Source organism: Cinclus cinclus, chromosome Z (assembly GCF_963662255.1).
Source record: "Cinclus cinclus chromosome Z, bCinCin1.1, whole genome shotgun sequence".
Taxonomy (NCBI): domain Eukaryota; kingdom Metazoa; phylum Chordata; class Aves; order Passeriformes; family Cinclidae; genus Cinclus; species Cinclus cinclus.
Genome location: NC_085084.1, coordinates 20,335,141 through 20,407,229, shown reverse-complemented (window position 1 = coordinate 20,407,229; position 72,089 = coordinate 20,335,141). Strand labels below are relative to the sequence as shown.

Here is a 72,089-nt window from a genome sequence, read left to right as displayed (position 1 = left end):
AATGCAGAAAAGTACATAAAACAGAGAAACTAGCAACCGCGAAGGTCATATGCGTCATGAACAGTATAACCAATGAGGAGCTATAAGTTTGCAATATGCATGAGCTAATTATTGCATGTATAAAAGTAATTATCTAGCGCATAATAAACGAGGCTTGTTGATCATGATAGCTTGAGACTCGTCTCCCGTGTTTCTTCCGACAGGTATAAAAAGAAATGTTTTGTTGTGAGAACATATTTTCCAAAGACTACCGATGTTCATCATTCTCCCTCTCACTACCATGTATTTCACTTCACGTTCCTGTAGGTTAAAACAATAAAGTTTCTAAAGTAGAATGGAACTGCTTTGATCTTTTTCTGTTTGTTTTTCATTTGCCTATGGGGGATCTTGAAATAGCATGGGAAATGTAGGAAATGTCATTTTTGCTCTCATGGTTTCACCCCAGCTGGCAAGTGAGTATCATGCAGGTAGTTACTCCTCCAGGAAGAAGAGGAAAGGATACTCTGTAGGTTGAAATAAGAACGGTTAAAGAATTGGAAGAAAATAAAATCAAGTACTATTAATAATAGTAATGCTAAAACAGAAAAATCCATTATAGAGGTCTAATGTTTCAGATTTAAAGAGCTGCAATCCAGCATTGTAAAAGTATAGTTCTACTTTCCAGGCTTTTCTGTGCAAAGCTGAAAAACTCAGTATTCCTTCAATGCTGTTGAAACAACAGGAGGCTTAATCCTAAGTAATTGAATTGTTTTACATTCAAACTGCCATGTTCTTAATAAAAAAAAAAAAGTAACAAAGAGTGATCCTGATTAACTACATAGTGTAAGTAATCATTGGTTATAAATGAATAGTCTCCATAAAGAGTCAAGTTTCCACTCTAGGGAGCAAAAAGGTCCTGGAATCCCAGAATCCCAGAATTAATCAGATTGTGAGAGACCATGGAAAACATAAAGTCCCAAGCTGTGATCTAACACCACCCTATCACAAAATTATTCTTATCCTGAATGGGGGTCAAGAAGTGGACACAGCACTGGAGGTTCAGCATCACCAGTGCTGAGTACAGGAGAAGAATCACTGTCCTGCTCCTGCTGGCCCCACCATTCCTGATCCAGGCCAGGGGCCATTGGCCATCTTGGCCACCTGGGCACACTGCTGGCTCATGTCCAGCCTGCTGTCCATCACTGTCCCCAGGTCCCTTTCTGCCTGGCCCCTGGGCACCCACTCTGTCCCCACTCTGTAGCACTGCAGGGGTTGTTGTGGCCAAAGTGCATGACTCAGAATTTGGTCTTGTTCAACCTCACCTTGCTGGATTTGGGCCCTGGATCCAGCCTGTCCAGGTCCTTGTGCAGAGCCCTCCTCCCCTCCAGCAGATCCACACTCACACCCAGCTTGGTGCCATTTGCACATTTGCTGCTGGTGGACTCAATGCCTTCATCCACATCCTCAATAAAGATACTAAACAGGAAATATCAGTGCAGATGTTAAACAGATGTTAACAGATGGCCCCAGCACTGATCCCTGGGGACACCATTGGTGACTGGCTCCCAGATGGATGTGGCACCACTCCCCACCACTCTCTTGGCCCAGCCTCCAGCCACTTCTCCACCCACTGAAGAGTGCACCTTTCTAAGCTGTGGGCTGCAGCTTTTCCAGGGAATGCTGTGGCTCACTGTGCCAGAGGCTTTGCTGTCACCAAGGCACACAACACCCACAGCCTTTCCCAGATCCACCAGGCTGGTCACCTGGACATACAAGGAGATCAGGTTGGTCAGACAGGACCTGTCCCCCCTAAATCCATGCTGGCTGGCTCTGATCCCTCGGCCATCCTGGAGGTGCCCTGTGATGGCACTCAAGGTGATCTGTTCCATCACCTCACCAGGAACCCAGGTCAGGCTGACAGGCCTGGAGTTCCCCAGAGCCTCCTTCCAGCCATTCTTGGGATGAGGTCACTTTGGCACCTCCAGTCCTCTGAGACCAACCTGGTCAGCCAGGACTAATGATAAATGGTGGAGAGTACCTTGGGGAGCTCATCCAGCAGCTCCCTCATCCCTCTAGGATAGATCACATTTGATCCCAGAGACACCTCTGAGCATGTGAGTGGCTCAGCAGGTTCCCAGATGCTTCCTCCTGGATTGCAGGAGTCTGTTCCACTCCCTGTCCCCATCTCTCAGCCCAGGGGGACACTTGTCCTGAGCATGACCACTCTTACTGTTGAAAAATAACCCAAACAAGGTGTTAAAGTACCTCTGCCTTTTCCCCATCTTTACTTACCTATTTCCCTCCCACATCCAATTAAGGATGGATGTCGTCCTTGCCCATCATCTTCCCTTCATGTATTTATAAAAATATTTTTATCATCCTTCACTGCAGCCACCAGCAAGTTCTAACTGGGCTTCTGCCCCTCTAATTTCATCACTCATCCCTCCTACTGAAGGAACTGAGCAGAACTCCACCAGAGCTCCTGCCCCATCCACCAAGTGACACAGAGCTTTGAAGTCCTTTTTAACTCCCCTGGTACCCTTCCTTTTGACCTCATCACTGCCAGCCTGGACAGCCTTGTCTCTGCCCCACACTGTCCGGAATTTGGGGGTGCTTTTGATCAGTGTGTGTGTCCTCAGATGGAGAACCTGCTGTCTTCATTGTGCAAGCCTTGAATTCCACACTTTGCTCTGCAAAGTTGGAGGAAAGGAGTCAGAGAATGAAACAAGCCACCAATGTGTTCTCACGGGAACACTGGTTTGGAAAAGTACACATTAAATACTAAAGGTGAGGTGTTGTGCATTCAGCCTAAAGCTGTGTTTGTCTTGACACTTGTTTGGTCCCACTGCAGAATGGAAATGACCCCTCAGCCAAATGGAAGCTGTGGGGTCGTCTAATCCAGTACTTTCAACTCTCTTCACCCAGTCAGCTGGAATGGCCTGAGGATCACACAGAATACACAGGTATAAACACCTTTCTGCAGTGCAGCAGGACACCAGACAGGCTGTGCAAGGGCATCTTACATAGCCCTAGAAAACCAATATTTAACACTGGAATAGCCTTCCTTTTACCAGTGAAGTCCAGCCATCTGATGAACGACAAGTAGCATCATGTTTAGCAGATTCCTCTTAGCTTAAGACAAAGGCTATTTGGAAGGAAAAAATAAGTTTTTATTATGTGCATATAGATTAAGTTAATCTCCTCTCCTATCTTTGCCCTAAGATTTTTCTCTACAGTATATTCCAGAAGCCTGAGAAACTCTTCAAGAGAAAAGAAACTTATTCCTTCCCCCTCTAGGTTAGAGACAGGAGAAATCAGGAGAAAATTTGAGTTCTTTCTTCTAAACCAAACAACCTCATTCCTCGTCCATAGCCATGGAAGTTTGAAACATTACAAGTGGTTATTGCCAGAATGAAGTAAATCCAGAGTGAACAGGCAGGTCCAAGCTTTCAGGAGGTTTGACAGGACAGTGACCTTCTTGATCATTTGCTCACTCTCATGTCATAATTCTCTTCTGAGTTAAGCCATAACTTTAGCTCATCTTAAGCCTTCTGTACAGTCTGAATTAAATGAATATTATTTCATAAAAATTAATAAAACAAAATCCCACCAATCATGGCTTTTTATCTAACATTGACTAAGGATGATGCTGAGTTCTCCAGGAATTTCTCCAGTGTGAGTCCATCCCTCTGGTCTCCACGAAGTGTGGCAGCTTGGCTCACTCTTCTATGGGGTGCAGTCCCACTAGGCCAGGCTGCTCCAAGCTTGTTCCCCCACGCTATCATAAGCAGCAGCAGGAAAGCTACTCCAGCCTGGACTCCTCTGTACAGGGCTCCTCCTGGAGCTGGTTGGGGCCATGTCAGGGCAGCCAGGTCCATCCCAGGCTTCCCTTGTCCCGCAGCTGGAGCACAGCCAGCCTGGCATGGCTGTTGTGCATGGAGAGCTGGGAGACTGGAGAATATGCCAACAAAGGGGGAATCACAGCACAGACATGATTCTGGGGAACATGCCAGCAATGCAGGGACACAACCAGAGGCGGCACCACAGCTATCACCACCCACACAGAGACATTCTAAGTGTCCCAAGCTTGTGTCTCAGTGTTGGGGCATGTGTCTTGGTGACATCAAGGTTGCAGGATCAAGATCAACCTGGCACTGCTGGGTACCTGCATTGGGCTTTGTCACTTCCTTGGGTATGGGCTGTGGCCATTGATGCCAAGTGGGAATCAGCCAGCTCCTGCCTTGGCCTCTCACCTACCATTCAGGGAAACACAAGAAAATCTCCCTTTTCCTTACAATTCATTGTGCTCTTGCACTAACTGACTCCTTTCCTACCCGCTCTCCTTTTCCTTCCCTCTTCTCCCTTTTCCTCCACTCTGCACTCACACCCGACACATCAAACCCTCTCACTCACAAGCAAACCACCACTTCCTTTTTACCAACCTCATCTTTCAGCACTGAAAAACCTCTCTTATTTACACTTCTCTTGCCCTCCCTACCACACGCATTCCCAATCATTGCTCTTCCCTTTCTGTCTTTAGTTGTTTTTTTTTCCCTTTTTTTTTCACCTTTAATTGCCTCCATGATAAATAAACCTACACAAATACCTGGGACAGGGCATAACAACACAGAAAACATGCTCCACAAACCATACAAACCATTCCACCTTTCAAATATCAAAATCATCCTTTATCCGCAATAACAGCTCTTCTTTTAATTCCATCTAATAAATCCATGTGCCTTTCACGCTAGGCATTTTTTGCTCTCAGCTTGATTCTTTAGGAAGATTTATCCTGAAATCTTTTCCACAAAACTCCTTAAGCTCTCCCCACAGCAGCTTACATTAACAGCTAGTTGCAAATTGCTGATGCTCAGCTGCAGTTTGATTGAAAATTCCACCTAAAATTACTTTGCCTCTTACAGTTCTAGCTTTCTTCTCCCCTTCTGCCTTCTCCACACTTCTCGCTGGACTTTTCCCACATCTTGTATCCCAGCACTAAAGTCTACAGTGGCCTTTGCATTTCCTGAGGCTGCAGCAGTTCTGTACATGAAGTGGTTCTTGCAGAGACACCAGAGCTATCAGTGTGGCTCTAAACCACCTCCCGTGGCTCTGCTGAACATCTGCCCTCTCTTGCCATCACTGCATTTCCACTTCTCCCTGCCCTTCCAGTGAATTTCTTCTTGCAGGGTACTTTTCCTTTCCTGTGCGCTGCACCAGACAGTCTGAAATGCTTACCCTGCTGTAAAGCCTGGAAGCTACTTCTATTTCCTCATCTCTTTCAGGAGTCAGGCTTTTGTCCCTGCCTGCCTGTCCTCACCTTCATTTGTAACTCCCCCCCCCCCCCCCCCTTTTCTTTTCTTTCACAAAGACTTGTGTTCCTGATCTTTTCTGTCTGCCCTGATCCCATTATGCCCCTCCACTGTTCCTGGGTCTTCCGCCCAGGACCCATTCATTCGTGTCTGGAATAAACCTCCTCCTAGGAACTCCATACAGACACCCTTCCTACTTCTTTGCCGTTCACAATTCTACAAGATCTATCTGGTGTGAGTGTGTGAGTAGTTGTGTCTGTGTGTGCCTGTACCACTGAGGGGCTTTGTTACTGGAGAGGCTTTTGGGAGGTCATGGCACTGCTGTCCCTCACCCACTGCCAACCGGCTAGTGGTCTGTGACATGGGAGAACCAACAAAATTTTTAGTTGCTGTCAAAATGGCATGTATTGCCTATTTCCTTAAGTTCGCAACTTATGATACTGATATTTGTGGGTTATTCTTATCACAACTGATTTGACTGTAGACTGAATATTAGTCACAGAATTCAATTTTATTTATTTTTTTGAAGAATCAGAAAAACTACTTAGGAAAACCTCCAATGGATGCCTGATTTTTCTGAACAAAAACGTAGACAAATTTGAAATCATGCTAACTTTCCCAGCTCTGCCTTGAGAGGTTTTAGAATTACTGTGACCTAGCTACATTTCTAAGAGTTCATTGGAAAGTAACTAAAAAATCCAACAGAACACAAGAAAAATGTCCCATGAGGAATGGTTGACTTCACCTTCCTCATCTCCTTTTCCTAAAAATGTTGTCGTCTCAACAGCAGTGTCATCATGGCCATGAGTCTGAGAGTTGGCATCTCTCTGGCCCACACGGTGCTGCTGGCAGAGCTGGTTGCTGCCTACTCAAGGCTCAGGTAAGCACCTGAGGTGCCTTGCTGTACGGCCAAAGCCATCTCAATGCTGCAGTGCAGCCCAGAGGTGCTGCTCAGCTGCCAGCTTCAGCACTTGCTGGAGGGCAGCGCCATGAGATGGAAGTGCCGCCACTGTGGAAAAGCAGCCAGGCTGATGCAACCAACATCTGGACGCAGCGGGTGACTTTCTTTAGATCCAAGCACGAGCCTGTGCAGAGGGTGCCCAGCAGGTACCAGTCCTGATCCCAGGGCAGCTGCCCACCAGAGGTGTGGAGGAAGCATTTCTGCCCCAGCAGCTGCTCCCTGGAACACAGGCAGTGCAGTGCCACACGGATGCTCCTGGCTGGTGGCTGCTGTGTGCAGTCCAGGTGGAAGGAGTGGCCAGGGGGTGGCCGCAGGATGACCAGCAGGCGGTAGGCACTGCACTTCTCCTGGATGCTGCAACCTTCAGAGCAGGTGTCACAGCAGCACCCAGGGGCTAGGTGCAACTCCCGCATGAAGCTCCTGCAGGAAAGCACTCGGCAAACAGCCAGGAGCTCATCCACCAGCTCCTTGAGCACCTTCGTGCTGGGCAGGCCCTGGTGGAGAATCATACAACATCCAGGCTTGGCAGTGACCTTGAATGGTCATCCCTGGTGAGCCCGCAGAGCTGAGCAGGGATGTTCTCACCTAGATCAGGTTGCTGTCAGCCCGCTCCAGCCTTATCCTGTGTGTGCCCATCACTGATGGGGTGGGCACAGCTGAAGTGCTGTAACCCCTGTCTGCATCCTTGAGCTTCTCCTTGAGCTCACCGACCTTCTCCCTGCTCCCGACCTTCTCCTCACTGCCACTGTTCTCACTGCAGCCACATTCTCCTTGCGGTGGGGAGAGTTTAAGGAGTTTAGTGGAAAATATGTTAGGATAAATCATCCTAAAGAGTCAAGCTGAGAGCAAAAAGCATCCAGTGTGAAAGGCACATGGAGTTATTTGGTGAAATTAAAAGAAGAGCAGTTAGTTGTGGACATGGGGTGATTTTGCCATTTGAAAATGTGGAGTGGCTTGTATGGCTTGTGAAGTGTGTTTTGTGTGTTGTTATGCCCTGTCCCAGGTATTTGTGTAGGTTTATTTATCACAGACGGTAATAAAAGTGACAAAAAAGAAAAAAAAAAAGGCAAGAGCAATGATTGGGAATGCGTGTGGTAGGGAGGGCAAGAGAAGTGTAAATAAGAGAGGTTTTTCAGTGTTCAAAGATGAGGTTGGTAAAAAGGAAGTAGTGGTTTGCTTGTGAGTGAGAGGGTTTGTTTGAGGTGTCAGGTGTGAGTGCAGAGTGGAGGAAAAGGGAGAAGAGGGGAGGAAATGGGGAGGGGGTAAGAAAAGGAGTCAGTTAGTGCAAGAGCACAATGAATTGTAAGGAATAGAGAGATTTCTTTTTGTCTCCCTGAATGGTAAATAGTAGGTGAGAGGCCAAGGCAGGAGCTGGCTGATTCCCACTTGGCATCAATGGCCACAGCCCATACCCAAGGAAGTGACACAGTCCAATGCAGGTGTGAAGAGCACCAGACCAGCCTTGAACCTGCAGACCTCAATGCATGTGTCTCAAGGCAGTAAGCCAGACGGCCTGAACTGCTGGAGTGTCTCTGTGTGGGTGGTGATGGCTGCGGTGCCAGCTCTGCATGTGTCCCTGCATTGCTAACATGTTCCCCAGTGTCTTGTCTGTGCTGTGATTCCCCCTTTGCTGGCATGTTCCCCAGTGTCCTGTCCCTCCTGTGCTTCCCATTTTGCTGGGATATTCCACAGTGTCCTCTGCATGCTGTGATTCCCATTTTGATGGGATATTTCCCGGTCTTCCAGCTCCCCGTGCAGGACAGCCCTGCCAGGCTGGCTGTGCTCCAGCTGCAGGACAAGGGAAGTGCGGGATGCACTGGCCAAAACCCCCATTCCCTTCTCCCAGCAGCACTGGGGGAGAAGGTAGAGCTGAAGAGGGAGGGGTGGGAGGACAGGGTTTTGAAGATCTCTTTTTATTGCTCGTTTTCATGCTCTGATGTTGTTGGCAATAAAATCAGTTCTTATCCCCAGGCTGAGCCTGTTTTACCCATGATTGTGTTTAGTGAGTGTTCTCTCTCTGCCCATAACTCAGGGACATTGTGTTTTCTCTCCCCTGTGAGAAGAGAGTGACAGGGTGGCTTTGGTGGGTGGTGCCTGGCATCCAGATGATGCCTAGAAAGGATGGCCTGGAACAGAGACTGGACAGAGTCAAGTGGTCAAAATAGGTATTTATTGAAAGGCCGTAGGAGGTTGCACCTTGGGCAGTGCAAGGACCTGGCTGGGGCTACACCCAGGAGGAATCCAAGAGGGATCCCAGTCATGAGTTGATACACTTTTATAAGTTTTGTTTCATCCACATACCAGGGTTAATTGTCCAATTACAGCTTCAGGTAATGAAGTCTCACCTTCACCTCCCCCTCCCCCCGGCTTGTCCCCTTCCCTTTGACATTGTTTATGATTTTTGGGTAATGGATGTCCTTGATTCTCCAGCTGGGAAGGGATCATTTTGTCTAACTCCCGTGTGAAGAGAACTTATTAAGAACTCATGTGAAGTTTCAGAGTTACATAGTGGGCAGCAGAGAATCTTAACAATAGAAAAGCTGAAACCCAAGGCATCACCTCATGCAAGCTAGAAGATGCCAAAACACAAATGAGGTGCCCTGATGAAGAAAGGGTTCATGTAGAACGAGGTGATTTGGTGAACCCTGAGGAAAAGTGCAGGTCCGAGCAGAGGTTTTTGCTCTGAGCAAGATTTCCAGGGAAGAAGTCTGTGGTTATAAACGCAAAAGATTTCCTGGTTGTCACAAGTCACGGAAGAAAGACACAAAACCTGAAAAGGGTAGAAATTGAATAGCTCTGGAAGCAAATTTAGCAACCACTGTGAGCCCCTTGGGTTTTGCAAAGAGACATGAAACAAACCAAGCAGCCAAATAAACAAACAAGCTCACAGATCTGTTTCAAAAGTATACTATTCAATGGACTGAGTTCAATTAATGTCCGGTTTTCAGCTGAGAATCTGGCAGCAACAGCAGCAGTGGCTGCATTGGCTAAAGCAGTACTTGTGTGCAATGGGAAACCTAAACCCGGGAGAAGAGTTTTGCAAGCTTCTGCCTTCTGCCTTCAGTTTCTGTTATCATCCTCTGTCAGCACTAGATTAAAGGCCACGATTGTTTTGGATTTTTTGTTTATTAATTTCTATGAAATAATATTCATTTAATTCAGACTGTGCAGATGCTTAACCTGAACTAAAGTTATGGCTTAACTCAGAAGAGAATTATGACATGAGAGTGAGCAAATGATCAAGAAGGTCACTGTCCTGTCAAACCTCCTGAAAGCTTGGACCTGCCTGTTCATTCTGGATTTACTTCATTCTGGCAAAAACCACTTGTAATGTTTCAAACTTCCATGGCTATGGACGAGGAATGAGGTTGTTTGGTTTAGAAAAAAGAACTCTAATTTTCTCCTGATTTCTCCTGTCTCTAACCTAGAGGGGGAAGGAATAAGTTTCTTTTCTCTTGAAGAGTTTCTCAGGCTTCTGAAATATACTGTAGAGAAAAATCTTAGGGCAAAGATAGGAGAGGAGATTAACTAAATCTATATGCACATAATAAAAAACTTTATTTTCCATCCAAATAGCCTTTGTCTTAAGCTATAAGGAATCTACACAACATGATGCTACTTATCTTTCATCTGATGGCTGGACTTCACCGGTACAAGGAGGGCTATTCCAGTGTTAAATATTGGTTTTCTAGGGCTATGTAAGATGCCCTTGCACAGCCTGTCTGGTGTCCTGCTGCACTGCAGAAAGGTGTTTATACCTGTGTATTCTGTGTGATCCTCAGGCCATTCCAGCTGACTGGGTGAAGAGAGTTGAAAGTACTGGATTAGACAACCCCACATCTTCCATTTGGCTGAGGGGTCATTTCCATTCTGCAGTGGGACCAAACAAGTGTCAAGATAAACACAGCTTTAGGCTGAATGCACAACACCTCACCTTTAGTATTTAATGTGTACTTTTCCAAACCAGTGTTCCCGTGAGAACGCATTGATGGCTTGTTTCATTCTCTGACTCCTTTCCTCCAACTTTGCAGAGCAAAGTGTGGAATTCAAGGCTTGCACAATGAAGACAGCAGGTTCTCCATCTGAGGACACACACACTGATCAAAAGCACCCCCAAATTCAGGACAGTGTGGGGCAGAGACAAGGCTGTCCAGGCTGGCAGTGATGAGGTCAAAAGGAAGAGCACAAGGGGAGTTAAAAAGGACTTCAAAGCTCTGTGTCACTTGGTAGATAGGGCAGGAGCTCTGGTGGTGTTCTGCTCAGTTCCTTCAGTAGGAGGGATGAGTGATGAAATTAGAGAGGCAGAAGCCCAGTTAGAACTTGCTGGTGGCTGCAGTGAAGGATGATAAAAATATTTTTATAAATACATGAAGGGAAGATGATGGGCAAGGACGACATCCATCCTTAATTGGATGTGGGAGGGAAATAGGTAAGTAAAGATGGGGAAAAGGCAGAGGTACTTTAACACCTTGTTTGGGTTATTTTTCAACAGTAAGAGTGGTCATGCTCAGGACAAGTGTCCCCCTGGGCTGAGAGATGGGGACAGGGAGTGGAACAGACTCCTGCAATCCAGGAGGAAGCATCTGGGAACCTGCTGAGCCACTCACATGCTCAGAGGTGTCTCTGGGATCAAATGTGATCTATCCTAGAGGGATGAGGGAGCTGCTGGATGAGCTTCCCAAGGTACTCTCCACCACTTATCATCACTCCTGGCTGACCAGGTTGGTCTCAGAGGACTGGAGGTGCCAAAGTGACCTCATCCCAAGAATGGCTGGAAGGAGGCTCTGGGGAACTCCAGGCCTGTCAGCCTGACCTGGGTTCCTGGTGAGGTGATGGAACAGATCACCTTGAGTGCCATCACAGGGCACCTCCAGGATGGCCGAGGGATCAGAGCCAGCCAGCATGGATTTAGGGGGGACAGGTCCTGTCTGACCAACCTGATCTCCTTGTATGTCCAGGTGACCAGCCTGGTGGATCTGGGAAAGGCTGTGGGTGTTGTGTGCCTTGGTGACAGCAAAGCCTCTGGCACAGTGAGCCACAGCATTCCCTGGAAAAGCTGCAGCCCACAGCTTAGAAAGGTGCACTCTTCAGTGGGTGGAGAAGTGGCTGGAGGCTGGGCCAAGAGAGTGGTGGGGAGTGGTGCCACATCCATCTGGGAGCCAGTCACCAATGGTGTCCCCAGGGATCAGTGCTGGGGCCATCTGTTAACATCTGTTTAACATCTGCACTGATATTTCCTGTTTAGTATCTTTATTGAGGATGTGGATGAAGGCATTGAGTCCACCAGCAGCAAATGTGCAAATGGCACCAAGCTGGGTGTGAGTGTGGATCTGCTGGAGGGGAGGAGGGCTCTGCACAAGGACCTGGACAGGCTGGATCCAGGGCCCAAATCCAGCAAGGTGAGGTTGAACAAGACCAAATTCTGAGTCATGCACTTTGGCCACAACAACCCCTGCAGTGCTACAGAGTGGGGACAGAGTGGGTGCCCAGGGGCCAGGCAGAAAGGGACCTGGGGACAGTGATGGACAGCAGGCTGGACATGAGCCAGCAGTGTGCCCAGGTGGCCAAGATGGCCAATGGCCCCTGGCCTGGATCAGGAATGGTGGGGCCAGCAGGAGCAGGACAGTGATTCTTCTCCTGTACTCAGCACTGGTGATGCTGAACCTCCAGTGCTGTGTCCACTTCTTGACCCCCATTCAGGATAAGAATAATTTTGTGATAGGGTGGTGTTAGATCACAGCTTGGGACTTTATGTTTTCCATGGTCTCTCACAATCTGATTAATTCTGGGATTCTGGGATTCCAGGACCTTTTTGCTCCCTAGAGTGGAAACTTGACTCTTTATGGAGACTATTCATTTATAACCAATGATTACTTACACTATGTAGTTAATCAGGATCACTCTTTGTTACTTTTTTTTTTATTAAGAACATGGCAGTTTGAATGTAAAACAATTCAATTACTTAGGATTAAGCCTCCTGTTGTTTCAACAGCATTGAAGGAATACTGAGTTTTTCAGCTTTGCACAGAAAAGCCTGGAAAGTAGAACTATACTTTTACAATGCTGGATTGCAGCTCTTTAAATCTGAAACATTAGACCTCTATAATGGATTTTTCTGTTTTAGCATTACTATTATTAATAGTACTTGATTTTATTTTCTTCCAATTCTTTAACCGTTCTTATTTCAACCTACAGAGTATCCTTTCCTCTTCTTCCTGGAGGAGTAACTACCTGCATGATACTCACTTGCCAGCTGGGGTGAAACCATGAGAGCAAAAATGACATTTCCTACATTTCCCATGCTATTTCAAGATCCCCCATAGGCAAATGAAAAACAAACAGAAAAAGATCAAAGCAGTTCCATTCTACTTTAGAAACTTTATTGTTTTAACCTACAGGAACGTGAAGTGAAATACATGGTAGTGAGAGGGAGAATGATGAACATCGGTAGTCTTTGGAAAATATGTTCTCACAACAAAACATTTCTTTTTATACCTGTCGGAAGAAACACGGGAGACGAGTCTCAAGCTATCATGATCAACAAGCCTCGTTTATTATGCGCTAGATAATTACTTTTATACATGCAATAATTAGCTCATGCATATTGCAAACTTATAGCTCCTCATTGGTTATACTGTTCATGACGCATATGACCTTCGCGGTTGCTAGTTTCTCTGTTTTATGTACTTTTCTGCATTCCTTCTGCTTTCAACACCCTTGTTGTTGTATAATATCTGTGCTCAAGGATACTGTGTCCCTGCAGGCAGTCACGTAGGCCATGGCTACACTTTGATCAGCCTGATTGTATCGTGGCTTTTGCAACGCAGCCATTCTTCTGTTATGCTCTCCACACTTCCCCCGTTTTCTTTTTGTGCCAGTAGGGATGTGTTCCCTCTTTGATCTATAGCTCGCATTATTGCTCCTTGTAAGCACTTAAAAAGGCATGGCACTATAATAAGCATCCCAAAAATTACAATCCCGATTGTGATTAAATGTTGCAATAGAGACGCAAGCCAGGGGCCTAAACCAAGACTTTTTATCCAGTCTTCAAGCCCAAACCTAGAGTTTTGTTGTAAGTGTGTGGTTAGCGTATGTAATTGCTGCAATTGTTCGTGTATGGAAACTGAGTGGTCTGATAAATTCATGCAACACATACCTTCAAAGTCTTCACACCCGTGGCCTTGGGCTAATAATAAAAAAATCTATGGCAGCTCGGTTTTGTAAGGTAGCGTGTCTCACTGAATCAACGTCTGTAAGCAATTGCGACAATGCGATCGATGTGGCATTAGTCTGTTTTGCAAGCCAGCATCCTAGTTTTCTTAAGGTGGTCAATGCTTGCGCAGTACCTACATTTGGGACTAGTGATGCTCCAAAAATCTTTCCTGGGGACCAGAAGGTGGCTTTATCATCACATTCAGATGTGAAATCATGCACCATCCTTCTGCCTCTAAAATGGCTTTTATGTCGTTGTAAGATCATGGACGTATTTGGTGTAAGCAATGTTAATCGCCCAAGTGTACAGGGTCCTCCTACTAGTTTAGAAGGAATTCCTGCCCAGGCACGATCCCCACATATAAGGAATACTCCTGGAGGCAAACTAATTGGTGAGCTAGAAGACACTGACAATTTGCTAGCTGTATAATTACACCACCTAGAGGCGTTGCGATATACCGACTGGGTAGCATTAACAACCATAGGAAATGAGAGATTAGCACCCTGCTTACCAGGGCCTGCGCGATACGCACTTGTCCAATTAAATTGGACACATGCATCCGCTTTAACTGAGCCCAATATTTCAAGTTCCTGAGGTTCTAGCGGAGCCTGTGGAAAATGGGGTACAATCTTGTCCCAGCCGTCCATGTTGTTAGCGGGACTGCTGGCATTACAGGAGAGTACTCCTTCTGGGCATGGCCATGAATTCAGTGGCACTCCTACCAGGCACGTTGAAAAGGGATTTCCCGGCGACGACAGTGCCAGGCATATGGCTTCTTGCCCTGTTTTTTTTTAGCTAACGTCACCCATATGTTCTCTTTTGGCTGCGGAGGGACGCAAATAGCAGCAGAAGCACATAGGTAAAATGATGTTACAGTAGTTAACACTAGCTTTAACTCGCTTCCTCTCATTGCCGATCTTTCTTTCTATTCTTTTGCGCTTGCTTTTTAACCCTCAACCGCTGATATCTGTTACAGAGTGCTTCCCACTCTTGGGGGTGGACTACCCACTGTCGAGGGATTCTGTAATACATGTCACACCGCTTTTGTAATATGTTAGAGTTACGTATTGCTCTAACCCTCTCTATTGAGCGTTGAAGCTCCCAGCGGGTATATGCCAAAGCTCTTTGTTCAGGGCTCTCATATAGGAGAACCACTTGGTGGAAGGGTAATCCTGTGCTTTCCTCAAGTGCCTGTCGATGAGTCTTATTTCTCCAGGCTTCCCGACACAAGAAACACCATAATCTCCCACCTGTTGCCTGTTGATGTACCCAAGTGTCTCGACCACAACCCCCACAATGTATCAGCACCCAGGCATGATGATATTGGTCCCCACAGCTTAAGCATCCATAAAGCCTTATCTCTTTGGCACAATAATTGGCTAAGCAAGCAAGCAAGTATGCTAATTGGTCTGCTGTCTTTGGCTCTATAATAGCTGGGACAATAATAATAGGACATATAGGACAATAATAGTATTGTCCGCAAAAAGGGCCTGTGCGGTCGAATCAGCAGCTCCAACTGCAGGGGTAAGTTCCTGACGGTCTCCACCTTGTGGCCGGTTGGCTGGCCTAGTCCAGTGTGCAGGGATCCACTCGGGCCCTGTAGGGGTGGAAACACAAAGATAACCCCTTCCCCAAAAAAGAACTTCAACTGGACTTGTCCATAGTCCTGTTTTGAGACATTTGTACTTGACCCACACCCCTGTTGGTTTTTTCTTGCAATCGTCTGGTTCACGTGTTCTATGTATGATAGCGGCCGGAACCTCCTCTGACCCAAAGATACACGAGTGGTTTAACACGAACAAAGTTTTTTGAAGTCTTTCTTTTATGCCTAAAGTGTCTTTGAATTTGTCCAAATATCTCTTCAGTGTATTGTGTGCCCTTTCTACTATTGCTTGCCCTCGAGGATTGTGCGGTATACCTGTCAGATGTTTAACTCCCCACTGATTTGGAAAACTTTGAACCCTGTGGCTGACATAGGCGGGCCCGTTATCTGTCTTTAACTGCTGGCAAACCCCCATTACCGCAAAACAGCTAGTCAGGTGTCTGACCACGTGAAGCCCCTTTTCACCCGGCTGTGCTGTTGCCCAAATAAAATGACTATGTGTATCAATAGTAACATGTAGGTATTTCAGGCGACCAAAACTAGCTACATGGGTGACATCTGCCTGCCAAATTTCATTAATTGCGGTCCCCCTTGGGTTGACCCCCATTCCCAAGCCCACTCCATTATTGTGATTAGCGCAAACAGGGCAGCTCCTTACAATTGCAGCGGCCTCGGCTTGTGAGATGCGAAACTGTCTTTGCAGGCCTCTTGCGTTTTGATGAGATACTGAGTGGGCTTCCCTGGTTAATGTAAACTGAGGCAGGGGTATGGCAACGGCTGCAGATACTAACTCGTCAGCCTTTTTGTTTCCTTCTCCTAGGCCGACATTCCACTTATGACTTCTAATATGCAACACTGAGTAGGCCTCCGTCCTGTTTCTCAGAGCGCGCTTGAGCTGTAAAAACAGTTCATACAGCCTTTTGTTTTGCACGTCCTTAATAACAGCATCCTCGATTCTGGCAGCAACCCCCACTACATAAAATGAATCGGACACCACGTTCAAAGGTTCGGTGATGTGAGTCACTGCCCATACAACAGCCAGGAGTTCTAATGTCTGCAAACTATCCTCGGGCGCTGCTTCCAGGAGTTGCTGGTGCCAATTCTCTCCCTTTTTCCAGACAATTGCTGCCTTGCGCGTCCTTTTTCCCGCGTCGGTGAAAGCTGTAACGGCATTAGGGATGGGCTTTTCTTCTCTTAGTGGCCTGCCAATCCAACTCCATTCTCCTATCCATCACAGTGCTCTGGGTGCCAGAGCCCCTGTCTCTATTCGCGCTCCTGCCCCCAGCAGCGCCTCTGCAAGGTCAGTAGAGTTCAGCAGGTACCAACCCAATGTAGGTTTTTCAATGGGCAGGTTAATCACTGCTGGTTCTAAGCCGGTAATCTCCAGGATTCGCATGCGACCCCTTTTTATTAATATGGCCAGGTTTTCAATTTTTGTGGTTAATGTTTTTTGCTTCTGCAGTGGCGGCGAAATCCACTCTAGCACCCTCTCCCCCATTTTCTTTTTACATTGTGTAATAGCTCCAAGTAAATGGGGTGCATTATGCCAAATGGTAAGGCGTAAGGGTAGCTCTGGATCTAAGCGTGACACAAAACCTTCTGAAATGCAAGTGCCAATATGTTGTAATGCTTTTTGTTGTTCTAGCGTGAGGCTCACAGGCGCACAGGGAGCAGTTCCCTTTAGCAATGGTTGTAGCTTTCCAGTAAATTGTTTGGAATGCCTGTAACTGGTTTTAGCCATTGTAAGTCTCCCAAAAGTCTCTGAGCATCGTGTAAAGTCGCTATTGTGGTGGCAATTGACAACTTTTGTGGCTTGATTATCTGTTTAGTTATAGTCCAGCCTAAGTACTTCCACGGTGGGGCTCTTTGAACTTTTTCTGGAGCTATGATTAAAGAAGAATCTGCTAATGTATTTCTAATTTTTTCTATTTGTTCTTCTGTAAAGTCTTTGGGTTGTGAAAACAAAATATCATCCATATAATGATAAATAATTGTGTCAGGCAGTTGTCGTCTCAAAGGCTGCAGTGCAGCATCAACATAAAGCTGACATATGGTGGGTGAGTTTCGCATACCTTGTGGTAAGACAGTCCATTCAAATCTCTTATCTGGCTCTCCTCTGTTAATTGCCGGTAGTGTAAATGCAAAACGCTTGGTGTCGCTCGGGTGTAGTGCAATTGTGAAAAAACAGTCTTTTAAGTCAATGATGAGAATGGGCCAATTTTCAGGCAGCATGGTTGGATTAGGGAGACCCGGTTGAAGGGCCCCCATCAGCTCTATTTGGTCATTTACAGCTCTTAGGTCGTGGAATAATCGATATTTCCCAGATTTCTTTTTTATTACAAAAATAGGTGTGTTCCATGGGCTGGTAGACAATTTTAAAGGTCCTTGTTGGAATTGTTCTTGTACCAGCTGATGTGCATGTTCTAGACTTTCCCTTTTTAAAGGCCATTGCTTTACCATCACAGGTTCGTTAGTGGTCCAGGTGAGTGGGAGCGGGAAAGTCCAAGCAATGGCAGCTACCCTAAAGGGTGTTCATTAGTGAGAACAAGTCCCAATTGCGACAGTAAGTCACGCCCAATTAAACATTGTACTGTGGGAGGAAGCGTGGCTATTGAAAAAGATGCCATTGCTTGTTTACCATCTATTTCTACGGTGAGGACAGGGGTACGGTTGGCCAGTGTCATCCCCCCAATGCTGGTTACGGTGGTTGTTGCAGCTTGTACCGGCCAGTTGGAGGGCCATTCTCCAGGGGAAATAATACAAGAGTCCGCACCTGTATCCAATAGTCCAATTAGCTTAATGTTTTGGCCTTGGAAATGTAACTGACAAGGCCGCTTGGGGCGCGTTGACAGGTCTAGTGTGAGCAATGTTAGTCCTCCGGTGGAGCCGAAACTCCCTTGTGCTCTAGGCTCTTGTTGTAAGGGAGTTATTTCTCTGGTTAATTGTGGGAGCAGTACTAATTGAGCCAACCTTTGCCCTTTTGTGATTTTTATTGGGGGATAGGGGGTATGGACCATGATCATGATTTCCCCTTCGTAATCCAAGTCTAGAACGCCAGGCAAAACAAAAAGTCCCAACACTGATGCAGATGAACGACCTAAAAGTAATCCCCCCACAGGTTGTCCATTTATTAATATGGGCCCAATGAGTCCTGTGGGAATTCTCTGTGGCAGTGTGGTTAAAATTGTAATGTCTACTGAGGCTGCCACGTCCATGCCGAGGCTCCCTCTGGTGGCTGGCTGCAGTTGTTGGCTGGTCCTGACGGCATTGCAGCTGCAACTTGTGTCCCCACGCGGCCGCTGCTCGCGCTGTTTCTCGAGTTTCCTGACTTTCGGCGACAAGCATTGGTGTTGTGCGTGTTGGACTGTCACTTCCCGCACCAGACTCCTGTCGCAGCACACTCTCGTCAAATATGACCACTATTGCCGCAGCGGAAACATTTTATTTTGCTGTCTCCATTAGGACGGGAGCGAGGGTTCACCACTGCCGCTTGGAGGGGTGCAAGAGCTGCCATGACTTGAGTCTGTGAGGATTTTGCCTGCTCCTGTAGCGCTTTTGCCTGTTCCTGCAACCACTCTCCTATCTTTTGTAGGGCATTAACTAAAAAGACTTGCGAACCTGAGGGGAGGGAGGCAGCCCTTTCCAATAAATCTGGTATTTGCCAATCTCCTGGCATAGAACTTATAAGATTTCTAGCAGCTGTATTGCAATTTTGCATTACACACTGTTTCAATAGGGCCCCCTGCATATATTCTTGTACCCCGGCTTTTTCTATTGCTTCTATGACCTTATCTACAAAAGCTCCTAGTGGTTCTTCCCTTCCCTGTTTTATGCCCATATAAATAGGTACTCCTCCTGGACTTTTAATTTTACTCATGGCCCTCCTTGCTACATTCATAGCCTCCCGACATTTATCTGGACCCATTAGCGCCTGTGCTTCAACCCGCAAATAGGCCCCCCAACCCCATTAATTCTTCCACTGTCAGGCCATGCAACGGGTCTCCTGGGGCTCTCTGTACATTGGCCGATGCCATGGCCTCTTGCTGCCAATGTGCATTGAACAGCATTAACTGATGAGGCGTATAAATCAACCGTGCTAGACCCCTTATATCTGAAGGTAACATAATATAGGAGTTAAAAAGATAGTCCAGCATTTGTCTAACGGGTTCACTAGTGACTCCATAACTTCCCACTGTGGCACGCAATTGTGCTAAAAGCTTCCAATCCAGTGTTGTAATAGCCGCCTGCAATCCTCCCTGGGGACTGGGAGTAAAAACAACTGGAAATGCAAGAGACTCGGTTGCGGCCTCGACAAGGTCAGAGTCTCCCTTTTCCACCCCCTGACGAGCTGACGCTGTCCACAGCTCGCGCCTCTCCCTTGCCATGGCCTCCGCGAGGTCAGATTTTGCCTCAGGGACAGGCTCAGGGCTCGTTGGGGCTTGCGGCGCTTGGGGGGGGTTACAGGGAGGCTGCCAGTCAGGCTCGCTTCCTGGGTCTGCTAAGTCCTCAACAGGGGGTGCAGACGGGACTTGCAATACCAAAGCCGGTAAATTAACAGTGGTGAAGGTGGGAGGATTTGGAGCACTAGCATTCCATTGCGGGTCATAGTCTTTATTTCTCTCTTGGGCTGCTACTACCTCCTGTGCCGCTCTTTTTTCCGCCTGACTCATCAAGAGTTCATTGTGTACTACTTTCCACAATTTGCTCATCTTTTTTGCCGGTTTATCATCTTCTAACACTAATTCCCACAACTTATCCCCAAACCGTCTCCATTCTGACAATTCGTGCACAGTATGAGGGTTTATAAAATACCCATACGAATAGGCATACTGCAAGAGGGAGGGGAGTTCCTTGGCTAAGTCTATCCCTTTAATTTGCCGCTTTCTCAAAAAGGCTGTGAATAAATCATATGCCACTTGCCTGTCCATACTCACGTCAGCGCTGTTGCAGCCCCTCCAGGCTTCGGCAGCACGTACCGGCCAAGCCCACCGCTGTGGTCGCTCAGGACACAGAGCACTTTCTTTTTCGGCTCTGTAGTCGTCCCTCTAGCTGCAGGACCCGGGCCCAACGTGTTCTCCGAAGTCCGTGGCGTATCACGTCTATCACGTCGGGGTCACCGTTTGTCGGAAGAAACACGGGAGACGAGTCTCAAGCTATCATGATCAACAAGCCTCGTTTATTATGCGCTAGATAATTACTTTTATACATGCAATAATTAGCTCATGCATATTGCAAACTTATAGCTCCTCATTGGTTATACTGTTCATGACGCATATGACCTTCGCGGTTGCTAGTTTCTCTGTTTTATGTACTTTTCTGCATTCCTTCTGCTTTCAACACCCTTGTTGTTGTATAATATCTGTGCTCAAGGATACTGTGTCCCTGCAGGCAGTCACGTAGGCCATGGCTACACTTTGATCAGCCTGATTGTATTGTGGCTAATATGTTCTCACAACAAAACATTTATTTTTATACCAGCTAAGGAAAAAAAGCCAGGCATACTGGAAAGGTTTTCTTTAAAAATATAATACAGTTCAATCATATCAAAGTGAACTCTTGTGGGCTACAAAAATGACAAGTTACGTTCAGTGCTCTAGCACTCTTTGAGAGTATCAAAGGACAAGGTTTACTCTGCAGTAATTGATAAACATACACTCATTTGTTTCTAGTCATTTCAGATACTGGATAAACAGTCTTGAATATCAAGCACTCTTTATCAAAACTAGCTCTGTGTTCTTCAGTCTGGGCTTTAGAGCTGTGGTGGAAGAATGATTATTTGGAACATACTGGATGAAAAATTGTTGTAGTGTACTTGAAAATCCAATTTACTTAGAGTAACACATTCCTCACTTTTGATTTTATCTTCACTTCAATATGGACTGGCAGATTGTCTGAGCACAAAGTGTGAGTACAGATGAAATCTTCCTTCCTGGAATCTGCAGGTGCATCTCCAATTCAAGTCAATGGAAATTCTCTGGGTAGATCAAGGTAAGGAGAGATTTGATGTGGAACAGCGTGTTGTGATGAAAATCTTGGATACAGTAGAAAGCCATGAGGTTTGTTATGCTTCTATGAGTTCATAATGTCTACAGTATTTGAAGGCTAAAGTTTAGAGTCTCTACCTTGAAGTCAGCCATCGCTTGGTGCAGCCTTTTATTAAAATGGTGACACATGGCTGGGGGACATCTACCTCCATTTTCAATGCTGTCTTTTGTCACGAGGCAAGGCATCCCTTTCCATTCCTGTCTGTGGTGAAGCCAGCTCTCTGAGTTATTGCTGAAATTGTTCCATCAACGGAGCCATTCAGCCTCCTCCACCCTACAGAATGCACCTTCAGAAGTATTTCAATGGTGTGAAGACCACCGTGGGACTTACAAGAAGAGCTGTCTGGCAGCCACGAGGACTGAGCTGGGGATCTCTGAAGCTGAGAGCAGAGTGCACTCCAGGAAATCAATGTTCTGAGCACCTCACCAGCAATCATTGTCCGAAGTAAATTCACAAGCCATTTGTTTGCCCTGCAAGTACTGCAGATCCAGCTCAACATTGCTGCTGCTGACTGCACAGCAGGAGTTTGAAACCCTCATGCAGGAAGGCAGACCTCAGTCATTTGTATATTTAGAACACATACAAAAAGCAAATTTACAATAAACTCATCTATTTTCATGAATATTTCACTGAATATATCACTCAAGGATATGTGACATACTGGACATTTTTAAAAACTCCCAACATTTATTCAGCTCTTCACTGTTTTCTATGTTAAAAGAATTGTTTATATGATGAAGATAATTTACCCAGTGGTCTTCAAAGAGAGCAACAAGTTTTTGTGAGCTCCCTATTGTTAAATGCAGGATTTTCTATTCATGACTTTAGAGATGAAAGGTTTCATTTTCAAGTCTGTTTCTCACAATACAAAAAAGAAAGTATATTCCAGTAACACTACATTTTATCTAGATGCATACAAACCAAATCATCTTAAACAGGGATTAAATGGCAACCAGCCTCAGAAATCTTCTAGCTAATACCTGTACTTTCCAAATCCACAGATAATGGAATTCATTCTTCCAAGGATGTAACAGAAATGCCCAGGGAACTGCAGAACAGCCAGTATCCTCTTCCCCATCCATCAGTGACGCACCAACCCTTGGGACAAGGTGCTACAGAGGCACTGCCAGGTCATGTTAAATGCTGACACTTCACTCTTAGGTTCCTAAAAGCATCTTTTCACTGGAAGAGGATGTCTAGCCTATAACAACCATGCTCTTTTCAGATTGGTCTGTTTGGGGACAATTGTGCCCTGAATGGATACCTCGGTGCATTTAATTTCCACTGAATGGTGCAGTTCATAACAAACCTTTTGGAAGGACTGAAAGCCTCTTTTGGGAAAAAGGGACTATTTTGGTCTCCATCCACATGGTCAGCAGAATAAGCTGAACTATAAGGAGGAACTGGTTTTTACTTTTCTTCTGTGTTCTTGTTGTCATTCTCAACAAGAAAAAGCTTGATTTTCTTCCTCTGAATGAATTTAATCACCTCTGATTACTTTTTAATCACCTGTGATAAACATCACTGTGAATTCTTACTTTGATCCTCTTGCTCTGCCCAGAGGTCCCTTGAAATGGACAAAATAAAAGCCAGTGGGCAAAAATGTGTAAGAAATGGACGCACACACTAGAATATTTTTGAAGTTACAATCAAGTTCACTAATAACACAGTCACAAAACATAAGAATGGAGACAGAAGGTTGATGAGGTAAGTACCTCATCTCCAAAGTCATCAGGGATGCTCACACCAGAAAGGTGATCAAAGATGAGAGCTCTTTTCCCAAGGGGGAAACACATAGATTTAAATTATCATTTCCTATCACATGATTACATCTAGAATGGATTGGAATTTGGGAAGGTCTTCCACGGAGCATTTCATATGGGCTCACTTTTTCTTTAGAAGCCACTTGAATTCCGATCCTCAATAGTGCAAGAGAAAGTGCTTTTAGCCACATCCCAGTGGATTCCTTTCAAGTTTTACTAATTTGTCTTTTTTGACTCTGATTTATTCTCTCATCTTGCTGCTGGGGTAAGACCTCCATGGGTTAAATCGGTCCCATGGAACTGGGAGTGTTCTGCATAGATTTTGTCATGTTTCAGCTATGAAATGACAATCTCAACCTGCTGACCTTCTGAGCTGCGTGTATACAGTGGCAATGTAAGCTAACAAAGACTATAAAGCATCCTGTGGTCTTGAAATTTGCCACAAAACCCCAAATGGAAAGCAGAGAGAGATTCCCAAGATCCTCAGTGTTCCTTCCTGTTGCGGCTGATTTTTCCTTATGCCAGATCTTTTCATTTTCATAATTTTTCAACATTTCTTTGAAAAGATGGCTTTGAGCTTATGTGTGCAGAACTTCCCAAATGCCTTTGAAAAGAGCCAAAGAGCAATTCACAAGTGCGCAGCTCTTTGCACCTCAATCTTGTCATTTTAATGAGCAGCACTCGACTTTGTGTGCAGGATATTGGAGCCTTGGTGCCAGTAACCCCTCTGGAATGGAGTTGGTTTTCCTTCTGACAAGAGTGCAGAAACTCATGCAAACTTTGTGCCTCTAGAATTAGACTTTATGAGCCCTATGATGAGCAAGTGCCCTGGGTTGACTTTATGATGCTTATATCCCCAGTTGTTTGTTCTCTTTGGGTTGGCTATTAAGTTCTGCAACTTGAAGACTGGTTCCAAGAGTGAAGGGGGAGAGAAGAGGTGCACAGTTTGTCATCAGGGACTGCACTTGCTCCCCCACATTCCTGCACACCGATTGTGTTATCTGCAGTGGACAGCAGGAGAGGGCTCTCCTTTGCTTTTACTTTGTTTTTGACTAGCTGGGGCAGAGAAATTCCCTGGTCTGTGGTTCTTTTCCATTTTCTAGGAATTGTTTGAAGCTGCTCTGGACTGAAAAACCCAGAAGAGCAGCAGGATCTGGCACCTGTGGCACAGAATGCCTGGCCTGGGCTGTGGTGTTTCCCAGCTCTGGAGGGACTGAGAACAGCCTGAGTGAGCCGGGCTGCAACCCACAAAAGGGACTCTGCTGAATTTGTCATCTCGTCCGAGCAGAGAGATGTTTTGTTGTTTAGTGTTGTTCATTTTTGTGCTGGGGACTGCTTTGCCTGTTAAATAAACAGATTTTTTTCCACTCCACTCTTTTTCCAAACTATTTGGCGGAGGTGCCATACCAAAACTTTGTCAATCTTAATGAAATCTCTCTTTCTCCTTCTGTGTTAACATTGACAGTAGTTTGAATAACAGAATGGAGATGACATGAGACAATTTCTTGGAACCTGCAAACAAATTTCCATGGGGTTTTTATTAGACTTTTTTTCAGTGAGTTATGGTGTTATAGTTTGGTTTGGGGTTTTTGCATGTCTGTGAGGCTTAAATGTGTTCTGAAGTTCTTGTGCATTCTGGAGGCTCTACAGTGCCCACCTTGGCAATTTGCTTAGCTATACACAAGCTCAGAGACCAGCATGTGGCAACTCAGGCTGAGCACAAAGCAAGCACAGGATGAGTCTGCAAGGTGCTCTGTAACAATGGGCACTTGTAGCTGTTATCCCGTGTGTAAGAACTACATACCCTCTGCCTCAGATTCTCCTCATATTGCACACTGTTCTTGTTCTGTATGATGCAGCTCTCTTCAATTCTCTTACACGGTATCTTCTCGAGCATTCACAGGATGTTTGCTAAAAAGATCCTGCTCCAGCTGAAAAGCAGAGGGTATGCTATGCCCTGAGCAATAGCAGTAGATAAATGGACATACACAGACTTCAGGGGCAGAAGTGGCATTAAATCTTTGACAATATGTAGGAGTGAAAATACAGAAATCCTCACATAGTTGCACAGCCCACACATCTCCACTAGGTCCTGCAGAATGCCATGAACTGGTGCTACACTGACTTGTCGGTGGGCAGAGCTGTGGAAGACAGAAATTAAAGGTGATTTTGGAACAGGAAGAAGAAAGGGAAAGACAGCTTCCAGCTGGAGATAGATTGGAACTGCTCTGCTGACCCAAGCAGAACAGGGAACAAGTTGCAAATTTGCTGGGAAAAAGAGTTTTGTTAAAGAAAACCATGCTATCTGGGCATTGGTGTTCTTTCCACAACACACAGAGTTTAGAGAATGAATATATATCAGAGATAAATATTCCTGAAAAGGCATAGAAAAAATCCTTTACCTCTGGCTATTTCCTCAAATATTTCCATGTAGGAATGAAAAACCTGCACAACTACATGTATCATTAAGCAGGATACTCTGTAGATTCCCACATTAACACTTGCATGATTATCACTGATGCTTCCTAAATATTGATAGATTTTTTTTTTCCTCCTTTTCTGTCTTCAAAACTTACAAAATGTAATGAAATTCTCTTTTTAAACTGAAGGTTGCTGCGTGCTAAAGCAAGCCATGTTTTGCTTGCTCATAATCACCTTTTCCCTGTCTGTTAGAGGCACTGCTGCATTAATTATTTATCCAAACTTGAAACAGTTCATGAGTGACTCTGAAGATACAATTATTGAGCCAATTTCCATGGAAATCATGCCCTCTGCCTCTTAAAGCTGAAAGAATGTACTTATTACCTGTGAGAATTAAGTCTTGATACCTAATAAATGGGAATAAATGAAATACAGTGACTAGAGCATCATTTGTCAAGGGATCATTGCCTTTCAGTCTTACTTGACCAAATTAGTGATCCAAGAGAGAAAGGACTGCTCAGTTATAGCAGAGAAAGTAGGTTAAAAAATGCCTAGGTGTGGTGCAGTTGGAGTCAAAAAATTAAGTATGCGGGTTTGAAGTTGGGATGTGATTCTGTATCAGATGATTTTAACATAACATTACTAAATGCATAATCTTCAAACAGATTGGCAACAAATAGCATGATATAAGAAGTGGCGGTATTCCCTACATTGAAGTATGGAAGGTGAGAAGGAAGGCACGGAGTTTTCAGGAGGGTGCAAATCAAGCACTTCATTCTGGGTCACTATGGAATCTCCATTAAGTAAAAATACTAAGTGGAGGGCTCTTCATCCATTTAATATTTTATTAAAACTCAGTAAAACATACTATTTTGGAGTGTAAAAACTTTGATGTGAAAAACAGGAGTGTGCTGAGAGATTTTTAAATCTGACCCAAAGACTGGTCAGATTTTTAAGTCAAGCCCCCTGTTAAAAATCAGAGTCTAAAACTTTTCAAATTAAATGACCCTGGATGAGGTAGGAGACACAAGTCCTTCCCTTGAACCTTTAATGGCTTCTTCTAGCTCATTCCTGAAAACGGTAGGCAAAGAAGATCCCACAGAAATCAAAGGAGCAACAGGGTATATCCCTAAAAGGCAGCTGTAGCTCTGCAATAACTTGGGAATTAGAGAGACATCAGTGAGCCACTTTTGAGTCAAACTGTTAGTGAAGAGCCCTGTCCCAGAAAGAAGACAGCTTCTCTCAAGGAAGTTGAGCAGCAGGATGTCATGGCACATGTGGCTGGCAGGTATAAAGGAGACAAGGTGGGAAATTTGTGGAAATTCACACTGAGGTTCACCGAGCACAGCAGGATGAAGAACTCATTTTATCAGACTCTGGGTCTCAGCAAGAAATGAAGAAGCCTCTGTTTCTTATATTAGGCCCAGTTGTTCATTGTCAGGTGGTAGCAGATGGTCAGCAGAAGGCTCTGCTTTAACTTCAGCTCATCACACCTGGAGGCAGCCCTAGGAGTGCTCCACACCTCAGCTGGTGTCAGAGCACAGGAACACCCGGACACCCTCTTTAGACCCAGGTGTGCCATAAACTAAAGGCATCTCCCCAAACCAAGCTATCCAGTCCAGCACTTAGCACAGAATATGTCACTGCCAGGGAAGTCAGAATGTAAGAATTCAGAGAAAAATGCAATTATTAAACATACTGGGGAGTCAATATAATATGGGACAAATTCAAATTTTGGTACTTACTATCATAAATGAGCATATATATTAGCTGTTGTCCCTGGAGTGTAGCTCAGGAGTGTGCACTTTCCTTAGCAGTAACATTCTTTACTTCATGCATTCACAGCTAACAGAGCTCTCACACAACTTGTTTTTTCTCTTAAGTGTGAGGAAGGACTTAGTTCAAATGAAGCGTGATGCTTTCTCTGAAAGATACTGAATGATAACAATAACACATGCAAAGTCAAAGGTTCTTTAAGGCAGACCACTGGTATCTAAAATAAGTATGGTTTACATGTAGCATCATGTGCATATAAAATAGCAATCAAACAATTTTATTATGTTTGTGAAAAATATGTTTTGTGCTCCCAGAAATTGCACAGTCAAATAAAGCCAAACTCAGATCCAAATGCTTTCCTCACCATGAAAATGGCCAAACAAAGAATAGCTGCAAGCTACTTCTCCTATGGTCCTGTTTGCCCCAGGTGTGGATACAACCGGCGTCTGAGTTGCTCAGATCATTCTGGCCCGTTGATCTGAGCCTGTCCCAGAGTGTCACCAACAAGGACATGGAAGTTCAACATCCCATGCTCAATGTCTTTTGCTCCTCTCAGGGCTCCTGAGACCTCCTCCAGGGATGGGATAAACCCCCACCAGTGAGGACGAGCTCCTGCTGTGTCACCAGGCAGCCTCGGATGGTGCTGGGGCAGCAGCCCATGCAGGGCTCGCTCAGCATCAGCCCCGGGCACTGTGGGCAGTGCTGCATTCTCAGCAAAGCTCTGCTGCAGGCTTTGCAGAAGTGTGGGTGTTCTGTTGGATAGATCTCTGCAATCCCCAATTTCAGAGCCCGCAGGAAAGTCTGGCTGGGTGAGAGTGATCTTCCCATTTGTCCCGTGGCCTTTTTGGGGATGCTGCCAAGGAGCCCGATGTCCCTTCTCACCACCTGGAGGCATCAGCACATGCCAGGGAGCTGTCAGTGGGACCAGGGTTAATCACAGCTCCTAGACTACTGCAAACAGGGTGGTGTCAAAACATCCATTTGCTAATTCCTCTGTGCTAATGCCTGTGCCCAGCAGGAAGAGTCCAACATCTGTGAAAACCTCCTGCCCATTCACAGCAGCCTCAGTATCTGTGTTTGTACAAGCACTGCCGAAAAGTGTGCTTGTGAATCCTCAGCCAGTCTGATAAGCCTTTCCAGGGTTTCTACATTCAATCGATTGATCGATCAATCAATATTTTTATAGTTTAAAAAAAAAAGAAATTAGAGAGAGAATTTAAAACAGTTAAATTACATAACTTTCATATATCCCAAATTAATATTATCATGAGAATTTTAGAGGAGACAAATTCCTCACAAACTAGCACAGCTCTCTTTTCTCTCTAGAGAAACACCTTCCAAATAATGTTACAACACAATCAATAATTTATGTTTTCTTTGCAGGTTGCATTAAACACAGCCTACAAATATGTGTAATTAGAAATCATTGTAGGCAGAGTTCTTAGGTTACCAAGTGCAGCAAAGGCCTGTTGTACCTGTCTCTGTAGCTCTCTTACCTTATGACTCATTCTGCAAGTTGCAATAAACAGCTGAATGCTCCCAGTAACTCCAAGTCGTTCCTCTTACCATCCTGAATGGATGGGCAAAAGTAGTATTAAACAATACAAACAACTCTTCAATTCTATCAAAACTTAAACCTCAGAAGTTTGGATTTTGTGTCTTGCAGGGTAAGCAGATGTACCAAACACACAGGGGAACATGATTTGAAATGGTGCAGTTTGGTCTGGTATGGTCAAGAGCTGCTTTCCCAAGGAACTGGTGGATAATCCCTCTCTAAGCCTCAAGAACTGCAGAATGAGTAAAGCCTGAATGGACAAACTTGCATTTCACGTGGTACCTGGCCATCCTCATATACTCGGGGTAGTGTTGGATAAAGCAGGTAAAGGATATTGGAAAAACATCCACTCCTGACGTGATCTGTGATTTACAGCTAAGAAAAATGTCAGTTTTCTCCTGGTTTGAAAGACAGGTGTTTGCTAAGGAAGGCAGAAGCTTCCCTTTGGACTGAAAAATGTGATCCTTCCTTCCTACAGATTATTATGATTTTGAAATTAAGGGAGCTCTCAAGCAAAGATATGGGGGTAGGAATAACAGTTCTTTACTAGTATATCTAACAAGACAAACAAGAAAAACAACAGCTATGAAATTAGCCACAAACAGAACAGAACTCAGTCCCAATCCTTTCTGGCTGCAGGCACCTTTTCCCTGAGCTGCAGTTCCCGGTGCTGGGGGCGGGCAGGTCCCGCAGAGCTGCAGGAGGGCTGGGGGTGATGGCAGCGCTGTCCCAGGGGGAGAGAGAGATGGAGAGAGCCCTTTGCTCACGGTGTCGGTCCCGGTGTTAAGCAGAGTGCTAGATGGTGGCAGGATAAGGGGAGAAAAAAACAGCAGTGAGGCAGCTCCTGGCGCTGGGATGGCAGTGATGGGGCCCAGGCGGCGATCGTCCTTCTCGTCCGAACTCTGCGGGGGAAATGGGGTGAGACCCAGTCTTCCGCTTCCTCTTCTGGATGTTTGAATCTCGCGGGGTTTTTCTCCTCTCTCCCCTCCCCCTTGCCACCAGGGCCCAGTCAACAGGTATCTTAGCATGACAATGGGGAAAATTCCACAGAGGGAAAAGGGAAAGAATCAACCCCCAACAAGTTTTCAAAAGAGAAAAGGAATGTTTATATTGAGGAATTCCCTAGACCTGCCTGAGAAGCTTGCCCTTCAGAGAAGGCAATGAATCAATAGACAGATCAAAAAAGAAACTTAGCTTAAAATTGAGAATAATAACACAGAAACAGATATTTCAAATATTAACCCATTTCATACACCTAATGGCTACAACTCAGTAACCCTTAATTCAAGTTGTACAAGTTTTCATTCATTTTTTCACATTTACTTTTAAGTAAGACTATAAGAATAATGTAAGAAAAAGCATCAAGTACACTTAATGCTGACTAAAGTGCGATGTTAAATACAGGCAGAATCAAATAGTGTCAAACCATGTCAAGCATTTCCTGAGGCAATCTGAAGTCTGCTGAGAAGTCACTGACTGAAAGGAATAGTGGAAAAAAACAGAATTAATGTAGAAAAGACAGGGCTGGTACAAGAGACCAAGTGGGATGTGGAACAGAGAGCACAGTTGGTCTAGATATTCTGGCCTTGGTTGAGTACAGACCATGGAATATGGAAGCACAGATATGAAGGAAAGAGCTTCATGAGCAGCTATCAGATCTTTTGGAACTATGTGTTTTTGTAAGGCTGCCAAGTAATGCAAAGAATAGGCTGATTCTATAACTGGGGCAACATTCTGGCTTGGGGATGTGACTGCTTGGGGCTGCAACAATATATAAGGCTGACCTGAGAGAACAAGAAATTACTTCAGTGACTTCAAGAACTTCAGTAACTTCAATGATTTCAATGACTGCAACTCTGATTTCAACTCAGACTTCAACTCCAGCTCTGACTTCTTTCTGCTTGGGATTTGGCTTCTTGCTTGGATTCCTTTTAGTACTCCTCCTTTGAAGTCCCGTCTCTCAGTCACACAGCAGACTGGCTATCACATCTTTAATAAGTATCCATGCAGAAGTGCCTGATATTATCATCAAAAGCTTGTTCAGTTCCGGTGAGTGAAAGGATTCTTGCTGATTGCAGTGGGTTGGAAACTGAATGCTTTGGGAAAAGATCACAGAGAAAACACTGAAGTGATCAGCATATCTTTTGTATTCAGTCTCTGTTTTCTCCAATCAAAATGAGATACATGCTCATAAATCACAACCATTCTTCTGTTCTCCATAAGTCTTAGTTTGGTATTCCAGACGGCTCTTAGAATTAAATTGGCTTGGAGGAAAGCAATTTTCTATTCTTCTAGCAGTCACACAAGTAGGGACAAAGAGTCTTGACAGCTCACACTAAAGAGTCAGAAAGTGCATTTGGATGGGGTTTTTGTTGTTTTTTATTGCTACGTCACATACATATGTGAAGCTCTTCTAATGTAAGTTCCCCTATCAATCATTCATAAATATCACAGTGATTCAGCAAAGGGATTAATTTATTTCCAAAATCAGACTCCCAGTGTCAGTGTCCTTTGTGAAGCTGTGTTCCCACCAATGGAGACCTCAACAAAGCTTCTTGGATTTATCCTGGGAATTAAGAGCAGATGTACCAGCTGAGAACCTCTGCAGCTCCAAATATCTCCTGCAGCCCTTTATGACTCAGCGCTAAGCTAGACTTATTTAAATACATATTTTATATGTATTGATTTCTATTTCTATTTCTATTTCTATTTCTATTTCTATTTCTATTTCTATTTCTATTTCTATTTCTATTTCTATTTCTATTTCTATTTCATTTCTATTAAAACAAGATAAGCAGCTCATCTCATCCTCAACTTCAGCAGCTTATCTCCTATACCCAAGACACCTGCCCTGCACCCCATGTCTGTAGGGGGGCAGGTGTGTATGGGAGGCCCATTTCCTTCTGGAGCAGCAAATTACGCACAAGACATCTCACAGGGTAGATTAAATGGATCAAGAGGCCCACTTTAAGGCACCTGAAGCAAGGGTGAGATCTCCACCAGCCCTACAGGCAGTTTGGACACCCAGCTCCCCTGGAGGCATGGGTACATGGGAAACTAATAAGGACAGCCCTGAATGATGAGCTATCTAACTCTAGTACACCTCATTTTTCCCTGGGGAAATAAGGAATGCAAAGAACATGCAGAGAAACTTCATGGAGCTGTCTGAGAGTGTTTGATAGCATTTTGAAAGGTAGATGCCATTTTTTAATTGCCTATCCAAAAGGGCATGCGTATTCTGCAGATCTTGTATTGTATCCATAGGTTCTTCATGGACATTTCCTATTTAAAATTGTTCTAGACAGCTGTGCTGAGACCACAGAATTAAATTCCAGATATCTGCTTATCACAGACTTGACAAACCTTCATATACAACCTTGGAGATCCCAGAAGTGCAAAGACAAAAATTGAAGTCAAAGTGATTCCGGGTTTAGATGGCTTAAAATAATAAGACATAAAGAAGATGAAAGGTTTTTTATTATTATTACTTTTCTTAGATGGAAACCATTAAGTCTGGGATCTAAAATGTCTCTTACAATCCACGGCTGCACTGTCCTATTACCAAGAGAACAAATATTAGCTGGTAGAATAAATCATGCCGCACAGGGAAAACCAAGAGATTTTATAACGTGGTCTAAACATGAACAAATCTTCAATACTGAACTAGATTGCTGCTGCCTCAGCAACTGCCAGATGAATGAGTACAATAATCAACTATGTCATAAACTGACTTTTTCTGCCTTTCAAAACAGGAAACAGTGATACTGGCCACTTGTGTTTACAATTCTGCATCATGTGGTTTAATTGTCATTTTATGATTTCTTACATTATCTGTCAATCAGGTTTTTTCTACTGGCCCATTTCCTGCTTAATAGCCATGGCTATTTCTGAGATTTGTTTTGCTCTCAGCAAATCTGCTGGCAGACAGCAAATCAGACCTATGTTTACTTGCAATATGCAGTGCTCCTGGGAATGCCTTACAATGGCAATCTCTGTCATCCGCAGCATTTTCTGATCCTTCAGTGCCAAATCAAGGGATACTGCTTCAACACTGCAAGCTCTAGCAATGTGTTTATATTTTAAATCTGTGGGCTGAGACTAAAATGATCAGCATGAATTATTCAGGAACATAAAAGAAGTGATGAGTTTTCAATCACTATAAATCTAATCCATAGAAAGCCAGGTCTCTTTTTCCAAGTGTTGGACTCCCAGGCTTCTGCCCCAGCCCAGGGACATTGGCTACTTCCATCACCAGGTACTTTGAACCATTTTGGTTTTACCCAAGAGGTGAACCATTAAGATTCTGGTGCTTTCTTGTACTCAACATCCTTCTAAGACCAAGAACAAGCTATTCCTACAGCTTAGTTTGTGGCTATTCCTACACCATTTTATTCCACACTGCATGACTAAAGAAAAACTACTCTTTTCCTTCCTAAAATTAGGCTGCAGCTCAGTGCAACTATGTGTTAAGAGAGAATAAACATGACAATCACGTGGGGCATGTGCTGGGCATGGCTGGAGATTGTCATGAGCAAAATCCTCCAGCATCATCCCCTTTACATCTGCTCATTGCTTTGGATACTACAAATCACACAACACCTATGTCAGCTGACAAATGTCATTTCTTGCAGATTGTTACAGCCACACTGCTGATCGACCAATACACAAGAGTACTGATTTCAGTTGAAAAATGTCATTTATTACAAATTGTGACACCTGTGCCAACAATACAGAACTACACACATCTCAGTTAAGGTTAAAAAAAAAGGAATTTAGTACATTAGGACAACAATGCTATGGAAATATATCCAAATACCAAATCCAGTTAACAAAAAATTTAATTTATTGCCAACCTCCACAACAAATAAGTACACTTAAAGATCAATTCAGTGTTTAACAACTTAATTTACTATATAATACTACAAGTGTACAGCTCATAGAGAAATACAAAAATATGCATTCCCTCTCTAAATAGATAAAATTATACAATTGCACAACTCCACACACATTTAAATACAACTAAAGTAATACATATATATAAATGGATATAAAACTATAATGATATACAGATATAAATATAGATTAAGTATTACATATTAGATACAATATACAAAAACAGATATATAAAACAAACCTATCCACAATTTTAAAAATATGCCTGTGCCAAGCTAAATATCCATGTAACTGCACCAATACATAGCTATACAACTGGACACATACGTAGATATAATGACATCTAGAAATTGAGTATTACACATATAAACATTGAACATATATACCTATGCAAATACCAATATACCTATTTAAAGAGCCTTATACCTATAATTGCATCTATACAAATAAATACCAACACAGCTGAATACATAAGAAATAGAACTAAAAACAGATAGAACAACATACATGTATACTCGGATACATATATACGCATATATGTAATTACAAATATATATGTATGTATATGCATACATATATGCATAGCATACATCCATCAATATAACAACAGATGTATAACAGCATTGCTATACAAATAGCAACCGACATATGTAAATATCCATGTAATTATCAAAGTCTATGTGCAAGTCCATCTATCTCGAACAAGAACGCTGAGCAGAGGGATTCCAGCAGCCCCAGCTCCAAAGCCTCTCCCTCAGTCTCTTCATCCCATGCAGAGCAGCTCTCCTGGACAGGGACAGCACATGGCACATCTGGAAAGCAAAGGGAACACGGAGTAAGGATCAGGCCCTTTTCCTTGGCAGCACCTGCCCTTCCATCAGGGAAGTGAAGAGAAAACCTCAGCACCTCCCCAGGAGGGTTGGAAGAAAAAGCAGGCCCAGCGGGCCAGGCTGTGGTGAGCGCAGCCGCAGCGGGACTGTCCCGCAGTCCCCGGCAGCCCGGCACAGCCGGCACAGCTCCCGGGCCCTGCCGGCACAGCTGCCTTGCCCAAGGACGACAGCCCCTGTGCCAGCCGGGGCAGCTGCGCTGAGCAGCCCCAGCACGGGCAGGGCCCGCTCCTGCCCCGCCGGGCAGTGCCCACGGCCACAGCCCACGACACCCTCACCCCCACCCCGCCTCCCCGGCCCTGTGCCCTCACCCAGCCTCTGGTGGGGCAGCAGCAGCTCCCTGCTCACTGCTCTTGCTCCTGCTCTTCAGCTCCTCCTGCTGCCTCCTGTTAGTGCTCCTGCTGTCTTTCAGGTCTTCACTGCAGCTGTGGCACAAGTGGAGGCTCAGCAATGGTTTCCAAGGCCTGCCAGAGCTGCAGTCCCGCACCCCTCTGTGCTCCCTGCTGGCCCCCTCCATCCCCTCAGCCCCACCATGCTCTCAGCAAACCCCGAGTCCCCTTCAGTTTCTTCTGAGCCCTGCAGTTCTCTCACCCCCCCTCAGTCCCTTCTGACCCATCCCATCCTCTTAGACCCACCACCAGCCCCCTCGGTCTATGCCACTTCCCTGTCACCTCAGTGCCACCACTGCCCTCTGCTGCCCCACAGCCTCAGCCCCAGCAGCACCTCCAGGTCACCGTCCCTTCAGTGTCACTGCCTCCTCAGCCCCCTCAGTCTCACCGTCCCTCAGCAGCTCCTCAGGGGACAGGGCCTGGGGCCACCAAAAGCTCCCACCACTCCAGGGACACCCGGGGCTGGAACTGCTGCTCCGCCTGGCCCAGCTGCCAGCTTGTACCCAGCACAGGAGGAGGGGACACAGGGGGCACAGGGGAAAACAAGAGATGAGAAAACGGCATCCCAAGGGGGAAAGAGCTTAAAAAAACCCCTGCACCTATACAGATATCAAACTTTGCAAATGAACTCGCAAATAGAAATACAAATAAGTCTCTTTACAAACATAGCTACAGATATGTAAATGCAATTCTAGATATGTATAAATGCATCTAGGCATATCTAGAACTATACATTCACATATAAAAATATATATATCTACAACTATATATAAAACTTAAACTATACAAATCTATAAATACAACTATATAGACATATAAATACACCTATATAAACATAACTCTATAAACATAATGGTAAAACTATATAATTATAACTCTACATATCAACAACTATGTCTATTGGCAGAGGGATTTCACCTGCATGATGGTCACAGGCCCTTCCTCTGTCTCTTCCTGCCACACAAGGCAGCCCTCCTGGACAGGCTGATCAGATGGGATCTGGGAAGCAAAGGGAACACTGAGTGAATATTGGCCCTTGTGCACATTTCCCTTGGGCACCAATTATCCTTCTATTAGGGACTGTTCAAGAAGGTCTGAAAGGCAGACTCTTACTCGGAATTTAAAGCCTGCTCTTCAGAGAGCATGGATCCTTCCAAGTGTTCAAAACTGTGGAAAGCATTGAAAGCTTTAACATTTATCTTGATAAAGTCTCAACACTCATAGTGCAAATAGCACCTTTGAGACCTTGAAACACAGTCTCAGTTCCCACAAAGAAGCCCAGCCTTGTTCTTTCTCTGTGCTGACACAGAGACCTCAGTCTTCACTGAAATGGCTGAAGCTGAAGGGTGCTGTGAGCTGGGCTGGGAACCAGCTCCATGAGCTGAGTTCTACCAACTGCCCTCTGCAGTGAGCAACAGCTGCTCCAACTCGACCATCAGCTCTGGCACAAAGAGCTAGGAGGGAAAAGAGCTCCCTGCCAGACCTGCAGGCTGCACCAACTTGCTAAGGAAAGGATCTAAAATGTTCCCTCTGTCCTCTTAGGTCTTGCTAATTTGGGGTCATTCAGGCTTTTCCTTTTGTCAATGGATCTGCAATTTTTCAACTGTTTGGCCTCTGATCTACTGCTCCTTGTTTTTCTTCTGTCTCAGGACAGATACCAGCAGACTGTTACTACATTTAGTCAGTGATTTGGACTTCTATCCTGACTTTTTTTTCTCACCCCGTTCTTTCTTTTGTCCACCCCATTCCTTCATGTGCCAGGCTCAGCCTAGCCTCCCCTGTCACCCTGCAGCAAACTTATCCATGGACTTCAGCACAAAATTGGGACACATGGCCTGTGGGCGACACAACTCCCATAATGTCAAGTTTACTCCTGGCTCTCTTGCCACAGCAGAGGACTCAGTGTCAGAGCCTCTGGAAAAGCATGGAGGGCAGGGCTCAGGGAGGTTTTGTCAGTGCAGGATTTGATCTAAAGGCACCCAGAAGCACCAACCCTGCAGACAAGAACTCAGCTCTTCTCATATCCCTTCCTGTCATAGGCAGGCTCAGAGCAGCCATCTCACACTTCCCTAAACCAATGCGGGCTCACTCCTTACCAGGCTCCTCATGCTCTGGGGAACTGTTCCTGCAGCTCTCAGTGCCAGATGAAGTGTCCTCTGTTGCAGCCTTGTTCACAGCATCATCTCCTGATGACTCAGGGACAACATTATTATGCCCCTTGAAAGAGAAACAGAAAGAAAGAAACCCAATGATCATTCACTATTTTCTTGGAATCACATCTGGGATTTTCTTGGCATCACATCCTTCTCCACTCCCAGGGGACATGGAGAACAAGGCGGGGGGGAGCACTGCCCACACTGTTCACATGACAAGCATTTTAAATTCAGGATTTGGGTGGCCAAGGTGAAACTGAAGCTCTTACAAAATGACCTTTGAGGCAAAACATGAACACAGAAAACCAGAAGACACCAAGTGAGGGGACGAGCCCTCAGGTGCTCACCCTGGCTTATCCCATGAGCTGTAAGAAATCAGATAGCACAGAGACAGGGACCCTCCTTGTTGACACCACAGGCAAAGGCAGAGCTCGCTCACAGCACTGCCCAGGGCTCTGTGCTGCAACCCCACACAAAAAGCACACATTTCAGCCTGGGAGTCTCATCACCCCCACCCAAACACTCAGACAATCCATCATGAACTGGTGCTTTTTTGGAGCCTCCTGCTGCTGCCCCGTATGTATGATCCAGGCAAACATTTAGGGACTTAGGATATTTCCAGGATCAAATTTTCCAGTGGCACAAATCTGTAAATCTGGAGGGTAAAAGAAAAAAACAACCCACCTCTTCTGATATAGCCTGCCCATCAGAATCCTGAAGATTCTAAGGATGGTTCAGAGCCTACAAAGTTTCCTTTTAGTATGGAATAAAATTCTTTTGAAAACTACTATATGTGAGTTTACAGAACACAAAAGATGTCCCACTGAGAATTAAATATTAGAAAAACCTAAAAAATCCCGCTCCCTGCCCCGAGTCTGCCCTTCCTCAGTCACAGATGTACTGCAGCCATTGGGATCAGCACATCAAGAGAAAGAGAGCCATTCTTTGGCCAACATGTAGAATAACTGCGGAAAGGCTTTTGTAACACTCCAGGCAAGTTTGGGAAGAGTTCAGAAAAATGGGATTCCTAATGCAAAGATTGAATGTATCAAACAAAAAGGACAGAAAAGCTGCAGCTCCAGCCCATCCCCAAACACAGTTCTGGGAGCACCTACACGCACAGCAGAGCTCACACAGGAGCTGCAGCTGCAGCCCAGCCCTTGCTTTGCCTTGGCCTTCCAACACAAAAGAGGCAGAGCCCACATCTGCTGCTGCAACAGAGGCACTTCTCGCATGCCCCTCCCTGCAAGGGACACTTGGCCTTCAGTGGCATTCTCCAAACACTATTCTCTTCTTTCCCAACAAACGAAGCCTGGTAGAACCTACAAAGCATCACCACAACTGCCTCTGCACAAGGCATTCTTCCCAGGAAAAGGAGCAACCAAATGTGGCCAACGCAGGCTCACACCTTTCATCCCCACTAAGGGAGAAGACTTTTTCATCCTTCTCCTTTTAGAAATCCTACTTTACCTAAAATAATTAGATAACTATACAATAATGAAACAAATTCAGTTTAAGAAGCCTTTGCTTCCTAGTCCAGCCCCTTTTCTTCCCATCCAGTGGGGTTACCTGAGCAGAGGGAGACCTTTGAGGCAAGGATCTCCTGATCTCCGGAATCATCTTTTCTATTTCAATGCCTAGATCTGCTGCTGGTGATTCGTCTTCTGCAGATGGATTCTGTGCTGAGCTGGAGGCCATCGATGCTGCACAACCAGCACTACCAGGTGGAACACTGGGGCTGAAGTGCCTGGGTGGGTGGCTGCAGGAATCCAAAAACATTGGTCAGGTTCCAGAATGTGGCTTTGGGACACAGAGCTCTATGGCTGCCTTGAATCAAACATCCCAGGAAGCACACAGGAAAACCAGGCAGAGAATCTTTTGGCCTTCTAGGTGCCCCTTCCTAATAGTCTTAACAATTTCTGTCTCACAATGACAGAGTAGCGCTGAAAAATACTTCAAGTGCTCACTTTTCATGACCTTTTGGGAAAAGCAAGGCTAGAATTCTTTTCCTACCTGGCCCATCAGAAGCTGGGGGCTGCTGCTCCCTGGAAGCTGCAGGGCTGGGTCCTGAGCACCTCCCGCTCGGCCGGAGGCAGCTGCGGCCCGCAGAGCTCCCGCAAGCGTTGGGGGGCCCCTCCCACCCGAGCGGCAGTAGCCGCTCCCCGTGGAGGCCGAGCAAGTGGCAGGGCGGCAGCAGGAATACCTCCCGCTCGGCGGGCAGCGGCCGCTCCCCGTAGAGTTCCTGCAAGTGGCTCGGCCCCTACTGCCGGGCCGGCAGCGACCGCTCCCCTTGCAGCAGGTGGAAGCCGCAGGGCGGGCGCCGGAAGAGCAGCGGCCCCTCCCTGGGGGGGGCTGCTGGAAGCGGCCGGGCCGGGGGCTGCGCAGCTCCCGCCCGTCCGGCAGCGGCCGCGCCCTGGGGAGCTGCTGGGAGCCGCGGGGCGGGCGCCTGCGCCCCTCCCGCCCCGCCAGCAGCCGCTGCCTGTTGGCCGCGCTCCGGCGCTGGATGCGGAGCAGCAGGTCGGGGCGGTCGCGTCGAAAGCAGGGGTTGGCGCAGGGGAGCCAGGCGCTGGCATCGCCCGGCACAGCTGAGCCGAGCCAGCCCGGCATCTTGTGGAAGCCGTAGCGGTAGAGCTGCCGCACAAAACTGCGGAACCGCGTGGCCCTGAAGTTGCGCGGGGCCGGAGCCCGGTCGGGGGCCGGGCTGAGCAGCTCCCGCTCGAACAGGGAGCGGTCGATGAGCAGCCCCTGAGCCCGGCTGTCCCAGCGCACGGAGACGACCCGGGGGCTGTTCACCAGGCGCCACAGCTTGGCAGGGAAGGTGCCGGCGTTGAGCCCGGCGGGCAGCGGCAGCTCCGCCATCGCGCCCATCGCCGACTGTCGCCACAACGCCCGCGGCGCGCGGCCTGAGGGGGGCGCTGCGCTTGGCCCCGCTCGCGGCCCCCGCGCGGGCCGGACTTGGTGGGGACGAGCGCTGCAGAGCCGGGGTTGAGGGACCAGCGCGGGCGTGGCGGCTCCCGGGGCTGGCCGGGCACCGCAGGGCAGGGTGAGCTGCAGAGCCTTTCTGGGCCGGGTTTGCCTGTGATGGAAGGGTCCTGCACATGAAGGTTGAGGTACAGATGTCCCCACTGTATCTCTTGCTCCATCTTTCTATGAGCCAGAGGAATACTGATTGAGCCTGTGAAGCACTGAGTTTGGAAAGTAATGTGTTTTTTTGTTTGTTTTTTTTTTTGTTTGTTTGGGTTTTTTCTCTCTTGTGGGCAGCATCCATTTGTGGCATCAGTCAAGCCTACTTCCTGCCTGGTTCCACTGATCATTCGTGTGAGGAAGAGGATGGTTGAGAAGAGACTGTCATTGCATCTGGACCGTTTACTCCACAGCCAGTTTATGATGTTAGAGTAAGACTGTAGAGTAGGAATGCAGAGTAGGATTGGAGAGTATGACTGTAGAGAAAAATTATAGAGTAGCATTGTAAATAATGATATTTTCTGAAACATCAACTCATCTGGAAGATTCCTTTCTTTCTCACGATGTGTCAGAGACTGAAATATTCGAATTTTTGACTGAAACATTTTCATGAAGGACTTGTAGAACTGAATTACAAGAGCTGCACAGAATACCATGATACCCTGGATAGGCTTTTGGAGTGAGGCCCTGGCTTGTTCAACAATAAAGGTAAGATAAAACTCAGGAACTGGAGACATTCACCAAGCACAAGCTTAGCACGTCTGGGGAGGAGACAGCAGCCACAAGGCTATCAGCTGCCAGGCTCGCACAGAGCCTCACCCCAAAGGGTGGGCAGAGAGAAGCTTTGGGGGTGTGTTGGAAAGCCTCTGGTGAGAGGCTCAGTGACCGCCCATCCTCCCATGTGCAGACCAGCCCCGCTGTGGGGTCCTTCACCCAGGGGAAAGCTCATCCACAACAGAGGGGGGTGACAAAGCCCGTGCCACCTGTTGACATGAAGTTGGTACATCAAGGCTGTCCATTTCTTGTTTGCTTCCAATTTTTACTGTTTCCATGTTGGGCTTGATTTTTAACTGTTTTATTTGAATCTCAACATTTCAGTCAAATTTGTCTGCAGTGATCTTGTCTTTATGTTTTAGGCTGGAGTACATCTGAGTGAGTGCCATCAGAATTGTATTGTTCTTGTGAACAGTGCTGTAAAAATGTTTTTATCATTTTGGTGGTTTCACATCAAAATGGGCAGAAACACCAGTTTTTTATTGTGTTTTTAGTTTGCCATTTTGAAATTTCCTGGGCAATGCATCAATTGTTGAGGTGGGTCTAGTACTTGTCAAATCACCAGTGCACCCTCTAGTCCCAGACACTTTATTTATTTACAGTTGTGGTCTCATTCCCCCTCTACGATCATTTTCAACAATCCTGCTCTAAGCTTGTTGTCATGTCAATGATCCTGGTGTGATTATCACAGTCTTCTCTCTGCCTTTCTCTTTTCACTGAAATGATGAGTAGCAAATTGATAGAACTAGGCTTAGATAAAGATACAGGAGTTCAATCACAAAAGTCTCCAAGAATTCTTCAACATCATTGGCATGGAGACTATTGAGGAAGTTCTAAAATACTCTCTAAGGAAAAAAGGGCATTCAGAGACCCTTTGAATGTTCCCAAATATTGTTCTCCCTCAGACATTTTCATATGCTTCCCCAAAAGAAGGTTATGGCATTGCTGGCCACACCTCTACTCTGTCAGCTGAATAAATCAACGGCAGGAAAAACAGGAAAAGGATTAGACACCAAACTTTGTAGACCACATAGGTCTGTGCACAAATCAGTATCTGTCACTCCGGAAAGTGTGGTTGGAAGAGCTTATTTTGGAGAAATCTACAAAACTGCCTAGAGTTTCCATATGGACAGATTCAGCCAATTGGTCTTTAAAATCTGCTGAAGTACCTTGCCTGCAACATATCTTTATGTGTTTTACTAAACACTTGCCAAAATCTGGATATTCCTTGGCTCATTGACAAGGTGAAACCAAGATCTGCCAGCAGACCTGGGAGGTGCTTCAGCTGACATCTTGGAGCAGCCTGTACACTTTCCTCTATAACCCTCCAGTGCAAGGTGATTTGGGAGGGGTTGTCCGAACTTCTCCACCTTTGACAGAATAATGCAAAGAATGTAAAGCATAAGAAAGTTCAGAAAACACCCCTATATTTATCAAAAAGCTTTTCCATTTGCCACAATATTTTCTTAAAATGTGCACAACTTCATAGAAGAGATACTTGGCTTCCACCCTCTACTGAAAAGGTTTATTTCAATGAATAAACCTAATGCTTGAAGAATAGAATTGACCTGAAGAAAGCCACTCCAAAGGCTGTATTAACAACGAGTGATAAGACTTACCAACAGTGAAATTTCTTTACTTTTTAAAGGTCTAAACTAACTTCTTTCAACTTCTAAAACTTGCTAAACTTCTTTGAACAAATTCTATATTTTTAACAAATATTCAACTGCTCAGTGGTATGTGATAGCATAACTGTTCAATACTAATTTAGGTAAGACTAAAAGACTAATTTTCTATTTGAAATAAAAATCCAACGGTCAGAGGTTTTATCAGGCTGAAGCAGATGTCTGGTGCCAGTACTCCACTACCTGCTTGTCAAATTCAGCTATTTGTCTGTCAATATGGGACAGATTTTTGTGGAGGTACTGGCACCTGCTCTTCATTTCAGAGTAGCTAGGGCTACCCTATGAAGGAGGAAGAAAAAGCAAATTGGGGCATGCAAACATCTCTGCAGAATTTAGAATCTGATGTCCTTTACTTTAAAAACAGCCTTGAGCCAGACTCAGCAGTAACCATGGCCCTGCAGGTCTGGTGTCTCACATACTTGTGACTGCTGATAATCTGCTAGGATTTGATGAAGCAGCATCTTCAATGCAAAACCATAAAGAATGTTTCACTACCAACATAAAATTCAAACCTAGGTAAAATGCTAAAAATCCCCTCTGTTTGACTCTGTTCTTGCGTTTTTTCTCTGTGAGCCTCCACTCTTCTGGGACGTTTGCAAAAACAAATCTCCAACTCCCAGGATCACCCAAGATCTGCAATTAAGCCTCTCAATAGGGAACACAAGGGGCACATGATCTGAGACTCTGCTTGGGACACATCTCACCTTCCTGTTTCTTCATAGACACCTCAAACAGGGGGTTTTGGGCAGGGTCTTGCAAAAATCAGACCCAGCCCAAGCAGTGTCTGAGCACATATGGCAATTCTGCAGTTTCCATTTGTCCCACTGAGCAGCTCCAGGGGATCCAAAACCCTGCTGTGATGAAGCACAGTCTTCACAGTTTTATCCTTTCTTTACCTGATAGGCTTTGGAGCCTCGATTCAGAGACTCCCATTGTTCATGAAACTGTCTGAAATTCCTGTTGATCTTGTCAAAATGAGTATGTAAATTCTGATATTCCTCATAGCCTGCATTGAAGTCATCCTTGTAATGCTGGCATTGCTCCAAGGACACTATGGCTATGTATTTTCTAATGGAAAAAATGTAGATCATTTCTCTAGGAATGAACTCTAAGTGAATAGTCTAATGTGTTCCTGCTCCATCAAGCACATGTGTAGTTTTACACCAAGCATGTGGCAAATGTCAAGCACTGACCCCCAAGTTCTGAGTCAGTTCCTTTGGCCCTCTCTGTTTCTACATGCAAGTTCATGTGCTTGAAGAGAATGTAGTCAGGTGACTCTAGAAATCTGCCACATTTCTATGACACTTAATTACTAAGAGTTTACATTGTAGAAGTTTTCTTCATTAGCAAGTGGAACACATTTAGTAAAGATTGGCAATCATTTCAAATGTCAGAAGACCAACAGTGACCACAGCCTCAGGAAGAGAAAAACATTGCCAAATAATATACTCTTTGTAGTTAGGAAAATTTTGAATTTACATTTCCCTTTGAAAATCCACCTGCCAATCATTTTGAGCACAGATTGCAGTTATTGATTTGGTTGCACAGAGCTGGACTTCTGAGCTACATTTATGTCTGCCTAACAGCAAAACAGATGTAATGATAATATTTGATTCTTCTAGTGAACAGCTGTTACAAAACTGAGTCTTGAACTGAGGCACTTGTAATAGAGCCATTAAAAAAAAAACCCCTCTATACATGTGTAAAGCTACAACTAAAGAACCCCAAACCACACCAACTGCTAAGGAGGGCAAAACTCATTAATTCCACTGATGGAGAGAAAAATTTCATCATCCCTTCTCCCACAAGTAAACATGAGTGAGGTTTATAAACCTCATGATACGAATCCAAGATGATGTCGCAACGGGAACGACAGACACCACTTCCCAGCACCGACACACCAATGTTTGTGCTCCTCTGGGCCTGAGCACATGATTCTTTTGGATGGCAAAATACTCCCTCAACATGGAAATCAATCCTTCATTACATGGAAATGAATCCATCAAAGCCTCCTAAGACTAACTTTTGCAAGCAGTAAATACTTAACGCGATGAAATTCAGTAGCAAGACAGAAAATGACTTATGATAGGGATGCATCCAAGGCCAGATGCAGCTGCCTGGTGTGCTGGTGTGTTCTGAAAAGGAAACTACAGATGTCTTTCAAGGTTTTGGCAGGTGCCTCAGAAGAAATAGCCTGGACTTGTGCTATGTGCCCAGTGCCATTTCCTAGCAAGAGCCCTAGCACAGGCCTCCCTCAGCTGCTCCCCTGCAGGGCCAGCCTTGCCCTGAGCCTTCCCACAGAGCATCCCTGGCTGTATCCAGTGTGACCCAGGGCCCTGCTGCACCTGCTCCAAAGGCCACAGCTGCCCCAGAGCCCAAGGGCTGCAGGAGGCCTGACTGCCCTTGCCACCATCAGTGGTCTGACAGAAGCTCAGAGCCATTCCCAGCCTTTGATGCCAAACACACACACACACACACACACACACACACACAGACACACACACACACACTTCTCCCTGCCCTCCTGCTCTGCAAATCCCAGGGGGGGATGCAGCACCAGAGCTGCAGCTGACCTTGTGCAACTGCACTGCAGGAAGGGAGGGCCTGTCCGGGACAAATCCACCTCGGGGTCCATCTCAGCTCTTAGCCTGGGAGGTACAGCAAAACCTTCTCCAAATCATCCTTTCAATACTGTAAACAGATTCACATCGCACCCCACTGCCAGTGGCAAGGCTTAATTGTTTTTTCACTCACCTCAAGTAGTCTGCTTGGTTGTTTGCTGCAGAGCATGTGGAGACAATGGAAGTCTCTTTTCTCTCTCCTGTAGAAAAGCAGTATTTTGACACTCTTCATCAGGAAATCTTTAAAAAGCAGAAACATACCTACTGGATGGCCTTGGAAAAGTCCTTCAGAGCTTTGTTCTCACAGGAAATTATTCAGGAAAAGCTACAAAAATGAATAATGGGGCAGACATAACTCTCTAAAGCAGCCATTTCCTAGCTTTAGACAGAAGACATGGCCGCTTTATTCTACAGGTTCTGCACTAGCACAGGATAAAGCCCAGCTCAGCTCTTCTCTTTTGAGGGCATGAGGTGGCATCTGCACAACCATTCAAGTCTTGCAACAACACATACAGCTTCACAAAAGATAACAGCTTGAGAGGGACAGAGGGAAGAGAGAGAGACCAACATGGAGGTTCTAACAAGAAATAGAGAAAAAAGCTGCAGTTCTTCATATCCAATGTTTTTATCACCACTTTCTTGCCCATTCCAGTGGCATACAGTTGGGATGAAACAAAGTGTGGATGAAAAGGTTCTGCACTTTTGTCAGCAGGAAAGTCACAGTATGTTCAATACAACTTGTAAGAACAGCTTTGCTGGGAGCATTTCATTCCCAAAGGTGCATTTGCTCTCATGGCTCAGTCCATACAAAAGCTTCAGCCCAAGCCCCAACTTGAAACACAACCCAGAATTTTCCCTCACCAGCTGCTGAGAATTTTGTAACTGGCTCCTGAAGAAAGAACAATGCTCACGTGTTTATAGGTTCAAGCAGGAGTCTTTCCAAAGTCATCCCAAGGTTTGCTGGTACCATGTGTATGCCAGAAGAAATGTGGAAAGACCATCTCAAAGCACCTGTCTCTACAGGCATGCCACTACTCTCAAGACGCATCTGCACACTCTGAACATGCCTCCAGGCTAAACCCAACTAGTGATTTGCAAGTTCAACTTCCAAAAGAGACAGCACACAGAGAAAGCAACTGAACTCTGCCCTACTGGGTGTGTCCCTGGGATCAGAAATCCAGTGTTCTTTGTGCCTTTCTGTTTAGCTTTTCAATGTTGTTTTCAGTCTGAACTACTTGTAAAGCTTTTGAAGAAAGAAATTCTGCAGCTAAGATATACAGGAGCTCATGGCAAAGCCCAAACTACAACTGCAGGAACCCCAGGCCAGGTTTTGTAGCTTTTGGAGTTTCCATGAAAAGGCTGAGTTCAACGAACAATGATCAAATGATCAAATGATGATGAAATCATTGAGATTTGATCTACATATTTCAGCAAACTAGTCTGCAATAAATGTGCAATAGGTTTCTCTCTTCAACATGCAGACTTGAAAACCTGCTGATGGAAAAAGTGGTGCCTCAAGTCAACTGTTACTTTACTAGAAATCAAACAAAAAGAAAACATCCATTTTCTGTGGCTTCCTAGTTCCTGGTTCTTCATTTTTACCAGGTTTCCCCAACATTAACCTATGGATCACATTTCTTTCTTCTTGATTGGTTTTGCAATACAGAGGGAGAATTTCTAAAAGAAAATGGTGTCGTACATAAGGTTCCAGCAGCACAGATTCTGGGCTTTGCTGTTGTTATCCTTTAAACAACAAGACTTACAATGTAATGCAATGGCAGAAAACAAAGTCTTGATTTTTCATGACGGTACAGGGGGGGATAATGTAGAGCAGTAATATGGAGCAGTGCCTTCATGTCTCCAGTCCCAGGTTTCAAAGCTCCCTTTTCACACAGTGCAAGAACACAATTAACTATTTCAGAGCACTGTCAAAGAAGGATGTTCCCATAAGGTAAGCCACCAGAACAAGAATTTAAAAAAAGCACAGATGGAATGAAGAAATGCACTAAGCCTTGACCTAACAGAGGTGAAGACTTGGAATTAGGAGACCAGACAGAAATTCTGTTGGAGAGACTGTGGGTAAGCAAATGACAGCTTACATCCCTTGCAGGCCAAGATCTAAGAACATCTGTGACCATCTGTATCTGTGGGTACTCAAATCTTGGGCAGTATAAAGGTGGTACCTCCAGAGGGACTTGGGAACTCCCATCACCGACAAGACTAAAGCTGAGGAAAGACTGGCTGGATGACAGAATCCATGTGGTGCTGATATCTTCATACTTAACATCTCTCTCTTCCCCAAGCCCCACCTCTCTTCTCTTTTCTAGCTCCCTACTTTACATTCACTCTTAATAACATCTGCACAGTTGAAAAGGATCTCACTTGTGCTCTAATTTGGGCAGAAGCTTCTCTACATAACCAGATCTTTCCACCACAGTTCTCCAGAGTGGACTTAGGAAAAGCAGCATATTAATACCTTCATCAAAATCCAAAGGATGGGACTGCTTCAGCCTTTCCAATTCATTTTTCTTCCCATTTGAATTGGGCTTCTCCTTCTGCACCATGTCACACTCTGGGACGTGAGAACTCTTAGAAATTTTCTTCCTGGTGCACCTCATGGGTGCAGAGGGAAATGGAGCCGACCCTTGGAGGCATGTTCGAAGTACAAAGTGATGTGGAAGGTAGCACCCAGGAAGAAGAGAGGCCTGCAGCTGCTGGCTGGATGTGACTGGTGAATTGCTGGTGAGCAATTTGCCTCTTCTTGCTCGTCACAGGATCAGTAATGTCAGAAGCCAGAGGGCATTTCTGCAACAATAACAAAGTTACTCATTCATTCATTCATTCATTCATGTATAATCTGGATCAGCTCCAGTTGGTTTTGTCTAGCCCCCAATTCCTGCTTGTACACACCAGGAAAACTTGGCTCTTGCTCGCACACACCTACATAATTTACTAAAGAGAACCTTGGCTGGTTTAGGGTTTTACCCATTAAAGATAAGATCAGTGCTTCACTCACCCAGCCCAGGAGTACAGACTGTGGTGGTTGGTTGTGAATTTTCATCAGGATGAGCAAAGACATCAGTCACATGTCAGGAAATTCTTGAGGTGCTTTTAGGTAGAGTTGCCTTGACTCAAGCAGCCACTCCACTCTTTAGACTCAAAAGCTGCTGGCTCAAAACTTCTTAGATTTGTACAGCAGACTTTCACAAGTGGTGACTTATGAGCCCTTCCTTTTCCCTCAGTGCCCTTCAATCATTTCTCAGCTCCTCCCAAGGACCTTCTCAGAGGTGCTGGCTCACAAGCCACAGCACACGGCCACAAGCTCCCCACTCCCACAGCAAACTTGAGGGCTGAGGATGGAGTAGAACAGGACAGCCATGCTGTTCCCAGGCAGAGTGAGGGAGGAGAGAAATTAAGGCCAAGAAGGGAGTGAGGGAATATCACAATTTTGTCATGCATGCAGAGCCAGCCCTTTGAGCCCTTCTCCAGGGAAAGAGTGGAAAGTGGTTGCTGAGCACAAGTGTCCAGGCAGAACAGAAAGTTGGCTCAGGACAGTGCTGCTCCACCCCTGCAGGACCCTCTCTTCTGATCACAGCCTTCCTGTCCAAGCAGTCACAATGCCTGAGGCACAGCATATTTTGGCCTAGGTCCTGCACATTCCCATCACAGCTGTATCCTCATCAGCAGAGGCATGAACATTGATAGAAAATAAAGAATGTGCAAAAATGCACCAAATACCTGAGCAGATCTTAGTGGAGCATCTCTCTCAGAAGGCCCTGGAGATGTCAATTGACTGGTGCTGATGGGGTTCTGAGATGGAGTTGATTTGCTAGGAAGATGGTCAAACATTTCAGGTTACAAGGTTACAAGGATTAAATATCAACTGTCATAGTTCTTTCCTTGTAGAGTAAACAGATCTTCAGTGTCAGGACTCAAGGAAACTGCATGAAGCTGAGTTGAGAGAGCTTTCAGCTGGCTATCAGGAAAATGTTCTGGCCCCAGAGGGTGCTGGAGCACTGGGAACAGGCTCTCCTGGCCAGTGGTCACTGCAGCAAGGCTTCAAGAAGTGTTTGGACAACACTCTTGGGCACAGGCTGTGATTCCTGTGGTGTCCTGAAGCAGAGCCAGGAGTTGGACTCCACGACCCTGATGGGTTGCTGCTGACTCAGCATATTCTAACAAGCTCGGCTTCATTTCCCAGGGTGTTTCCTCTGAAAAGTCTCTTTTCCTTCCTCTAAAGGCTGAACTTACCTAGCAAGTATTAACTTCAAATTCTCCCTATCAACTTCACTGAAGCCAGGCCAATCAGTCTGAAGGGTTGGAAATAGATGTTCCTTCAGACTGAAGGAATTACCCTTTAGGTTCAGGTTGGCTACCTACAGGCAGACATTTAGGAAAATAAATGTTTATTATGGTTGTGTTATGCAAACTACAGAACTCCAGTTGGTCCTAAACAGCTGTTAATGAGCATCTGACTGAAACAAAACAATGTCATTTGTTAGAGAGATGAATTATTCCTCTATCACATGAGTTTCAAGCCATATCAAAGTTTTACCGAATCAAAACAAGCCAATATCTCTATTGATATCAGTCAAGTGTTCCTTTGAAAACAATATTTAGTGCTGCAATGCATAAAGAGAGGCTGTCAGGCCCAGTGTCTCTCCCTCTTCACATGGCAGAGCCAGGGTTCATTCCTGTAAAGTCCTGTTGTGAGAAGGGAGTACACATGGATTGCTCTATTCCTTTGAGAATAAATGAGGTTCATATCTTCCTCTAGACCAATACAAAATCTACTCCAAAAGCTAAAATCAGGTAGTAAAACCTCAAGACCACAGACATGAATAGTGCTGGTTTAGATTTCATCATCTGACACCTGCTGAGAGATCCTGCTGAGATGGAGACAGGTAAAGTCTCTATCCATTTACCCTGACAATACATTAAATACCTCATCAACACACCACCACCATCCCTCCATATCTGGCCTTTCTCTTTCTTTGAAGACATTATATACACTGATGTTCATCTGATGGTCTGTGTTGATGTCTCTGTCCCCCCAGCTTAAAAAAAGTATGTAGAAGTAACAAAGATAGCAAAAATGAGGATTTCATGTCTTAAAAGCCGAACTAAGGTTGTGTTGGAAGGGAAGCAGGTCTGTGAATCCATTTGATAAGCAACTCTGTGCACCCAAAATTGTATCCATTTGAATTATCCTTCCTGGCCATAGTTCATAGCTGGAGAGGAAATAGTCTTACATGATATAATGTGTTATAATGTTTCCATAATTCAACAACAACCATGGGGATCAAGGAGGATTTTAAAAAAGGAAAGTTTTTCATATAAACACTGAAGGAAGAAGTAAAAATTAAGGATATATGAACAATGTGGTGGAAAAAAATTGCTGGAACAAACTGCACAATCTCACCTGCTGAAGGATCTTTCCAAGGGTACCCTTGTCCTTCTGCATGACTCCAGCTCTTTGCAAGTGGACAAGTAACTCTGGCTTCTTGTACATCCTCAGAGCAAGTAAATGAATCACCCTATCCCTGTAGGGTAGGCGGTAAACAGCAGTTCAAGGATTCCCTTCACTCTCTACAGCCTTCATGGGCATTGTTTTCTTCTCGGGTGCAAGATGTAAAGTATTTGGCTGGGCTCTTTTGTTTATCCAAAGGAAAGGAAAACAGAAATGAAATGTCATAGGGGAGGTTGGGAGAAGACAAGAGAGTTGATTTAAACTTAGGATGGAATTCTTGGGCACAGAGCTGGACTTGCCTATCCTTGTGAATCCCTTGCAGTGCAGCATATTCTCTCATTCTGTGACAAAGCCCAATCCCTAACTGGTACTGCATGGAGCATGTTGCAAGGGCACCCTGTACCCTACCAGCAACCAGACCTGTCTCACCTGAGTTTCTCAGTGCCAGCCCAAAACAAAACCTGCCGAACCAATTCCTCAATTATCTCACTACTGCCTGTTCTCAATCTCAATTACTGAAACGTTAAATATATCCTTAGGGTCTATGTAAACTATCAGCAAGTATTACAGAAATTATCATTCACATGATAAACAGAACATCCACAAGAACAAATTTGGAAGTTTAGTTTTGTCACTCAAAGTAGCCAAGATGCTGCAGCCTTAAAATGCTCAGCACTCAGCTAAGGCAGAGCAAGAGCTGCCCTTTCAGTGGCAGGGATGTCCCTGCAGGCAGGTGACTGCAGCCACAGCCAGGTGAGAGCCCATTTTTCTCAGGGCAGCTGGCTGTGCCTAGTTCAGCTCACTGCTGCAGGCATCACCACGGAGTGCCTGGAGGGGAAATATCTACCTCATGTCTGTCTGGAGCCAGGCTCCTTGGGGAAACAGTACTCAGAACAGGTTAATGACAAATGGCACCACCAAAGCACATTGTGCTTTGTGGAAAATTATGGAACCCGAGAGGAAGATGACATCATTACTTGCCTTTCACTTTCCTTGAAAAGAACCCATAGCAGTATTGTGTCTACAGTTACATCTTACTGACCATGACAAAGAACGAAATAAAGTAAAATTTCGCATCTTGACCTTATGAAATTCTACATGGGACTTCCTCAATGTCATTTTTGGTCAATTTCCAAGGTTTAAGACATAAGCACAGTGCCTAGGTACTCCAAAGTTCACTTGAAAACCAAAACATTAGCTACCAAGGCAGTTTGCTTAAGAGCATTGGGTGGTCCCAACCTGGACCTCAATGCTCAAAATTCCAAAAATTGCAAAATTGCAAAATTCCATCAAGCAGTATGGGGACAAAGAAGGACAGGCAGGCTTTCCCAGAGGAAAACAGGCCAATTGGTGAATGCAGTAATAAGAGATTGCAAGGCTGACCTCAGGGCAAACCACCTGCAGCTGAGATTTCTGAACACAACCCCTGTCCCAAGAATATGCTGCAAGAATAAATTACCAAGTTGAAAATCATACAGACATTGAAAAAATATGAAAGGCAACCATACCTCCAAGTGGGTTATACAATTTGACAACCTGCACAATTCCAATGAGCGATGCCTCACTAGAACTTGGCTAAGAGGAAAAAAGAAATGCTCTGTAAAACTTCAGCCAGCACTCCATTTCTGGTGATTCAACAGGCCCCTAATTCTAAACAAGAGCTCTCTTTGAAAAGTACTGCTGTCCCATCTCTAAAAGCAGCTGCTCTGACACAATTCTCCCTCTGAAAGCAGCCGGCAACAAAACTGCTCTGGGACAGCGACCCTCACTTCCACTGCCTCCAATGCAGACAAGTGTTCAAGCCGCAAGTCATCCTTTCCCATTTGCTGGAATTTATAGGCACGGGCTTCCCTTGAAATCAAGTGCCTGAGGACAATTGGACTGGCCAGAGCTCAGCTGACAAACCAGGCGAGAATGGTTCCCAAAAAGATCACAAATTTAAGACAGCACCCAGCGCTGGGATTGATTTGGTACTAAGGAAGCACGTGCTGCAGTGAGCTCCAAGAAGAATTTCAGCTGCAAAAGGTGAATTTTGACTGGAACAGGCACCAAAACCCTTTCACTTTTCCTCAGCTCTACATGCAATTATTTGCATAGGTGTGACATGGAAACAGTTTATCCCAGGTTAGTGACATGTAACAAATTTTGGATTACTTGGCTGAACTCATCCTTTGCTACAGAATGTGCCACATGGAGCTCAAAACTGGCTAAAATGTCTATCAACAGAAATGTATTTTTTTACAAAAACAACCTATTGCCATCCAACTGCTTCATTCTAAAAGCAAAATGGGTTGAAAGTGAAGCTAAAATCTATTCATCTGAAATTTGCCTGGACTTTTATTTAACAGGACTATCACTTGAATAGATCAGTAAAACCAATATTCCACAGTCCTTTAGAAATTCCTCAATATTGTGCTTGTGGCACTGTTCACCCATGGCACTGTCATTTGCACTAAGTGTTGCCTCAAAACAATTCCACTACGATTTCTGTTTCAATCATCAGCACTGGCAGAGCTTAGAACAGGGACCGGACATGAAGGACATGAATTTCATCCTTTAACATCATCTTAACAAAGGAGTTTTCTCTAAGAGCATCTGTGCATTTTATAGAAGAATGGGAACAAATATCAGAAGGGGCTGGTGGGTTTTCACCAGCTTGGATTACTTATGCAGCTTTTCATTGCTTGTTTAGCCTATATTTTCTCCTGCTTAATGCATTTAATAAACTTTTTAATTACTTCTTAGATTAATCATAAACAGTATGTTAATCATATACAGTGTATTCCTCCTAAGCGGGAGAAGCAAGAGGATCATTACCCAAGAGCAGACAGATTATTAATTATGAACAGAACTTGGGAACTTGCAGCCAATGAACACAAATGGCTTTGCTGGTTACAATGTATGAGTACTAAAAAGTTCTGGTGCTTGTGGTGCTGACATTGTGAATTTGCCACTGAGCCCCCCCTTTCTGCCCAGAACTGTAAATATTTAGCTCCACTCAGTGTGTGGATCAGCCTCTTGATGAATGGGTGTGAGATCCAACCAAGCTGGAAGAGCACTCGCTGAACGCTCGGACACCTCCGCTCTCGCTGCAGCCGCGGAAGGGTCTGACTGGTCCTGCCCTGTGCTGCCGACAATGGCCACGTGTCCTTGGAAACAGGCAGTTCCATGTTCCAGGCTGGGTGGGATGTCACTGAGGAGCCGGATGGGACACACCCGGGGCAGAGGGAATTCCCAGTGGGAACACATAGGAATGCCCTGCCCAGTTCCACAAGTGACTCATCTTGTTTCCAAGTGTAGGAAGGGGAGCTCTGGTCACCCCAGTTGCTGCAGCTGTGCGAAGCAGGGCTAATGAAGTGCTTCTGCACCAATGTGCTGTACTTGGCTATCTCCTGGGTGAAGGTGCAGCTGAACACCTTTCACTAGGGCAGCAAGGTGCAGCCCTCCCAGCACTGCTTGATCCTGCCATGGGCCGGTCAGTCTGTGAGGCTTCCAGCATGTACATGCTCGCTCAAATACCATCTCTTTGACAAAAGGCCCTGGACCTTTCCTCATCCCCCTCTCCTAAAAGGATACAAGCCAGCAGCATGCCCAGGCCGCCATGGGCTCTGCAGGAGGAGCTGACATGGAAGAGCCAGTGCTGACCCTGAACACAATCACAGGCTGATAGTTGTGCTGACTGCACATGGCCATTGAAGTTATTGACACATCTGGAAAAATAGTTTATAGTCAGTCTTCGATTGTTTTACTTGCTTTTTCTCCATACCCAATCTTACTCCTGATTTCAGTCATCTGGCATCAGAAAACATCTTGTCCAATCAATACAGGGAGAGGGAATAAAGCGTGTCATTGAAAATGTCTTGAATATTTCTATCTAAAACTCCTTTCCCGTGTCACAAAATCTTGTCTTCAAGACCATGTCCATGTCTGCCCATGTCTGGTGTCCTGGCTGCCACACTCACAAGGGTAGTGTAGTTTGGGGAACAGAAAGGAAGGAAGCAGTTTGTCAAACACCAGAGCCCTGGTCTATAAAGGCACCATGTCCTATGTCCCTTTTTGTAAGTAACTTGACGGTGTTTGTTATTTATCCCCAGTTATGGATTACTGGAAAATCCTTTGTACAAACCATCAAAGGAATCCAAGGACGTAATTCACTGGACTCCGGAATGTCCATCATCCTTTCAATATCTTAAAAAGACATTGCTGACAATCCCTGCTCAGGAGTTACCAGATTTGACTGAACCCTTTGCACTGTCCATCCATGAGTGCTTTTGCCTTCCACAGTAGCTCCATATTTAGCTCAAAGCCTGGCAATGTGAGAAAGATCTTAAAGAGAGACATACTGTGTTCATGTAAGAAACTTAATGATCTTGTATTGTAAAATAAGCTGTATTAAAATTAGTTAAGAAATGTACGTTTCTGTGACTTTGCTCTTTTAGTTTTTGTAATCTTGTTACTTTAGATGGTCTTAGTTCTAATTAATGGGCAACTTTGTTCTAATAAAATAATATAAATGTTATGGGAAAACTAGGGAGTAACGCAACACTCCAGGAATTTTAATAAATGAAACCCCCCTGGAGAACTTAACTAATAGGCAAGTGTTTAGCTAAAAAATCAGAATTAATGTAGTATTAGTAAAGTAACAAAGCTTTAAGTTATACATTAACTAGATGTGGAACAAATGTTTTCGTAGTAGTGTAAACAATAAGATGAAAAATTGGGACTTGACAATGAGGGTGGGCTAGGGGAATACTTTGTGTTCCAAGTCACATAAACTGGAAAGTTTTTGTTTCTTCGGTCATCCTTGGTGAATAAATACATGCTTGTTCTCAATATCAGCCAAGTTCATTATTAGGGGTGTTACTTCAAAACGTCTTAAGTTGTTGAAGTTGTTGAAGAACTTTTGGTTCTTGCCTTTGGTTCAGAGCCCAATGGAAAAGTATTTCTCCAAAACTAAACAAGGTGAGGGATGGCCAGCGTGCCTCAGAGCAGGAGCCACTCCTGTCCTGATTGATAGAATAAGCTTGAATATTGACAATGGTAAAAAATGACAGTTTATGTCCCACTGAGTAAGGATGTCCCCCCTCTAGCACAGAAAGGTTATCTCCTGTGTCCATCAGCCGGTGCATTGCTCCAGACATTGTCCCCCACCCTAGAAATAAATGAGATAACCCAGCCTGGACAGATGTCCACAGTGAGCTATCTCTGGTGCCAAGGAGGTGAGACTCCCAGCTGACAATGAACATCCCTCGCCTAGAGAGAGAGATGTAGAGAGATAAAGCAGGTAGCCCTGACTGAAAAGACACTACTTTACAACTATGTAAGATACACACATTTTCACGGAGGTAGAAGTCTCCTAAAGCCTCACTGGAAATGTGGAGGGCTCCTCCCTGAAGCTTGGACCATCTTTGTGGGTACTTTTCTGGAAACTGAGAGCAAAGGTTTTATGTATGCCCCATCAGAAACTGGATGGTAAGATACATTGAATCCTATTCATAATTATTTCTTCACTAGCTGTATTAAAGGTATCTTACTATAGTGCACTGAACTATTTATCTCCTAGCAGTATTTCTTTTGTTTATCCTGTCTAGTAAGTAATCTGTTAGGTCTTATGTCTATTAAATTTGTGTCTTTTAAGTAACTAATTTATTCTGTAATAGACCTAATTGGCCATTTTTAAGAACTTGTGAGTGAGAGGGTTTTTGGGTGCTGGCCACCCCAAGAAAGTTGCTGTCTACTTCCAGAGGCCTGGACAGAGGTAGAGACTTATCCAAGCTCTCCCTTCTCCATTTGTAGCACCTGCACATGGTTATGTCTTGATGAGAGCAAGAGGGTCACTGGTTATCCCTGAACAGAGTGTCAAAATACCAGGTGGAACAAGAAGATACGGTGCTACTCCTTGAGCCCTGCCATGTTCCTCAATTCTGTCTACAAGGAATCAGGATCTCCAAGCAAGTGTGGACAGCTTTGGGAGTGTCCAGTTGTCCAGTTCCCTGCTAAAGCAGCAATAATGCGCTGCAAAGCTCACCAGTGCAAACACCCATCAACATCAGAAATAGAGTAGCAGACAAAACTGCTAGAGAGGTTGCAGGACAAAGCATCTTGTTGTCAAGTCTTTACAAAGTTGAAAACTTTCCAAATCAGTCACAGAATACCATGATGCAGACAATCAATTAGAAAAATCCTTAAATGTCTGATTTAGTCAGGAAGAGTGGTGGCTAGCAAGAAATCAATAAGCTGGAGTGCCTCAAGCAATAATGAGATAAATCATAGAAGATAAAGAAACTTATTTGGATATTGAAGATATGATAGAGAATTTGAAAAGGCTGGTACTTAGCGTTGACATCGATTGTTACAAGGGTAGTCAGTAGATGTAAAATCTGCTTACAGAGCAATGCACAGTTTTACAAAAGACTGCCCTTAGGGATCACAAACAAGAGAAATAGTGCAGGAGATTAATGACAGCGAGATTTTTTTCTGTGTTACCCCAGCAAGAAGGATACAGGTATTTATTAGGTTTAGTAGACATATTTTTGTCTGGCCAGAGGCTTTTCCTTGCCGCACCAACAAAGCTGGAGAAGTACCTGAAGTAATAATAAAAGAAATAGCACTAAGTTTAGGGATCCTGTTGGAACATCATCAGATAGAGGTTCTCATTTCATAGCTGAAACTGTGTAAAATTTATGCAGAACACTAGGAGTAAAATGGGACCTACTTAGCCTATGAAGGTCTTACCCCAGCAGCAAGGCTGAGAGAACAAATCAGAGTCTAAACCCAGAAATGAGTAAAATTTGCCAGGAAAGCACATGCAAGTGGCCACAAGCGCTCCCCCTTGCACTACTGAGGATCAGAATTCAAGTGGCTCCTAAAGAAAAAGTGAACCCATAGCATGTTCTCTATGGAAGACCTTACCAAGTTACAATCCTTTCTAGAGAAGGTCATGTGATAGGAAATGATCATTTAATGACAATGATCATTAAACGGAAATGATAATTTAAGTCTGTGCGTTTCATCTTTAGGAAAAGTGCTCTCATCTTTGTACACCTTTCTGGTGTGAGCATCCCTGATGACTTTAAATGCTCAGGTACATCCTCATCAACCTGGGGACTGCGTCTAAGTCAGAAAGGACAACAAGAAGGCATTTAAAGAGAAATGGAAAGACCATTTCAAGTACTCCTAAGCACTCCTGCATCAATAAAAGGGGACGGAATCAGTGCATTGATAAAATTTCCCCAAGAGAAGCCAGCCCAGACAGCTGAGGAACTAGAGCAGAAAATGGAGTCAACTGAGAATTTGAGGCTTAAACTTGTATAAGCATGAAAATATTATCTTTTTTTAAGTTGTAGAATTATTTAGAAGAAATACCATAAAATAAAGATAAGTCATGAAGGGTAAGCTGTGAAAAACAAATTTGAAAATCAAGCTTGTGGAAACTGTGAAGGTTACAAATTGCTAGATTTGTTACAAGAATGCTGATGGATTTGATATCCAGCAATTCTAATCTGGAATATCATCAACCCAAAAAAGCAATTAAAAATGGGAGAAGACTAAAAGTCCCCACTCTTGCTGGTACTGGCTTGTTTTTTTTTTTTTTTTTTTTTTTTTTTTTTTTTTTTTTGTTTTGGTTTTGCTTTTTTTTAAAAAATTTTTATTTTGTGTAATAGCTCAATATATTCCAGGTTTCATTAGATGTTTTGCCAATATTTACAATGACAAACATTATTATCATAGATAAGAAAATGAGTTTTAGAAGTGAGCCTTCCAAGATAACTCTTGAAAGTCTCTAAGCGGGGGATTATTGCAAATAGCTTAGCAGGAAGCAGTGGTCAGGGGAACACTGAGAGCTCTGAAACCACTTATGTCCCAAGTCAAGCCAGTCAATGCAGTTTGTTCAAGAACATACTGTGCAGCTCAGATAAGCAAGATGAAAAATGACTGCTCCATGGAAGACCACTATGAAAGGTCAACCAAAGTCCAAAAGCTCAGCAACTACACAGGGTCTCCAAAGATCCCAAACTAGACTGTCAGAGACCAAATGTGCAGACTCAAGCAATTTATGCATATGTAATGATTTCTGAGAAATAGAAGGAATCTGTAATACACACTCCTGTCCTAGTTTGAAAGACAGGTGTTTGCTAAGGAAAGCAGAAGCTTCCCTTTGGACTGAAAAAAAAAAGTGATTCTTCCGATTATTATAATTTTGGAATTAAGAGAGCTCTCAGGCAAAGATATGGGGGTAGGAATAACAGTTCTTTACTAGTATATCTAACAAGACAAACAAGAACAACAACAGCTATGAAATTAGCCACAAACAGAACAGTAACTCAGTCCCAGTGTTTTTTGGCTGCAGGCACCTTTTCCCTGAGCTGCAGTTCCCGGTGCTGGGGGCGGGCAGGTCCCGCAGAGCTGCAGGAGGGCTGGGGGTGATGGCAGCGCTGTCCCAGGGGGAGAGAGAGAGATGGAGAGAGCCCTCCGCTCACGGTATGGGTCCTGATACTCAGCAGAGTGCTGGATGGTGGTAGTTCACAGCGAGAAGACAGCAGGGCAGGGTCCGATAGTGGTTTCCTGACGCTGGGATGGCGGGGGGGAGAGGCAGCGATCGTCCTTCTTGTCCAAACTCTGCGGGGGAAATGGGCCGAGGCCCAGCCTTCCTCTTCCTCTTCTGGCTGTTTGAATCTCGCGGGGTTCCCTCTTCCCTCTCTCCTCCCCCTTGTCACCAGGGCCCAGTCAACAGGTATCTTAGCATGACAATGGGGAAAATTCCAGAGGGAAAAGGGAGAGAACCAACCCCCAACAACTCCATTGTGACCTTATGGCTGGTGTTGGCTCTGTCACTACGGGCTCTGCCCTGGCACCTGTATATAAAAAGCAGGGCAGGCACACAGCCAGCACTCGGCCAAAGCCATCATGCCCTGTCACGGTCAGAGAGGACGTTGGAGCAGGAGCGGGAGCTGGAGCAGGAGCCACAGGAACTCCCGGTGCCGGGGCGTGTGGAGGAGGCACCGAGCTGTGTTCCGCTGCCATGGGTATCGCTGGCACCACATCCACAGATGCCACCAATGCTATCGCTGAGCCGAGCCTGGGGCTGGACCCAGACAGCCAGAGCCCAGAGAGTGCCAGCCATGGCACGGGCCTGGATCTGACAGTAAAGCATGGCAAGCTCACACCCGAGTGTGCGTGTTCCCGCGGTGCCTCTGCGCCAGCAGCTGGTGTATCTTGGTGTCCGCCCGGTGTTTGCATCTCTCTGCTCCCCCAGGGTTTCCCTGGCTCATGACGTGCCCCTGTTCTCCACGCTACACTGCTCCACTGTTGGTTGTGCCTCTCAGAAACAGGGCCCCTATTGCATGACAGAATGCCTTGAGAGCCAAGACCCTCCAAAACTGTCTTTGTCCTTGCTGCACTCGTGCCAAGAGCGACATGTGGGTCACCTTCCTGCCAGTTCAGTATGTCCAGAACTGTACTGAAGTGCTACTTCTGCTTAAAGTTTTCAGGGAGCTGGGGTGGGGGCAGAGGGGAGAATGTCAGTAAGGGAGTGGTTGTCCTGAAGTCTCGTTTGCTGGGCCAGATGCCTTGGGGGTCTCACCCAGAGCAAGAAACAGGAATCCCAGGACAGGGATAATTTTTGGAGCAGCCAGGAGGAGCATGGCCAGAGCCTCAGGGTAATTAGATACCACCCCCCACGTGGCAGGGGGAAGCAGAAGGGATTTGTTTTTCCTTGGCCAGTGTGCTGTAGGTCGTGGAGTGTGCCAAGTTCGGTGTGGTTCCTTCATGTGTTACTCGTTACTCATTCACCTTGTATACTCTGTTTTTAATGTTGTTATCACCATTTGTGTACTTACTTCACTGCTGTTTCTAGTAAATTGTTCTCATCTCAACTCATGATCTTTATCTATTTGTGCTCTCCCCTCCATCCTGCCACAGGGAAAGTGTGGGGAAATCAGTGAATGGCACATGGTCTGAGCTGTTTCACTGTAAGCACTAAACCTGGGAATACCATTCCTACACCAAAACAATGGGGGAAACTCCATTTCCTAAGTGATTACTTTCCTCCTCTAGTCCTACAGGAAAATTAGCCTGCTGAAAAGCAACTTCTGTAATTGAACTGAAAGCCTGCTAGGTAACACTTGTTTTAAAGTACAGACTTAATCAATTTACACAGAAAGCAAAAATGAAAAATTGCCAAATAGTCTTTATAATAATATTTCAAAATATTTTAAAATCTGTGGTGGGAGAAATTCCTGTGGTCTTTTTCTAGTCCCACAGTGGCAATTCTATAAAGCAAATTACAACTGGATCTTTTCAGCTCATCAAAACAGTTAAGCAAAATAGCAGAAACAGTTACATTAGAGCTGCATTTGCAAAGCAGATGGTTGACTTTAAGGCTTAAGACTAAAGAAGGGGAAATGAGAGGATCTGAGTGTTGAAAAATAAAACCATAATGGGACTGTGAAAATGCATTCTGTTCCTCCCCCAAATGGACATTTCTATATTCAAAATATCATTGAAAGTTGAAGCCAAAATTTCAAGCGATTTTTTTTGCCAATCAGCTGTGTTCAATCATTACAGAGAGCATTATTGGTCTGGTTCACAGATGTCTGAATAAATGATGAACAGAAAATCTGCACATTTCAAGTTACACTTTCCTGAATAAGCCAGATTTTCCAGAGGACTCAGAAAACAGGTTTGGGTTTGTTTCTTTCTCCCTCTAAAAGAAATCAAAGGAGCTCATGCCTTTGCTTAGTCACTTCAGGGTTCTGAAGGGTCACTTGGCTAGTATTGAGGTCACAGACAGTGGATTCTGAGCACTTCCAAAAAGATGTCCTTGATTTTCAGACTTTTTGCAGTGCTTTGCTCTCCATTAAGCCACAAACCTACACTCCACCCTTCTCGTTAATACAAACACAGAAACACTGACAGCCTTGGTTGGCAGAAAAAGGAAAACTGTCACTTCCAGACAACTCTTGGAGAGCAGTCAATGTTAAACCCCCTGCCTGGGCTTCACAGCCACTCCTCACCTGTGCCCATCCCTGCAGGGCAGGACCAGCATCGGGAGGACCTGTAGCAAGAGGTGGTGACAGTGGCAGGTCCTTCTGCCCAGGGCAGAAGGCACAGCAACACCTCTGCTCCTGCCAGGAACACGGCTCACTTGCCTGGCTGGACCTGGTGCCCCAAAAGGAGGAGGGACCCCAGGCCCAGGGCTCTCCCCAGCCCTGAAAGAGGCCAGCCCACCAGCAGCTCTAGCAGCTCCTGAAACTCTTTATTCAAGGAAAAGGAAATTAATTGTTATTTCCCTCACACAGTCCCTGCACGCTGGTTTATCTCCCTTCTAGTGCCCTTCCCTTCCCCTTATGCCCCACCGTGGGAGGCACCTCTGTGCTGGGGAGCATAGCCATGGGCCCCTGGAGTGCCAGGGCCACGGTAGCAGTACTACCTCTTCCCGCAGGATATCTGCTACACCTGCACACCTCCAAGAGATGCCAGAGGCAGAGCAGAGCAGGCAGCAGGAGCAGCTGCTCTGTCGCAGGACCATGCCCTCAACCTTCCAGTCCAACTATCTGGATACACAGTCACTCCACAGCCCAAGGTAATCTCATTGGGGCCACTCCCCTCTGACGTTTCTGCCCACAAAGTAGAACTCATTTCACAGTCACTCAAGCTTTGGAACTGAGTAGAGGAAAAAAAGTTACCATTTGAACGGATTCAAAATACGCCTTTGGAGTGGTACATGCACATGGGACCTCTGGAAAGAAATGGACCTTTTGACATCTCAAGGCACATTGATCAAAACAGCAAAACATATGGAAGTTGGAAACAAGAATTTTATTTTTTTTTTCCACCAACACTATCTACCTGAAGGGATGGAAGGCCTGCTGTGACAACACTAGGTGGAGGAGGCTGGTGTTGCCAACCTGTGGACTGTGACACCCCTGAGCAAAGGGTTGCAAACTTACTTCCCTAACTGCTAGTCTTGGGATGACCAAAAGGAGAAATGAAAAAATGCCTCTTTTGCTGTCACTGGTGAGTAGAAGCTGATGTCACTGAGCAGTGGACTGTGACATCACAGAAGGGTGGATGATGACACTGCTTCTATTCAGTTGGCAGAGCCTGGGCCAGTCTGGCTCTAGAACTCCATCCAAACAACATTGTGAGGACTGGAGGATCAAGCCAGGCTTCTCTGGTGCTGGGTGGTGCCTGTTACTGGCAGATCTTGGTGCCAGTCTCTGAGCCATCACTCCTGTTTCCCTGCCTGCTTCAGGCAGCCGAGCACTGCAGATCCGGCACTGAGGGTGAGCTGTGCAGGAAAATGTCCTGCCAGGGTGGCTGTGGGGTGTATGTTGGGACTCAGGGAGCTGGGAGGGTGGCCTTCTACAGGGGCCCGGCCACTTCTTCCTCCCTGCCCCAGGACAGCCAGTGACCATGGCCTCTCCCTCCTGCAGGAGATGACAGCAGCCAGGGCAAACAGCCCTGATCCTTATCTCTCCACAACGTGCTGCAGAGCACAAAAATGCCCACAGAGACCAACAGCAACTGCCCCATCTGCCAGGACACTTGTGAGGATGTGGCTTCTACTCTGCCCTGTCACCACCAGTTTTGCCTGGGCTGTATCCTGCGGTGGACACAGAGAAATCCGGTGTGCCCACTCTGTAGAAGAACAGTAGTGACTGTACGATTTTCTGATCATGGAGAAGATGACTATCTGGAGATTTCCATCACAGTCCCTGAGGAGCTGCCAGATGGCAGCAGCCAGGCAGAGAGAGATCCCGGCAGCCTGGATGAGAACAGCTCCCATCCTCCTGTGGTGTCCCTTTCATCTTCTCCACAGGGAACAGAGTCTCCAGCAGAGCAGGAGGGTTCAGGGCTGGAGTCTGTGGGCAGTGTCCTGCCTGAGGTCTGGGCAGAAATTTTCCGTCAACAACAGCATCTCCTGGACCCCGTGCAGCCCTGGCTGCATGAGAGGCTGGAGGGAATATACCATGGCTGGTGGTGGGTGGTAGATGCCATAGAGAGCAGCATCTTGCACGGCCTTTGCATCTATGGGCCAAATGCTGAGATTCTGGTCGAGGTGCTGCAGCCTCTCCTCGAGGAACACACAGCACCCCTGGTCCATGATGTCATAAGCATCATCATGGGCCGGTGCCATGAGGAGGCCCAGAGGCTTCTGCACTCTGGTGCTGTCAGGGATGAGAACAATGGCCCTGTGGCCAGTGCCAGCTCCAGCTCCACCAGTTCCAGCTCCAGCTCTAGCTCCAGCTCTAGCTCCAGGAGTTCCAGCCTCTCCAGCTCCAGAAACTCCAGGAGCTTCAGCTGCAACAGCAATAGCTCCAGCTGCAGTTGCAGCTGCAGCTGCAGCTCTGGCAGCTGCTGCAGTTCCTACAGCTGCTGCTCCAACAGCTCCAGCTTCAGCAGTTCCCAGCAAGGGACTCCCATCAGCAGCCCCACAGGCTCTGATGAGGAAGAAGAAGCTGATATAACAGAGGCTTCCCCCTGACCAAGGCAGCAGTCACAGCCCTTCTCCTCCCAGGCCAGAGACTGATTGTCCACTGGGTCCCAACTTGTCTGACAAAAGAGGGAGCCCGGCCCCTAGAGCTCTCCCCAGGCCTGCCAGAGGCTGCCCCACTGGTAGCTCTAGCAGGGTTCTTGCAGCCCTTTATTCAAGGAAAAGGAAATAAATTGCTAATTCCCTCAGAAAATATATGGGTGCTGCTTTCTCTCTCTTCTAATGCCCTTCCCATTAATCCCCACCACTGGTGGCACTCAGGTGCTGGGGGGCACAGCCATGGGGTCCCAGAGCCATTGGGCCATGGCAGCAGCACCTCTTCCCACAGGTTCCTGCAGCAGCTGCACACCCACAGAGCAGCAGATGCCATTGGCAGAGTGGACATCAGGGGCATCTGGTCCTGCCACAGGACCGTACCCTCAGCCTGCATCCACATTTTGTCTGACCTGCCCACTTGGCAGAGGGGAGTGATACAGTGGCTTTGGTGGGTGTCTGGCCAGGGTCCACCCAGGGTCATTGCACTAGATATTTTACACCTTGTCCCATCCTGACTGCCCCAAGGCCTACTGCATAAACAGTTTAATTTGTTCAGGACCCTACTTAAAATTATTCCTCCATGTCACATCCGACTCTACTCTGAGAATATGCATTCTCCAAAAACCCGTGGGGCATAGGAAAATTTGTGGTTCCTTCTTGATGGTTGGTGGGGACAGATCTGCTGTTTTGTTGACCAAATTAACTGGAATTGGATGATATCCATTTTGACCTTTTATTCCTAGAAGATGAACTGCCTAGGAAGCTCCCTTGACCTTAGTATGACCTTTTATGACATAACCAGATTTCAGGAGGATATGGATTATCTTCTTACTTCTCCAAAAACTTCCTCTGCTGTGCTGCCTCATACAATATGAGTGATGGATGTACTGCAGATGTTCTGGATCCTCGCCCTTTTCCAGTGCCATGGTTGGTGGTGGGCAATACTGGGGCCCACTTCATTCCAGCCCTGGAGCTGTACTGGATTCCTCTGCAGGAGAAAGCAAACTGTGCCTGCCCTCTGATGAAGGAATGGAGAAAAACACATCAGTTATGTCTGTGGTGGCACCGCTTTGCTGCTATGTACTCCAGCTCACACTGAAGTTTGAGCACATCTGGCATGGCAGCACTTGGTGATCAGGCCATGATACTCCACTGTGAGTCTCCACTCTCCCTCAGACTTGTGCACAGGCCATATGGGACTACTAAAGGCTGATTGAGTCTTACTGACCACTCCTGGCTTCTCCAGGTCACAAATCATCTCATGGATGAGGGTCACACATCACGACGGGGGCAGTATTTTTGACAATGTACTGTTGTGGTAGTGATTGGCATCTGTTGTTCTTTGACCCTCAGCACTCCCACAGCAGAAGGGTCCCCTGAGGCACCAGGGACCAGCTCTCTAAATTCCTCTGTCTCCACAGCAGCTATCCCAAAATCCCAACCATGCCTTTGGGTCCTTGAAATACCCTCTCCTGAGATAATCTATGCCAAGGATGCACAGGGCCTCTGGGCAGGGGTGTTTGTGAAGAACAAAGGCTCACTTCAGCTTCCGGTACAGTCAGCTGTTGGGATTCCCCCTGTCACCCCAGGAACAGAGATGGATTCTGCCCCTACACAACTCAATGACATCAGGGTACATTTTGGACTGGTGTCGACCAAAGCTGCCTGCTCTGTAGGTCTGATGTGCCAAGCCATCAATGAACACAGTTCTGGAGAGCTGACTGTCCCTTTCCTTCACTCAGCTGGGGGCAGAACCCCTCTAGCCCTGGTCATAGTACTATTGCTGATTTCTAATAAATGTGAACTGGAGGTCCTACAAGACGATTGAAGAAACATCAGCCCTTCTATTCTGTTTGAGAACTTGCCTACTGAAAACTAGAGCAGATTTATCCTTGCAGAATTTCCTGTGGTGGTGTCAGAGACTGGAAAGATGGATGTTTGGAGAGCTTTTGGGTCATGTATTTGTGGAGGAGGAAGGCTCGGCCTTTCCCAGGGAAAACAGTGAACTGCTTCACACTCCCCAAAGGGCCTGAATGCCAGCCTGGCTGAGCTGCCAATCATTGCCACACTGGAGGAAAAGCCTCATACTCCACCCCTGGAGCCCCTGACCCAGATTCTGAGTGGCCAGATGACCAGAAGTCTAATGTGGGGGTGGGCCCATAAAGGTTGAGGGTCGATTTAAGGCTCAGCAAGAGGCCACATGTCCTGATGCTACCTTCATCTTGAAGTGTTCATCAGAATACCACTGGAATGCAGGAGTTCATATCTATATGTGTGCTTTTCTGAAGATTTTTCTCTTTTTCTTTTTCTTTTTCTTTTTCTTTTTCTTTTTCTTTTTCTTTTTCTTTTTTTCTTTTTCTTTTTCTTCTTTTTCTTCTTGTTTTCTTCATCTTCTAATTCCCTCTTCTTGGAATATTTTGAGTAACTTAACATCAAATGGGTTTAATATTTGCTAATTGAGATGGGTCAATTAATGCTCTGAGAAGTGTTTTATGTTGATTGGGTGTTGTAGCAAACCTTTTGCCAAAGCTTGCTCATTTTCTAAAGTTTGCCAGTAAAGTTGTTTGGAGCTCTAGAGAATATCTCGTTGGGTTTTTTTTGCCATGCATTTTACCCAGAGTAAAAGAACCAGGTAACCCCTTTCAAACACCCTTTTAGCAAGTGGATTGGTGCCTTACTAATGGTTGTTCTTCCTCTCAACTCTCTCAAAACACCTTTCTTCATTTTTTTTTCCTGTGGAATTCCATCCTTCAGCCTTCATTTGGTTACCCTTTGGCTAAGGACAGATTTTGGCAATAAATGCCAACCTTGCAACCTTGCTGGGAAGATGAATATATGCCTTTGAATTAGTTCCAGCCATGCTCCACAAGTAAATGGGCAGGTACATTTCACCAAAAAGAACAACTCAAAAAACAAAGGACAATCATTTTTCTTAATCTAGATTAGGATATACATCAGATATGAATGGTAATTTCTTGAGATGAATTCAGTTATCAGACATGAACTTAACACTGCCACCACCAAGCAAAAAAAAGCTGCATTCAGAAAGGAAAATGTAACTGGTTTACAAGCACATACTGTAAACGCAGAGCATCACACACTAACATTTCTATGCATTTCACACTGAGTATTAAGGTGTTGACTTGTTGGGTTTAACCTGTGATCCAGTGAATGACATGTTAGAAGAGCCAGAAATATGATGTTCAGATATATATGAACTGAGAACTGTAGTAGAATTTCTTGTTGCTCTCTTTACTGACATTAAGGCAGAATATTCAGGGTCTACAGTAACAGTGCAGATCCTACTGCATAAGGGGCAGTGTCATGGAAAAGGAATTGTTTACAGCCAGACTGGTTAGATGTGGAGGCCTTGAGGCCTGCCAGGGAAACAACAATCTTCATGCCTTGGAATGAGAGTCCCTGAGTCATTGAAGAGGCATTAAGGGCATGGAGACAAAAGGTTTCTCCACAGTCCTTTGCTCTTTTATGTTAATGTACCCCAGTTCCCTTTTCCCCATTGGCCCATTGGCCCATACCGCTCCTTCTGCCCTTTTATGGCCTTCCCCTAAAATGTTCTTCCTTCCCCTGATCCCATTGGCCCCAGTTTACTACATTATTCTGCTTCTGTTACCCTATTGGTTTCTCTGGTCCCTTACCTCACCTATGCACCACTTTCTCCTGTTCCCGTTGGTCCCTGATCCCATGCTCCACCCCTCTTTCCCCATATTTAAACCTAAACCCTTCCACACTCTTGGTCTTTTGTCCCTGGACCCCTTTGATGTGTGGCTGCAATAAACCCCATTGGAACTCCGCAAAAAAGACTCTTCCTGTCCTTTTTCATTTGCCGGCCTTCTCCTGTCATCTGTAGTCTACTTGTGTGTGTGAGTGTGCTTCCATGTGCCAGTCTGCCCACCTGGATTGCTGCCTGCTGGAGACACTTCAGGAAGGCAGTGGCAACTCACCATCACTGCACGCCACTACAGTTAGAGGCTATTTCTTAAAAAGTTTTTTCAAGTACCACAGAACCAAGTGCTGGCATAGAACAAAAAGTGAAATACTGCAAAGATTTTGAGCCAAATCCCCATCTCCCACGTCTCAGCCTCAATGTAGAACCTTGTCCATGGGAATATTTTAAAGTGACATAGGGAAAACTGCTGCAAAATGCTAATAATTAAATGACCATTGCATCTGAGGCAGGTGTTGATCCAGAAAACTCACCCCACACTGAAGGTCTGTAAAGGATGCCTGTGACTGACCAGCAGGACACCATTTATCCATCTCCCAAAACACTCTACAGATCTTGTCAAAGTACACTACCAACCTCTTGCTTATGAGCATCTCTTGAAAGATATCTCAAATTTGTTTTTCACAGGATTCATCTGTAAATCAGCACTATGTTATACCAGTATTATTACAGGAGGACACTTCCACAGACCCACCTCAACTATTTAAGTATGGGACTTAGAACAGCAAACAATGCAGTTCTTTGTGTCAGAGATTGCCTTTAAGCATTTTTACACCACCTTTCACACAAACAATCCTGATGGCAGTGACTCAGACCTACTACAGCCTAAAACATAAAGACAAGATTACTGCAGATAGATTTTACTTAGAGGTTGAGATTCAAATAAAAGTCAAAAAGTAACCCCAAACTGGAAACAGTAAAAGTTAGAAGCAAGCAATAAATAGAGATGTTTGATGCACCAACTTGAAGACACAGAAAATCTTTCTAATAATAGATTGCCTATGCACCTACAATATTTCTTTCTTAATGCTATATTAATTGATAATTGTATACAGAAGTGACTGACTACATCACTAAAGACATTTTTACACTACCACAAGTAAAGCTCCAGCTTCCACTATGGCATGGAAACTTTCTATTTTAAGGTACCACAATGGACAGTCTCCTATCTAATGGGCAGTGTCCTACCCAAAACTCTATGCTAGCTATTCATAAAGCATTGGAAAAGAAAAGCCCCAAAAGAAAACAAAACAAAACCCCAAAGCATAGAATTAATTAACCCAAACCATTCTGGTTTCCAATTTTCCATTTTGGAAAACCATTACTATTTGTAAACAAGAGATGTTCAACCTCTAGCACTTCTAGATGCTCAGCCTGTCTTCTAGCACGTTACTCAAAACAATTCATGTTCAGCAACTACTCTGATTTGCTCCAACACTGAGCTAAGAGTCACCTCAGACACTGTCTCAGTGATGTGGGTATTTGATTTATTCGATGGGGGATGGCTCCTCCTAACATACACACTCAGCACTTTACACAGCACAATTCATGGTTAAATTTCACGCATATCCATTACATTCCTTGGGATAGGAGTGGTTATACAAATCACTTCTCAGAAGTCATTAATGTCATTAGCATACGTTAGCAAGCACAGTGTACTCTGATAGTCACGCTGAGGAAGGCTGTGAGTCTTCCTCAGGGGTTGTTCCGATGAAGGCCAGCAGTCTTCCTCAATTTACACTTTTCACCTTTCTTTCTGAAACACAGGCAATCCTTCAGCAGCAGCTTGTGCATTGCTTTCAGCAAGTTCTGCTCCTCTCAACAAAGTGCATCCTGATTCTCTTATTCTTGACAAGGTTAAGGCACATCTTGCTTCTTAGGCTAATGACTAATGTTTGCATACTCTTAATAACTAACTCCTGCTTACATGAGCTAACTATTGATCAACTCCTTTCAATCCCAGGGAGATCCTGGGAAAGGGGTCAGCCAGGGAGAGGGGGAAGAGTCTGGGATTGGGGGGAGTCCAAGAGAAGGTGGATCCTGCCAATGGGGAGAGAGCCCTGGGAGAAGGGGAACAGTCTGGGGCAGAGGGAGGAGAGCCTGGGTGAGGAGGCATTCTGGGAGAGGGGGGGCAGCCCTTAGATAGAGAGGGGAGAATCTGGAGGTGGGGTGAGCTGTGGAAAGGGGGGAAATGTCCAGACCAGGGAGTCCTGCAGCCCGGCCGAGAATGGGCGCGGGTCAGTGCGTTTGGGAGAGCGCGGCTGCGGGGACAGAGCCGGACACGCTTGGAAAGTGACTGCTCAGCAGCCCCGGCGGCGCTGAGAGTGCAGCCCTGCCCAGGGAGGCAGCGCCATGGGCACCGCTCGGGTTCCCAACGAGGCGATGGCACCGCTCGCGTTCGCTGCCGTATCCGCGGCAGCTCAGAGCATTGGTCTCTCCTCGGGCCCAAGGGTCACCTGCGCCAGGTGCGCCAGAGCATCGCCTCTGTCTTGAGAGCCCACAGTGAGCAGTGCCGGGCAGGAACTGCAGATCTCCATTGGTGACAGGGAGAAAACAGCAAGGGATCTTCCATGGGGGAGGACATGGAATAGGAGTGAGGTATCACCCTGGAATGTGTTAGGGTGCTCTCACAAGGATACTACTGCTCTTGGCTCAGAACATGGAAAAGAAGTGGGGAGACATAAATCAGAAGCTGGGTGTAATGTCCAGGGACAAGCTATCTGGATAAAATCCTATGTGGCTGCTGGGAAGCTTTATGGAAGACTAATTGTCACTTGCCAAGTAGTCTGGACTTGTTAGGGGCAGCCTAGGTATCTTTCAAAAATTACTCAGTACCCATGATTAATAAAATTCTGAAGAAAGGTGCATAGACCTACATTTAAATGCAGTTAATGTGGGTTTGATAAATGGAATCTGCTTTTACGCCATGATTCTCCTGGAGGTTTGTATTGTAGGGTTTTTTTTTATGCAGGCATGCATGCATGCCTTGGTTCAGCAAGATGTCAGTGGGAGACAGCTGAGCCATTATTATTGAGAAGAACAGCCCTGCCACAGAGGTGTGAGCCCTGCCAGATATTTGCTAAAATCACCTTAGTCAGGATCATTTAGGAGGTGGAGTGAATGGCTTAATCCTCTGGTGACTATTGTATGGACTTTGGGATCACTAAACCATTCCAAATGGCTTCCCCTTCACTCAGAAGAGGCTTTCATCTCTTCCAGAAATTGCCTACTGATATTCTTCCACTCCCTTCCAAATCAGTTCAACACTCAGGCACAACCCTCAGGCACATCCCAATATTTCCTGCCTGCCAGCAGCTCAGAGTTGCATCGCACAGCACTTGCTGTGCTCCAGAGAGCACAGAGCAGCTGGCCTGGTGGCCCTGAATATTTCTGCAAAACCCTCTGCATGTCCCACCTTTGCTGTGGCTCAGTGCAGAACTCCAGGACTGCAGGCGCTTCCTGCCAGAGCTGTGGGAGGCAGTGTCTCCTGCAGATGTGACCCGATCAGCTCTCAGTGCCTCCAACTGGCCTGGGTTCCCCTGGCAGAACTGCCGTGCCTGAAGGACGCTGCCCTGGGCTGGAGCCTGCGGAGCAGCCCGGCTCCCTGCCCTGTGCCCAGAGTGCTGCACACACTGCTGACTTTTCCAAGGAGTTACAGGGAAGCTGGCACCAGAGTAGGAATCCTCAGTCCGGGCACCAACCCTCAGCTGCTCTCTGCATTTCCCTCCTCGTGGCCAAACCCCAGATGGCCAATGCCAGCAGTCTGTGCTCTGCCCTGAGAGCAGAAGATTTGCCCAGTGCCAGGAGGAGACACCCAGGGCTGGGCTGCTGCCTCTTGCAGCTACAAGGGCCTCCTTACAGCTTGCCTCTGCCCAGGCTCAGCCTGCTCCGAGCTCTGCCAGGGCTCTGCTGGGGCTCCACACCAAGCAGGGCTGGACTCACTCTCACCTCACAGTTGCTGACACCTCTGCACCAGATCCTGGAGACATTTCAGAGCACCCTCATTGATCTTTCTGCTTTCTCAGTTGAGACAAACTCTCCTCCAGCCAAAGAGATTGCACTTAGGGATGTAAATCCAAGTGGCAGGAGCCCAAATGCTCTTGAGTCACGACTGAAGGCTGTCACCGTTGAGACATACAAGACATGACACTCCGTAGTTCACACAGCAACAGCCAATTTTATCTAGTGCAGCTCCTTTTTATACAGTTTTAAAAAACCTTCACGGTTGGTCTCCTAATTAGCTGAATGTGGTTACCACCACCCAGCTCAGTTGCCAAGAGCTTCCTGTGTCCATGCTTGCCAGGGATTGGCTGGCATTGTTTGCATTTAGATCTCCCAGCTTTCAAATG

At 45.6% G+C, this 72,089-nt stretch overlaps 1 protein-coding gene across 1 annotated transcript; it reads right to left on the bottom strand.

The window, feature by feature from the left end:
- Positions 1-19,995: 19,995 nt before the first annotated feature.
- LOC134056909 (heat shock factor protein 5-like) lies at positions 19,996-39,815 on the bottom strand. Its single transcript, XM_062513868.1, has 5 exons — positions 39,394-39,815; positions 38,517-38,706; positions 36,884-37,011; positions 35,908-35,961; positions 19,996-20,164 (listed from the first exon to the last, which is right to left on the bottom strand). The coding sequence occupies exons 1-5, from the start codon at positions 39,813-39,815 to the stop codon at positions 19,996-19,998; spliced, it is 963 nt and encodes a 320-aa protein (XP_062369852.1).
- Between the last annotated feature and the right edge of the window lie 32,274 nt (positions 39,816-72,089).

Excerpts from the sequence above, each read along its gene's own strand:
- LOC134056909 (XM_062513868.1), bottom strand. The coding sequence starts at position 39,815 with ATGGGCGCGATGGCGGAGCTGCCGCTGCCCGCCGGGCTCAACGCCGGC. Across the intron at positions 37,012-38,516 it reads AAAGGTCTCCCTCTGCTCAG|GGGCATAATAATGTTGTCCC; the intron begins GTAACCCCACTG and ends TTCTCTTTCAAG. Across the intron at positions 35,962-36,883 it reads CATGAGGAGCCTGGTAAGGA|TTTTGAACACTTGGAAGGAT; the intron begins GTGAGCCCGCAT and ends TGCTTTCCACAG.